Genomic DNA, 60,948 nt, shown 5'->3' on the forward strand with positions numbered 1-60,948 from the left:
CTCAGGCCACTAGCCTCTCTCTGCCTGCGCTGGTCTGTTCCTGGCCCCTCAGGACAAACCTTTCCTGGTGGTCTTCCAAATTGACTTCAGCTGGTAAGTTGTATGCTTCTGATCTTCATGAATTTAAGCAGTGTAGAGCTATTTTTGAGGGGAATGAGAGGAGCTTAGAAAGTTGGTGTGCCTTCTCCGCCTTAATAAATGTTTTTAAGATTTAAGTATAACTGCAATTTTTATATGAAAATACATAATTTTGTGTACCCAACTTTCCAAGTCTCAATCCAAAATCATCTTTTTTTCCCCAAAATTATATCCCAGGTTTTCCAAGTAAAACTTGAATAATATTTACCCTATGCCTCAAAAGTTTTAAATTTGTTGTCATCCATTGACTATCAAGCACTTTGTCAGCACATTTTATTCTGAATTTCCTAGCTTATAACCAAAATTCTTTTAGTGTTCATTATATTAAGAGGTCAAGGAAGCTAATTATCATCTATGACTTAAGAAAAATAGCGTAAAGGGTTTTCACTTCCCAAGACTAATGATGGTTTTTTAAGGACATGTATTCTTAATTAGGAGGGAGCATGCATGATTTCAAGGGCTTTCAATGTTCTGGTGACATAAATTTATTAGCTTCCTAAAATGGGATGACTAGGATTTAACACAAAACTCTAGACTTCCAGTAACTTAGTGAAATTATAAAACATCTGGATTTGTATAACCTGTTACTACATTAGTTTTTTGCTTTTCCCTCATATACTAGGTGAAAATCAGTCTTTTGTAGAAAAATTAAAACAAAATCTAAAATTTTTTATATTTTTTAATATAGAACTTTGGAAGACATAGTTTCCCTTGCCTACATTTTTTTACCATTACCTATTTTTGATATGACTAAGAGTTGTCGGCCAGGACCGGTAAGAGCTGTCTAGTAACACTTCTGATGCTGCAAAACACTAATTCTAATACATAAAACTAGTAAGGCCTCAATAAGGCTAACAAGAAACTTAACAGCTAACAAAAGGTAGTCAAAGTATTTCAGATTCAGATTACACTAATGATTTATTAAAGTTCATAGTTCCAGATATTACCTGACAAGGTTAGGAAATTCTTTTGCTTTGTACCTTTCTGAATCTTTAAAAATTCCTACAAAAGAATTCTATATTATATATTATTACAGGTAATGAAATTACAGGTAATGAAAACTTGAAATTATTACCTAATGGTGGAATCTTAATGAAAATAACACTTGTCAAAGGAATTTAAGATCCACTACTCACTATCCCTGGAAACTATCTGACATTTTTCTTTCTTGTAATAATCTTTTTGTATTCTCTAGTGATCTTTTTTGTTGTTTCAGTCTCAACTCTGGTGAACAGGTAGTTTTTTTGTTTTGTAAGTCAAAATTATTTAATTTCTTAAGTACTATGCTAAGAACTGGGAAAACATACAAGCAGACATTCCCCTGCCTTAAAGTTAATGTTCTAATGAATAAAGGGGGAGGTAGAAAGGGAAAAGGAAGCACAGCATTTTTTTTTAATAGCCCTGAATAGACTTGCAAGACCTGGTTCTCAGGAACCTCAACAAACATTTCAATTAAACCGTAACAATAGATTATTGGATTATTGCCAAGTCACTTGTGACTTTGGACAATATTTTATAAAATGAGGTAGTTATCCTAAACAACTCTATTAGACATTAAAATCAAATCCTGTAATCTTAAAAGTATTTGTCTCATGGGATGGTGGTTTTATTAATTGGAGACCAAGATCCCAAATGACATTATTTTGTACAAGTTATTTTATTCATGAGCCAGCAGGAAATCCAAGCTTAAAATAATGCTGTACATTGTTGTAGTTTTTTTAATTACAGGGCAAAATCATTAACACACCATTTTACAGCACAAGACTTTGTATTTTTAAAAAATGCAGAGTACTGAACACAAGTAGTACTTTTAGTAATTTAATCAGTTTACCATTTCTAAGATCTAACACTTATAGTAGTCACTTAAATTTAAGTATACAAGATACTAAGTGAATATTGATAAATGGCCAAGGACTTCTGCCCAAACTATACCAAGTTTAGCCTTAAATATCTCTATTACATTCAAATGGGAGTTGGGTAAAAGTTATCATCTATAAGACCTGAAAAGCTAACTGATGTTCAAAGTTAAATGTTTTCCCAAAAGTTTCCCAAAGTTAGGCTACAATTGAAATTCAAAATTAAATACCTAGGCTCTCAGAAAAGAATCTAAGTAAATGTGATGCAATAGCAGCATTGAAAAATTAAAGACAAGCTTAGTCCAAGTGAGTCAAGGTCCCTCCAGCTGAGGCATTTATAGGTGCCTTCTAAATCATTTCAGGATACCCCTGACTAGACCAAGTATTTCCTACTTTCATTCCCTCCTCTCCAGCTACCTAGCCTTTTCCTTACTCCTTCAGCTCAGGGGGTGCAACCATCTGATCCCCTTATGGCAGCCCTATTATTCCTGTACCAAATGCATGATTTTGCCTTCTAGTGATGCAAATTTATTAACTTCCTGGCCACCAATCAGATTGTAGAGATTACATTAGATTGTACATTACAGAGATTGTAGATTGTTTCATTCTTGTAGTAAATCTCCTGGCACCTAGTAGGCACTTAAAATGCTTGGTTGCTCCCTTTTAAATTTATATACCTGGTGTTTGGGAATCAATAAAACCTGACTAAATGTTGACAGTGCATTTATCTCCTTGTGAGAACACGGGGGAAGAATCACTGGATTTAGGATTGTAATGTTTCTACTGGCTATCTCCAGAAATACACCCTTGTGGACATGAACCAAAAGTAGTGCCTTGCTTTTACAGATGTCACTTGTTTGAATGACGACTAGAGGATAACTTTCTCAATCTATTCATGTGCCATTTCAAAAATCAATATTTAAATTGGTATGTATACATTTTCTGGCATATCAAAAAAACAGATTTTACTACATTGTTGAGCCATTTCAGTTGTATGAAACTGTTCCTGACCCCTTTTCTTTTTTTTGTTAATGATCTATCAGCCTTTACTGAAAATAATGACAAACAAAAGACTTTTGGGGAAGCCTCAGGAAAGAGTGAAAAGAATGCAGGATCCCCGACTCAAAGAATGTGAGATCATATCCTGTCTCAGCCCTTGGCTCCCTTTGTGATCTGGCCCTCAGCTTTCCTGACCCCTTTTCGAAAGTAGGCAAGTCTCTTGGCAATGATACTGGAGTGGCTGGCCATTTCCTTTACCAGCCCATTTTATAGATGAGCAAACTGAGATAAACAAGATTAAATGATTTTAATTAAGATTTCAATTTAGGAAGATGTCTTCAAAGCCCAGTCCTCTATTCACTGCATCACTTAGCTGCCCCAGTTTCTACCTCATTTCAAACTATTATATATAAAAAAAATCACTGAAGACTAAGTTTTTTTATAGTTTATTTATGCTGATGAAAAGCGTTATCGGTCTCGAATAAACATCATCCATAGTTCCTTTTAGTCCTTCTGCAAATAAAAAATAAAATACATAAAAGTTACTAAAGATTCCAAACTGGCAATTAACAAATCAAATATCCATGCAAAAACATGTACCATTAGTAAATCAAGAGGCTGGTTATTTTGGTCAATGTTCAATATAACAGTATAACAAGAGTTAAATGAATGTTAATTTTATTAAGTACCAATCTATGGTTTATATATAAAAAAACTACTATCAGTTAAAGGTTTAGTTTTGAATGTTAAGATACTAAGGGCTCTTAATAAAACATTTCTACATCTACTTCCTAAAGCACATGCTTCTCTAAACTGGCATATAAGTAACTAAAATGGCTACTACTCATCTAAACAAAAAGCTTGAAGTATACCTGTTATGAAATCTCCAGCTCACTGAATCAGTGGCAGAAGGAGGGAGAAAGATAAAGGAAAAAAAGTGTCATTAATAGTTACTTTCAAGCTCCAAAGGTAAAATGATCTGCATGTAAAAGCATGCAATCAAATACCTTATAGTTTTCTTTAGCTTTTCAGAGTAGTACTCAAGTCACATTAAAGTATCTACTTCTAAACAATGATTTTACTCTTACCACTTACTTCTGGGAAAACAGTCCCAATCACTATTGGATTCCAAAACAAGGTTCTAGCGATTTGTAATCTCAAAATAGAAAGTTCATTAATACGTAGGACAATCTGGACTAAGTTAACAAAATCCACTCCTAATTTAAAAAGAACAAGTCCAAGTACTCAAAGCAACTTTCTATGGTCAACAATATAAAATGACTTGAGGACCAGTATAATAGAACATTGAACTTAAAACCGCAAAAGAATTTAACTACTCAAGTTAAAAAATCTAAAACTACTCTTGTCAACTGTTTGAGAACAATTGGTACAGGTACTTCCAACAGTCTTTTATACTGAATTCCCATATAACTTAACAGTACTAATCTAATTGTGCCTGATCTTAGAATTGATCATTCTAAAACTTTTCATATCAATGCAGACAAATGGATAATTTGACATAGTAAATATACACTTAACATCACGTATTCAGACAAAATGTCTCAATTAAGACTAGAAACTTAAGATAGAAATAGGAAATAGAATAGAAAAGCTAGAAATCTAAATAGAAAAGTGAAATCAATGCATTAAATGTCTTTCAATACTATGTCAAAGGGCAAATTGTAATTTAATCCTTTTTTGATTCCCAGACCCTGTTGAGCCAACTTTTGAAGCAGCATTGGGGAATTATCCATAACCCAAAATGCTTATTCTTAGTGGTATCACTAAGAAAATAAGCACAAGGAAATATTAACGGATTTTTAATTTTATCAGTGCCTAAGGCTACAAAAAATATTTCTCAAATTCCAATTTGTACTGGAATTAGAACATTTCCAATCAACTTTTTACTACTTTGGGAGATACCAAAAATTAACTAGAAATATGAAAATAGTTGGTGGAATACAAATTTTGTAAATATGTGTGTATGTGTGTGTGTGTGTATACACACACTTACACATATTTTGACAGAATTTATTTTTCCATTTTTTAAAGTACACAACTCAAAAGTGATCACAATACATTTCCTTTATGGTGGGCCACTTAAAACAAAATAATCATAATGCCACATTTCCCCAAGCACAAGGTAAACAGGTCTTATTGTGAGGCACCACCCCAGGTCAACAACATATCATGCATTTCAGGAACAAAGATAATCAGTTTCCACTTTTTTGGTCATTAACAATCCTTGTTCTAAAGCATGATATTTTGTACTACAGAATACCAAAGAACTCCACCGTCCAAAGCAGACATGCAAAGCAGAAACAAAACGTGAGTGTGATGCTATCTCTACAATCACGCTGTGTTCAAACTCAGTACCTGCTAGACACTTCATTTCTGATGAACAAGAAATCCAAGAAAGTATGGAAGAAAGGCAAAAGAAAAGGTTACGACTAAATGTGGCACAAGCACTTGTCATTTAACAATCCACAATCTTAATTTCATTCAGACTCTAGGCTGCTTAGCATAATGCTAATATAAAGCTACCAGCAGGAGATATGATTCGTGGGGAACTGGAAAGTAATGCAGCAAACTTAATATAAGAACTACTTCTCCCAGCCCTTTTGGGAGATATGCATCACGCTGATTCAAATATATTGTTCCTTGGGCAGGCAGCAATTTTAAAGACCTGATTAAGTCTAAAGAATATGTATTCCTTTGCCCTTGATAAATGAATAAACAGGGCTTTTTAAAAAATGAAATGAGGGCTTTTTGATTCCAATTTCTAAGTCAGGAACAGTATAAATGAATCAAAGTAGACCCCAAACTACCAATTTATAAAGTGGCAAAGCTAAACTACCAAAAGGCATTCTACTGTATAGCTTCTTAAAAATATTACCTTCTGTTATCCAGAAAAAGTAGGGGGAAAATATTAAGAAAAGTTATTCAATGAAGAAACCCTTTCTTTCTATGAAATCAATATTATACTACATTGATTTACATTAAGGTTCTTCCCTTAATCTACTATACCTTTTTGCCAGCACCAACATTTGCCTTTGCAGTACCCCTGACTTTCTTCATTCTGTTTTTGCGTTCCTTTCGCTGCTTTCTGGATGTCTTTTTCTTCTCATACAGGCCATGCTAAATAGGAGGAAATTAAGCATTGAAATGAATATCATCAAATAATACTCCTACTCCTTAAAGGTGTTCGCCTATAGTTAGGTCCCAACCCCAGGGCAACAGGGTCTTGTTTCATTTTTGTGCAATGATTAACAACTGTGCTACAGGCAAATACTTCCCACTAAAATCGGAAAAGAATGTAAAAACCCTTGAAATGTTAATAAAATAATTCTAGTATTCTACGTAAAAGCATGAAATTTTGCTACAAAAAACCTTGTCATCTTCCTTGGGAGACTAAACTGGCTGTCCTTTCCCATTGCCTATTTTATTCATTTCACAATCTGCATATCTTCAATCTAGCAAAATGAGAGTGAGCTCCAGGCAATAAGTTTAAATTCAAGTACTAAGCAAAGAAAGGCCTTGCCCTAAAGCTGGATGGGGAACTTTGGTCACAGAAGATTGGCAATCTCAGAAACAAAATGCTGGCACTAAGGTGCTTCAAAGAGGCAATGACTATACACAAATAAGCCTTCTCAAAGAGTTGAGCCATGATGAGAGGGAACAATATAGGAAGATATCAAGAGTGACCAAAAATTAGTGAGTGGTGTTCAGGGATGAGAGAAGAGACAATCTACTGAAGATAAGATGTACATAGTTTCCCTTTACCAGAAATGGCACCTCTTTATAGAATACAAATTTTTATGTGCTGTTCTACTGCATTAATAATCAATCACAAGATACCTACCCTTGCAAGTCTGTGTTTTGGTTCATTTTTCTTTGCATAGTCAAGGGAATCATAAATCATGCCAAAGCCTGTTGTTTTGCCACCACCAAAATGGGTTCTGAATCCAAAGACAAAAATGACATCTGGAGTCGTCTTGTACATCTTGGCCAGTTTTTCTCGAATTTCAGTCTTGGGCACTGTGGCCTTTCCAGGATGAAGGACATCTATAACCTAAAAAGTGTTTATAAATTATTTATTTATAAATGTATAGTTTTGCTTTCATATAACATTAAGAAATTAAGGTAAAAAAATATATCTATCGTTCTTACCATCTGTTTTCGCTGAAGAAGTCTGTTTGTCATGAACTTCCTGGTTCTGATAGTTACAGTGTCATTCTGCAAATGGAATTTGGACAATTAAGAAAAATTAAGACAGATTTAAAATCAAGGATATCTTAAGTTTTTGAGTGCAAATCCAGCCTGACATACATGTTGACTATGATGCAGATTATATTAAATTAGCTCTTCAGGACCCCAAACAACGCTATGACTATGTGGACATAGGAAATTTCCCCAACTGGGAGTTTAACATTAAAATCACAGACCAAATTTAAACTAATCTAAAACATTTCTATTTCATGCAGCCGACTCCCTAACATCTCCCTTCAGGGACTACAATTCTCATTCTAAATGGAAACTGTTCTAAAAGTATCATCAGGGAGATACAGCTTCTGTGTGGGAGCATCAAGCTTCCGTGTTATCTTAGATCCTATTTTCCACGCAGGGCTTTTGCAAAACAGCGTTTCATGATTTTAAAATTGTGGGGCTTTCCACTTTGACCCCATTAAGACTTTTCAGAATTTATTACCCTAAGTCATTAGGTTTCTAAGAACAAAGTTTGTTGTTTTTTTTTTTTTTTTGGGGGGGGGGGGGGGGCTTAAAATTCTTTTGTAAAGGAGAGCTGTCCAGGACGGACGTTAAGGGGGATACAAAATGAAAGCAGTAAAAATTGTTCAAAAGGAGGCAAGTCTAGTTTTGCATCTCAGTCTAGCAGCAAAAAGAAATAAATCACAACAGGCTGGCTTCTTCAGGTTTTAAGACATTACCTGCAAACACTATTCTCGTCCCTCTCTAGTTAACTATCTAGTTAAACGGCAAGATCGTTTTAAAATAAGTGCAAAATAAGCAACAGATTTCACGGCTTAGGATAAACTTACCTCCGAGACTCTACGCTAGGCACTAAGGACACAAAAGTGAAAAAGGTTTACAGTCTAAGAATAATCGACAGCACAACGAAATGAGAATTTGTTTCCCTTGAAGTTGGGTTCGAGTTTTAGTTTCTATTACATTTCCTGAGGGCTCTTCCAACTTTTAGGTTCTGCGACTCTGGTAAATGCATAATTCAGGGCAACTTAGCCATTAGGGGGAAAAAATAGAAAGAAAAGCCAGAAAGGAAGCACATAGAGGGTCGTAAACCTCCCCGTGGGTGAGGGTCTCTAAACGGAACCATGGGGGGAACGAGGAACGCAAGGACGCGCCGCGAGCCCGCATCAAACTCGGGCCCGAGGGATGCCCGCCGATTAGAAGCTGCGTCGCCCTCATGCGGGTTACACTGCCCCTAGGAGGTCTGCGGAGGGGGGGAGGGGTCGGGTCTCCCTCTAGCTGACGAGAGCCCATCATTTACTACGCGCCACATGGCGCTTTATTTATCCCAATCTCACCCCACCCCCACCCCCGGGAAGAAAGACGGTGCCCATTCCACGGATGAGACAACCAAGACCCAGGGAGTTGTCAGCGCCGCCACAGACTAGGCCGGGGCCCCGGCTTCCCTCGCCGTCCCTGCCCTCCCGTCGCTCCCTAGGCCCCACACCAGCCCGGCCCGGCCCCGTGCCCCTTCTGCCCACAACTCGCCGCTCTTGGAGCGCGGTTCCCGGCTAGTTTCAACATCGGAGCGGACAAGAGGCTTCCAGGAGACGGGCTGAGAGAAGAGTCGAGAGACGAGACGAAGGATGGCGCAGATGCGAGACGGATGGCGTCTAGACCCCAGGAAGACTCACCATGGTGGCGGCCGGCTCCTTGAGCAGCAGGAGAGGAAAAGGGCCGGGAGATGCAGCAACCAATCCTATCAGAGCTCTCCCAAGGACCCCAGCGGAAGGGGCGGGAATTAGATTTTGAGAGCTACCAAAAAGAGTGCCTGATTGAAAAAGGCCAAAGGCCTCATTCCATCGCCTTTCTCGAACCTCAGTAAAGACAGCTTCCTTTCCATTTCTGTAGCCAAACTAAAGGAACACTTCCTACCCTTATGACACCGGGGGAAGGTGAGGATCCCAGGTGCTGAAGCTGTCCTGGACATAGCCTGATTGAAAATGCCAAAGGCTCCGCCTCCTTTATCCCTGAGAGCTCGGGTTCCTTTATATCTAACCACGTCAATTTCTTAGCTCATGCATATTCATATATATTTATGTAAATGTACATGACACACTTATAGGGACCGGATAGGAACTGAATTTGAAATTGATATGCATGGTGTTGGGCACTCCCAGATTGGAAAACTCCCTCCATCCGGGCACAAAAGTCCAATTTGAATAAAAATACAGGTAAAGGGAGATTGACATATGCACCTGAAAATGTAGGCTGGAGTCTATGCTAGTCATTCAACAATCAAAGCATTTAGGAGTTTATCATTTTGGAGGCAGCTATTTAGTGCAATGGGAAAAGCACCATCCCTGAAGTCAGGAGGACCCGAGTTCAAATCTCATCTCGACTGTTAATGGGTCCTGGCTGTGTGACCCTGGGCAAGTCACTTAACCCCAATTGCTTCAGGGGGAAAAAAAGTTTATTATTTTTAAAAGGTTACTATGTACCAAACATTTTGGTGTATGTTGCTATATGTAACACAAAAATCCAAAGAAAGGCAAAATGTGGTCCTGGTTCTCAAGGAGCTTTTGTATTCTAATAGAGAAAACAAGCATGAAAATTACTCCATCTTAGATTTATACAAGATGTAGCAAGTACGTAATGGGAGGACCAGAAAGAGCCTTTAACAGAGGGGGAATCCATGACAAAGGAAGAGTGAAAACTGAAAAGGAGAGAGCATCCCAGGCATGGGGACCCAGCCAAGGTACAGAGATGGGAAATAGAATATTCAAGTAAACTACAGTGGCTAGATTTTAAAGGGTGTGGAAGGAAGCAAAGCATGAGAATGTCAAACAGAGAAATTCTCATTTTATTTTAGAAGGAGTCACAGTGTATTTATTGAGCAGAAAAATGACATTTTTAGAACAGGACTTTTAGAAGTATCACTTTAGCAGCATTGTATGCCCTCTCCCCAGACAGCAAGTATTCCAATATATGTTCCATGTGCAATTCTTCTATACATATTTTCACAATTATCATACTGTACATATTTGTCATAAGGATTTTGCTTTTTTTTTTCTTTTAAGTTACAAGGAAATAACATTCTTGTACATCAAAAAATAAAGTAAAATGAAACATAAAAGGTAAAGTGAATGTTGAGAATGAAGGTAGAATTAGAATTTATGAAATTAGTACATAATATACTTATTGTGTATCTAATTTATATTTTAATATATTTAACATCTACTGGTCATCTTGCCATCTGGGGGAGGGGATGGGGGAAGGAGGGGAAAAATTGGAACAAGAGGTTTGGCAATTGTTAATGCTGTAAAGTTACCCATACATATAACCTGTAAATAAAAGGCTATTACATAAAAAATAAAATAAAATAAAATTTTTGCTAGGGTGAATGTTGAAAAATGCATATCTATGCACATGTTTTGAAAATAAAAAGCTTTAATAAAACCAAAAAAAAAGGAGACTCAAAAAAAAAAAAAAAAAGAAATTGGTACATAAAGGAAAGAAAAAAAAAAGATTTGAAATAGGCACTGTGGAAAAAAGAAAAAGATTCATATGTGCAAAACTATAGCAGCTCTTTTTGTGATGTCAATGAATTGGAAAATAAGATGATACACATCAATTGGGGAATGGCTGAACGAGTTATAATACATGATTGTGATGAAATACTACTGAACTTCCAAAAAAAAAAAAAAAAAAAAGATGAAAGGGATGATTTCAGAAAAATCTGGAACACATATAAACTGATTACAAAGTAAAATGAGCAGTACCAGGAGAACATTGGATGCAGTAACAGCAATGAAATCATCAGCTATGAAAGACAGCTACTCTGATTGATAAGATGAGCTAACACAATTCCAGAGGAGTTGTAAGGTTCTTGTTTCATTTTCTGGAGGTCTTTGAGTAGCCTTCATTTCAGTAGAGTAATCACCATAATATCCAGGTGTTAAAGTTCAAATTCTTTATTATCTCCGTCAGAGTCTAGTTTCCTTGCCTGAGGCCGGGGCCAGCTTTCTGGAGAGCCTTTCAGATCCTTGGTCTTGGTCTCAATGTGGGAAGTGCAGGAGGCCAGCCACCACAGTGCTATGAGATGAAAGAATGAATCTGGCTCTCTATCCCTGGCTGAGTTTGTCCCAGCTTATATGCTCTATACTGAGTATAAATCAATCATATCACTAGGAAACCATTATTTGTTGTAAGATTAAATCAATCCTACTGAACTTAGAGAACTATTAATCACCACACTAAACTAGATAACCATTGTCTTATCAATTCCACTGACTTAACACCTTGTAAGAATCCTTGTTTCAAATGCAGAGTTCTGGCCCATAACAAGGAGTTATGATGAAAAATGTAATCCAAGTCTAGCAAGAACTGATGAACTCTGTGCAGATAGAAGTATGCTGCTTTTTCACTTTATTTTTCTTGCTTTTTAAAATGTGATATTTTGAGGTTTACAAAGCATTTTCCTCAAAACAGTACTAAGAAGTAGGAGTTGCTGGTAGCATCATTGCCATGTGTCTGAGTAAATGGAGCCAGGAAATACAGAAACCCAGAGAAGTTACTTAATTTACCTGAGAGTAATTTGCCATCACAAACATTGGAACTTGAATCTTCTGACTTCAATTCCATGATAGTCCAGTGGCGCCAATAGGACTGCAAGATTTAGAGCATTTAGACCAACTTTTGTGCATTGTTTTGTTTCCATGAATATCAAGGTAATAAGAGTCAGCAAGATGGTGTGGTGGATGGAGCATTTAAATGCTAGTGTGACTCTGGCCAAGTCAGTTAATCTCTCTCTGCCTCAATTTCCTCATCTGTAAAATGGGAATAACAGCACTACCTCATAGGATTCAAATGAGATAATTTGTAATATACGTTATACCTTAAAGTGCTGATATAAATATTAATTATTGTTATTACTATTATCCAATGCCCCTGTTTTTACTGATAAGGAAATGAAGACCTAGGAGAAATAAAATAACAAGCATATTTAAAACATTTATTAAAACAGTTGATGCTCTTAAGGAGTCTGAATTCTAATGGGGCAATACATAAAGGGGAAACAAGGACCTCTCTGACCTTCAGTTTCCTCATCTATAAAACAGGACTTACATTTCCTCTGAGTTGGTATGAAGCTCAAAAGATATAATTTATGCAAGGTGCTTTTAAAATTTAAAAACAATATATAAATCTTGTTTGTAAAGGGCTGCAACTCTTGAGTTCATGCACTGAGGTTTGGACAAGCAAGCACTTAAGGCTAATTATCAATTGGACAATACTCTATTAGCATTTGCTTGGAAAATAGCCCACCCCACTGTTCTGTGCCTGCTAGATTTGTTGGTGTATAGAGAGATGAGGAGGAGGGAAAAAAGGGCGGAGTAAGAAAGCCAGAGTGACTCCTGGCCTGATTTGTGTAGCCATTCTACTCTTGTCCACAAAGAATAAAGATCAAGGACTTTTACTGATCCGGACTCTGGCTGATTCTAAAGTATCCAGGGTGCTAACGCTGTCATCACACTTGTTATTATTGATTCTCATCATGGTTCACATTTCATAGTTCTTTTATTTAAAAAAAAAATTGTGAGGATTACTTCCCCATTTTACAGATAAGGAAACTGAGGCTTAGATATAAAGGATTCTTATATGGAACCGTTCTCTTTAAATTTCTTTGTATTTTCTTGTCTATGTTCCCATTACATCTCGTCAGTGCAATAAGAAACAAATTACACTCTTTGAAAGCAAGGGCTGTCTTTTGCCTGTTTTTGTATCCGCAATATTTAGCACAGTGGCTATGAAAGTTTCAGCTTAATAATTTCTATTGAATTGAATAGGATTGGATTGGATAGTGTTAATTCCTTGAGGATAGATACTGTTTTGTTTTGTTTTTTTTTATCTTATCTCTCTGGATCTGTCTTTACTGAATTAAATTAAATTGAATTGAACTGAATTAAATTCAGTTATGTATATCAGTCAATATGAATATAACAAGTCAGACTTCCAGTTCAGAATTCCTTCCTCTTTGTTACTCTACTCTCTCTGTTGGGGGAAGAGGATAAGGGGTGCAGGGCGGAGAGTTGAACCTTCAGACACTGTTTTGCCCTCAAAACTAACAGGGATGGGGTTGGAAGTAGTTTAAGAAACAACTTATCAAGAAGAGCTTCTCCAGGGGGTAGCTAGGTGGTGCAGTGGATAGAGAGTACCAGCCCTGAAGTCAGGAAGACCTAAATTCAAATGTAATCTCAGACACTTAACACTTCCTAACTGTGTGACCCTAGGCAAATCACTTAACCCCAATTGCCTCAGGGAAAAAAAAAAGAGAGAGCAAGAGAAAGAGAGAAAATATAAATAAAGAGAATGTTTTAAAAAGCTTCTTCAAAAAACATTGTTTAAAATTCATCCTGTAGATTTTACTTACTTGAATGTATATGTCCTATTGATGTGGGAAAGATTCCTATCTTTGATTCCCAAACCCCTCTAGTGAATGTAATTACCCTTTGACTCACAAATCCTGGTCCCTTTGAATCCAATAGAAGATCGGGACCTGTCCCAGCCCCAACCGGATCTGAGCCAACTTTGGGGCTACACCCAAAGCCCCTCGAGCTAAATCTCCCATTATAAAAGGGAGATACTGGGACCCCCTCTTTGCAGAGATTCCAAACATACTAGCCATGTGAGGACCTTCTGTCCACTGGACCCTCTGTCCGGTGCCCTCCTTATCTTTACCTTCACCTATCTCCTTACTTCCAAACCCAATAATAAACCTCTATTATCAATCTAGCTCTCGGACCCATAAATGCTTTTATTGGGGACTCGTGCTGCTACTAGACCTCATTTACCACCATATCCTTGTGCGGAATCCAAGGCAGGTTGCAGGGGAGCTGTTTGACTTCCTGTACTCCAAACCTGCCACTAGACCTCAACTTAACCCTAATTTCATTTAGGTACCCCAAATCTAGACCTCAATACTATCAGACATTACCTTGACTTTTTTTTCTGAGACTCAAAGACACACAAGACTTTAATTGGAAATCTATTCCAAGAGGACATTGTCTAGCTCACTTAATAGGCCAGAAACCCTTCATTTACATGATGAAGATGCTAAGGATGACTTCATTCTAATTCAAATCCTAGCCTCTCTGAATCCTGATTTCCTAATGGAGTTTGATTGAATCTTCTTCTTGTTTTTTGTCTTTTTTAAAAATTTATTTTAGACAATAATGTCACACAAAGACAGTAATATGATGGAAAGAGAATTGGACAACCTTTTCCTGGCTTATTACAGGCTACCAACATGGCACATCCCTAACCCATTTCATCAACTTGATCAGTCAATAAGTTGATTAGGCTATGTGTATCAAAAAGACAATGTACAAAATGTTTAATCAATCTTGATGAACCTGATGTATTATGTGGGAAATGGCGCAATAATATCTGTTGCTACTACAGCAAAGAAGATAAAATGCTCTTAGATTGGAGTAGATTAAAGTATTTATTTAGCTTTGCTGAAGGCCAGGCATCAATAGCCATCAAATATATAGACAAGAGTATTTGAAAGGATGAACCTGTTATTTGCACTTTGTTTTTTTTAAAGGGCATTTTTGGCTTTGAAAATATAATGGCTAATGAATAGGTGAGGTATTCCTAAACCAATCAAGGGACAGAGACAACTACAAAAAATAAAATTACATATGTATTTATACAAATACACATATATGTATGTAATGAAGGTTATCAATACTACATACAATCTTGTTTTTCTATTTTTGCTTATGGAAATGCTTATATTTGGTGGTATTTTATCACACATTACCAAAAAAAAAAATTGTTTAAAAAAAATCCAAAGGAATTATCCAGGAAAAATAAAGCTAGGTCCCAATGATTGTGAATATTGAATCCTACGATGTGGTCACATTATTCAAATTTGCATTAGTTACAATTTTATATAAACTATGTTTTATCTCATTGGTAATACGCAATGAAAATTTTTGACAGTAAGTTTTTACCTGTTTATTAATGTAAAATAGCAAAGAATAAGAAAAATATATTTCTGATTCATTTGTTACAAATGCAGAAGGTATAGAAAGGAAAATGTAAAATATCAAAATTTAGTAAATTTTACACTTAAAGACAAAAAAAAGAAAATATAATGGCTAATATGTATATAGTAAGTTAAGATTTATTATATTATTGCCCTGCACACTTAAAAATTCTGTTTGCTTTTGTTTCCTTCTGAATTATTTTCCTTTTTTATAATTTTCACAGGTTTGGTATTATATTTATAATTTTCCTGGCAGTAGTTGAGGCTCTGTTATTCTGCTGTTCCTATTTCATCCCTTCAGGAGTCTTCCCTCTGGGTCTTTCAATTTTTTACATTTTCTTTTTCTTGGGCTGAATTAAGGAGGAGAGACTTGGCAGCTAGGATACCTAAGTTCAAACCCTCCCTGAGAATGCAGTTGTGTGAGGATGAGTGAATGACAAATCTCCAAGTGGTTTCATCATGATTCACCCCCTTGACCGCCATCTCCTCTCAGACCTGACTGGAGAAAGCCCAAGACCCCGAACCCAGGAGCCTCGGAGACTAGCCGTCCTTCCTTTGCAGTCTTCATCATCCTCCTGAGAAGGCATCCCAACGGTACCTTGGGAACTGCCCCTCCAGGTGCTACATTTTTGAAGACCCACAAAAGAAAGTTCTGGCACCCAAAGCCCTTGGCCCTGTCAGGGGGGTGAAAACCAGAAACTGATTCCCTTTATCGGTGGAAATGACATTAAAAAAAAACATTTCCATCTGCTTTGCTGCCACACCCTCACCCACTTGTGTCTCCACTATGAGCCCTTTGAGAACAGGGACTGTCTCTCTTTTCTATTTCTAGCCCCGGTGCTTTGTACACAGTCGGAGCATAATAAATGCTCCATTCATTTCATCATCCATTCAGTCGGTATTTAATAAATGCTCCATTCATTTCATCATTCATTCATGTGACACCAGATGCGAGGGTGTCCCTCCCGGGATGCTCCGGGTTACAGTTTGTCCATCCTTCCCCTAAGCTCTGGTCTGTGGGCTTGCATTTGCTGCTGCGCGGGTCCGGCTCCGGGTAACAGAATGATCCCTGCGGGTGCCTCCTACCCCTTCCCTGCTTCCTTTTGTTCGTGGCTTCCCCATCAGACTATAAGCTCCTTGAGGGCAAGGATACCTTTCATTGATTACTTGCACCCCCAGCCTTAGCACAGTGCCAGGTATGTAGCAGGCGTTTAATAAACCTTAATTAAAGTTTAATAAACTTTAATAAACAACACGCTACCGCAAGTTGTAAGTTGCAAGAGGCGGCGGCAGGGGTTTTGCAGAGACCGAGCGAGCGCCACAACTGCACTTCCCGGGAGCTGCCACCAGGGGACGCTATAGAGAGGCGTGAGTGACAGCATTAGCCCTGCGCCGTCGCCTTTCCTTTCGCTCGGTTGCCGGAAGAGGAAGTGTCGGGCAGGCCGGCTCTACGGAAGCCGAGTTGGGCCCGCCGCGGTGGCACGAGCGAGGCCGAGCCGGGGCCCCGCGTGCGGCTGACCCACGCTCTCTCTGCATCCCCAACCCCGGCCACGGCCCCAGGAGTCTCCGGAAGCAGCCGCCCGGCAGTCGCCACCATGGTGAAGGAGCAGTTCCGCGAGACGGATGTGGCCAAGAAAATGTGAGTGCGAGGGATAGTGGGGGAGCGAAGAGGATGGGGAAAACGTGGGGGTCAAAGGTCGCGGGATAGAGGGCGGGGGAGCTTTAGCGCCCCCCCTTTTGCCTGTGGCGCTTCGTGGGCTCTGAAGCGCTTTGCTCCCCACTACCCACCGACCTAGACGCCGGGTCGGGCGGCCTTAAATCTATTTTCCCCTGCGAGGGCGTGTTGTCATCCGCCCCTCCCGTTTGCTCCGCGTCTTCGGGGGGGAGGGGTAGAAACCCTGAGTTCGAATTCTGCCACGGAGACACGCCCATCACGGGAACCCCGTGCTTCGGTTTCCTGGGCGTCTGCTTCACTTTTAGTGCAATTAACATACAAAGTTATGAATGGGAAGACTCCGCCGCGTCCCCACCTCCGGCTGTGAAATTAACACGCGTGTCAGTTTCCAAGGTTTACCCACCATTCAGTTACCTCGGTCAGGAGCACATCCTATTAAAAAAAAAAAAAAAAAAAAAAAAGCATGTGTGTTTTCACCGGTGTCCGTCACGCTGAAAATGTAATTGTCATGGTACTTTTTTTTTTAAGTCTCCCGAACACAAAGGAATTTGAGCGCTCAGTCCCACAAAGCTGTCGGTTTGTGGGTGTTTTTTGGCAACTGATTTTAACCTAATTTCCCTCCTCCTTTCTATTTTTAGAAGCCACATCTGCTTCGGAATGAAGTCCCCTGAAGAAATGCGCCAGCAGGCTCACATCCAGGTGGTCAGTAAGAACTTGTACAGCCAGGACAATCACCACTCCCCCCTGCTTTATGGGGTTCTTGACCACAGGATGGTAAGAGGCTCTTTCCACCTTTATATCTTGTGAAAAGCGGTAGGTGACTGGCTGTAACAGGGGGGTAACAGGGGTGGGATGGACTTCTCTCTGAGAATCCACCATCAGACAATCTTCCAGAAACATTGCCTGCCTGTCTGTTTGTTTGGTGTGGGGTATACCTGCTGGTATATTTGTCTCAGCGAATGGCTTTCCTCTTTTTGTGGATTCCCTTCTCGTAATTATTCTATATTTTATTCCCACTTGTTCCTGTCAGCCTGTAAACTTTCCCTCATCACACTGAATTTGAACCCATTTTGGAGCTGTTGTTGCTGACTGGTGGTCTCTTAACTCCTAATCTGCATTTCTCTTTGAGATGCAGTGATCCCTCTTGCTGAAATCCCTGAGGATGTTTCCTTCCTTTTCCTCTGATATAAAAACAGTGTTTTTTTTGCTTTCTTGAAGAACAGTCATCCCTCTCTTCCCTTCATCTCCCAATCCCACATATATCAATTTAACTTAATATGCAGAGGGAGCCATTAGACTTCCATGGGGCCATCCCAGTGCAGAAGTGTAGAAATTGTAAATGACATCATGCTCAGATGGGTGGGGAGATGTCTTCATGTGACTGACTACCATAATTTCCATAACTTGTCCTTTAAATAGGGGTGGAGCAGAAGACCTTAAGCCCTAAATGATGTTAATAGGCCAGAACTCTGAAACAAAGATTCTTACAAGATGTTAAATCAGTGTAATTGATGAGGCAATTATCTAGTTTAGCATGGTGCTTAATAGTTCTCCAAGTTCTGTATGATCGATTTAATCTTACAACAAATAATGGTTTACTAGTGACATAATGATTGGTGTAGAGCATATCAGTTGAGACAAACTCAGCCAAAGGAGGCAGAGAAAGATTTATTCCATCCTCCACCTTTGTGGTGGCTGGAGGCTGAAGCACAAGCCTGGGGACTCAGAGGCAAAGAGGACAAGCGGACTGGAGGCAGGAGCTCTTGGAGTCAAGGAGAGAGAGAGATTCATTTCCATCTTCATCAGCTTTGTGGTGGCTGGCCTGGCCTCCTGCCTTTTCTCCACTGAAACCAACTCCCTTGAAGGCTTGGAGAAAGCTAGCTGAGTACTAGGGGAAGGAGACAATAAAGACTTTTGGACTTTAATACCTGGCTATTCTCATGGTGATTACTGAACTGAAAAGAAGGAAAACCAACTAGAACATTACAGATTAGAAGTCATGTTTCCTTTAGGCTTTGCACAGTTTCAAGCACTATTTTCAAATAGAGTTTCAAGCATTAAGTAAATGAATATAAATACAAGACAAATATAAATGATATTTTGAAAATTCTGTGCTAGTGCTTGCTGGCGAGTATTGTGTTTCTCATAATACTTGGCATAGAACACATGTTGAATGAATGAAAAATATTAAATCTTCTATGACAAGCACTTTCTATATATAAAAATAATTTGATCTCTATTCTTAAAACAACTTACATTCTGATAAGAAAAGACAGTACATAGAGAAAAGTCTGAAAGGCCAATGAAAAGATAGTCTAATGGTATGGCAGAAGGCAAATGGCTTTCTCCTTAAGGTCCAAGCAATGTCTTCCCATGGGTTGTGAAGCCTGAGAGTTCCAGCTTGCCACATTGACAAGGGAGGATGGAGTCTGAGAATGTCCAGATAGGACTGGAAAAGGAAAATGAGTATAGTTGATTATAAGATTAACTGACATGAGATCTGTACCATATTTACCTTGTCACCATTGAGTTATGTGAATCTGTTTTTATTCAAAGGGTACAAGTGAGAAGGATCGTCCTTGTGAAACCTGTGGAAAGAATTTAGCAGAATGTTTGGGTCATTATGGATACATTGACTTGGAATTGCCATGTTTTCATGTGGGATACTTCAAAGCTGTTATAGGTGTTCTACAGGTGAATTGCTGAACATTATTTTCTGTGGCAAAGGTCTCTGGGATGTAAATTCTAGAAGTGTTACTGAAAAATATCTCCTTGAGAGGGTGATTAAATAAGTTTTGAACTGTTTTGTATATTTGTTTTTTGCTAAAATAATTTGGTAAAAACTATTATGTAGGGGTAATTTTTATCTTTGGGGAAATGATGTTGCTATTTTCTTTAAATAAATTTACTTTTGTTTAATTTTTTAAAGATGATCTGTAAAACTTGCTGCCATATTATGCTGTCCCAAGAGGAAAGAAAACAATTTTTAGATTACCTAAAAAGGCCTGGTCTCACTTATCTGCAGAAAAGAGGGCTCAAAAAAAAAATCTCTGATAAATGCAAGAAAAAGAACACTTGTCATCATTGTGGAGCTTTCAATGGTAAGTTCTCAGTGTTGATCATGTTTTATGTTTAAGGATTGCTTATTTGTAAAAATGGAGCCTGAATTTCGAGAAGCCAAACTTTAATTGAGAGCTTCATTGGATAATAGAATTCCCCACTATTTTCCTTAGAAATCCCTACTTTTGACTTCCCCCAGCTCTGATGATTGCTTTCTTGCCATGCTGGGGTGCTAAAAGCACAAGTTGCTAACAGGATTAGCAGGTGGGGCAGAGGAGGCTGCTATATTATCTGAATTTTTAATTTAGTAAATAGTTATGGTATATTATTTATTAATTATGAATTATCTCCTCTGTTAGACAGTCCTAAGATCTGTGGGGAGGGGAACATGCCCCAGCAGCAGCACTCAATATCAGTTGATAAAGTAGTGCAAGAGAATATCACAAATAGTGTCCCAGGATCTCAGAGTTTGAGGGGCTCTTATAAGCCACATGGTCCAGGCCATACCTACAAAGGAATCCTCTTTGCAGCCCATCAGAACAAAAGGCCTCTGATGAAGGGGATTCCCTCACACTTTAGAATGCTTCTGATCCATCTCTGTTCTGGTTAGCCTCCTGGACAGCCTACCATTTATTATAATCTTTCTTTGTCTGGGAACCAGAACTGATCTTTAAACCCTCAAAATCCTTCGACTGAGCCAGCCCAGAGAGGAGATATCACCTTATTCTAGGAAGCTGCGTTTCTCTTAAGGCACCCCAGAATCAAGTAAGTTTTTTTGACTGCCCTAGCAAACTCTTGATTGATGGGGAGCTTGCAGTTCACTAAGCCCCCAGTTCTTTCCCATACAAGCTGCATTCTAATGTGCCTCCTTCAGCTTTCACCCTTAACTTGTGAAGTAGAATTTTTGCATCCAAATTTGAAATTTGGCATTGTTGTTAACTTTCAGCCTTGGGCTGTAGACCATAGAGATCTTGTTGAATACTGACTTCCTCAGCCAATGCTTAACTTTCTCTATCAACTTGCTGTCTTCAGCAAAATTTATCATTTTGCTATCTCTGACCTTCGTCAAGTCTTTTATTAAAAAAAATGTTCACTAGCATAAGCCTAGAGATCTCCTTCCAGATTTACACTAAACCATTCTTTCAGTCTAGAGCAGAAGTCTTCAAACTAGGGCCGCGGGCCAGATGCGGCAACTGAGGACGATTATCCCCCTCACCCAGGGCTATAAAGTTTCTTTATTTAAAGGCCCACAAAACAAAGTTGTTGTTTTTACTATAGTCCGGTCCTCCAACAGTCTGAGGGACAGTGAACTGGCCCCCTATTTAAAAAGTTTGAGGACTTCTGGTCTAGAGGTTGAACTGATTCAGAATCCAGTTTTGAGTGTACCTAGCCAGACTGTCTGTCTTTACTCCTTAAAAGGTACTACACTCTAGTTTATAGATTGATGGACATATGTAGACACTGTTCTTCCTGTCCTTTACTTATTTTTTCAATTAACTAAAACTATTTTCTTTTCCTTCCACCTACTTCTCCTTCTCCCAACTGAAAAAAAGAAAAGCAAATCTTATTTTTTTTCCTCCCTCTCTTTTTTACCTTTTTTTTTTTTTTTTTAAATTTTATTTAATAGCCTTTTATTTACATGTTATATGCATGGGTAACTTTACAACATTAACAATTGCCAAACCTCTTGTTCCAATTTTTCACCTCTTACCCCCCACCCCCTCCCCCAGATGGCAGGATGACCAGTAGATGTTAAATATATTAAAATATAAATTAGATACACAATAAGTATACATGACCAAACGGTTATTTTGCTGTACAAAAAGAATCAGACTCTGAAATATTGTACAATTAGCTTGTGAAGGAAATAAAAAATGCAGGTGGGCAAAAATATAGGATTGGGAGTTCAATGTAATGGTTTTTAGTCATCACCCAGAGTTCTTTCTCTGGGCATAGCTGGCTCAGTTCATTACTGCTCCATTGGAAATGATTTGGTTGATCTCGTTGCTGAGGATGGCCAGGTCCATCAAAACAAAAGCAAATCTTATAACAGAAGTGCAAAGTATTTTATATCGGCTGTGTGGCAAAACTATACCTTCATCTGTGCCTTAAGTCTGTCATCTCTGTGTAAGGAAGTAGATAGCATGTTTCATCCTCTAGAATTGTGGTTCTTGCTACATTGATCAGCGTTTTTCAGTATTTTAGAGCTGTCTGTCTTTACAGTGTTATTGTATATGTTGTTTTTTTGTACTCATCTCATTCTATCAATTCATACAAGTCTTTCCTGTTCTCTCTGAGATTAGGCCCTTCATCAGTTCTTCCTGGAGAGCAGTATTTCATGACCACATGTCATATGTTAACATTCCACAACTTGTTCAGCCTTTCCCCAATTGATGGGCACCTTCTCAGTTTAGTTTTTTTCTTAATCTCTTTGGGAGATAGAACTAGTAGCAGTATTGCCAAATGGGAAGGTAAGGCACAGTGTGGTAGATTTGGAACATTGTTCCAGAATCTTCTCTAGACTTGTTAGCCCAGGTTACATTTCTACCAGCTGTATATAAAAGTACCTGCTTTCCCACAGACTGTTCTACCATCTGTCATTTTCCTTGTTTGTCATGTTTGCCAATCTGATGGGTGCTAGGTGGGTCCCTTGGAGACTTTGAAGTTGCATTTCTCCTAGTGTTATGATTTGGAGCTTTTTGTTGTTGTGCAGTTAGAGATACCTTGGATATTTTTAGAAAACAGCCTGTTTGTACCATATATCTGTAGAAGAATGATTTCTTAAAAATTTATATCAGTTGCTTAGAGTATCTTAAAAATAATTCCTTTATTAGAGAAATTTGCTGCAATTTTTTCCCCAGTTAACTTTTCCTATCTAATTTTAGCTGCATTGGTTGTGTTTTTATAAAGATTTTTAAATTTTATGTGAGCAAAATTGTTAATTTTATCTTTTATGGTCTTCTTTCTCTCTTATCGGTCATGAACCTCAAATATTTTATGTGTCCTATAGTTATTTTAAATAGAACTTCTCGTTCTATCTCTTCTTGCTGGGTTTTGCTGGTGATATACAGAAAAATGGATAAATTTTATATCTTCAACTTTTCTGAAGGAAGTCATTAATTCTCCTTTCTTTCTTGACTCTAGCAAAAACATTTTGTGCACACTCTTAGAAACAAGTGGACACAAGAGGTCTCATATTCATCATTTTGAATCTGTTACCCAGAAATCAGGCTCCTACTCACAAGGGCCGTCTTCTTCACCAGAGATTCACTTTTTCCCTGTTCATCCCTTGCCTTCATAAACCATTATCCCTTTGTCCCTACCATTGCCCCTTTTTGCCCAGCCTTATCTCTGGCCATGCTCCCCTGGGTTTCTTTCAGCAATATCCCAAGGGAAGGGACAGTGAGCCTGCAAGACAGACTTGGGCAGCTGGGCTGGCTCTTCCTGAAGAGATGACCAGCAGCCACCTCAGTGCCCTCCTCAGGAGGGATGGCTCTAGCTCCCTGCTCCACAGTCTCTCGGCTGTCTGATCCTTACTGGCAAAGCAGCCAGCTTCCTCCCTGTGTCTCAGGAGCCCTTGGATGTATCAGAAGCTCCAGCTGCACCAAGGACCTTCCATTCTTGGTGACCTTGAGCAATGTTTCCCCCAAAGCATGAACTCTTCTGTGCTGGTGACCTCCCGCTGCCCTTCAAGGGCTCTTGGTAGTGTCTGGGTCCTGGCAGAAATGTTTGTGCCACAAAGTCACTCCTCACCAACTCAGGATCCCTCTTGTCACTGTGTGCCCTCGGATGCCCCCCTCCTGTGGGCCTGGCCCTGCGGAAGCCTTCTCCACTCCAAGGGCCCTGTGGGATTCTTCTCCGTGTTTAAGACAAGCCCTGAGCCCTCCAGGTCTCCTGAAGAATGTTTTTACTGTCCCTCAGCCCAAGTCCTATTTTTGGACCCCTTTGCACACACACCTTCTTCAAAAACAGCAGGAATGTTGAAGTACCAAGAGCTAGTTAGTCTTAATGTGACATTTTAAGGTTTGCCATGCTTTTTACACATCTAATTCATTTGACCCTCACAGTAACCTTGGGGAGGGAGGTGCTGTTAGCCTCTTTTACTTGGGCTTAGAACAGTTAAGTGATCTGCCTAAGGTCACATAGTGAGAAAGTGTCTGAGGTGGGGTTTGAACCCTGTCTTCCCAGCTCAGGCCTGGTCCTCAGCCACTGCACCCCCTGCTGCTTCTGGAAAAGGGAGAACTTTTAGGTTAGATACAGTCTGCATCCTAAAAAGTTTACTGTGATATTACTAATAGGCAACTAGACAAAGAAGCAGTACCTTTCCCTGCCTGGGGAGGATACATTCCCAGATTGAGTTTTTTTAAAAGACAGGTAATAATGTAGCTGGTCAGGGGAAGGAGGGAGAACTTTCCATATAGGAGACAAAGGCACAATCCTGTGTTGTTTTCTGGGAGGGCAAGGGAGTATCCAGTGTAGTTGAAATATCGCTCTATAATAGATCATGATGAACCTGTAGGGAAGCCTCCTCTAGACCCCTAGTGATTTGAATCGGCCGTGATCTCAGTGTGTGCTCTGAGACATGGTGATAATTTTTCTGTTAATGAGGACTGCACTTCAAATAATTGAAAGACTAAAAAACTGACCAACTAAGTCTCCAGAGAATTCATTTTGGAGCATATAATACTTCTGACAGAGAAGAGATGAACTGAAGGTGTAAAAAGAAACATACATTTTTTGGACACAACCATTAGGTAGATTAGTTTTGTTTGAGGATGGCTTTTTATTTGTCAGACTTTGATTGGAGGTTATGTGAGGGAGGACAGTTAGCAATAATGGTGCTAAAAAAGAAGGGGCCATTGAAAAACTTTTTAAAATGCAGAAGAGAGTGGAATTCAGAAAAAGCATGGAAGACTAAGAGTTTTAAAAGTAGTGTGTGGAATTTTATTTTTTACACACACAAACGCATTTTATTAAAGCACATAATATCAAGTGGAGATTCATGCCTTCCTGTACAGTGATTATGTGTTCTGTATATGTGGAAATGCTTCTTTTTTTGCTCAAGTTCTGAGTAAAAACAGTATTAAAAGACTACATTTCAGTAATGTATATAACAAAAGTTTCTCATGATACTGAGAAATGTGAGTTGGGTGGATTTGAGTCTGGTGAATTACCATACCAAGAGGTAAGAGTCCTACTGTTCCCACGCATGCATCCTGTGTTGAACTTTTAAATGATTAGGATGATGTCATATGAATAACATTAGAACCCAACGGGATTGTTTTTGTATAACCTGGCAATGGAAATTGGAGGGGGGAGGGGAGGTACATGTGCTCAAATATTTGAAAAGGGTTTTATCTTTAAGAGAGATTAGACTTCTGTGGGGATCTAGTAGGACCCACAAGTAAAAGAAGAAAGTAGAATTTGACTAAGTAATAGGAAAAACTTCCTGAATTAGAGGTCTGAAAGTGGAGTAAATGGTCTTGATAGTGAGCATTTTAATGTAGGTCTTCCCAAACATAGGCAGGATGATCCCTGAGAAGGGAAGACAGTCAGGAGTTAGAGATGGTCTCCTTAGTCACTTTGAAGTCCATTGTTTGGTTATTTCTGTTCTAATCCACACTGTCTTCATCTTTGCACTTTGGGGGTCTAAAGTTGGGAGTTTTTAGCTTCCCAAGCTTTCTAGTTACCTGCTTATATTGATGACTAATTTGTCATCAGAAAAATGTGAGAACAGAAAGCAAATCTATACATAAATGCAGGTATTAAATTTGTTTTCCCAAAGGTTCCCTTTTAATCAGATTCCTTTTTTGCCAACTATGGTGAAAATTGTGTTGTCTGAATTAGTCACATATGACTCTGTGATCCCCTTTGCAGTTTTCTTGCCAAAGATACTGGAGTGCTTTGCCATTTCCTCCTGCAGCTCATGTTGTAGTTGAACTACTGAAGCAAACAGGTTTGGTAACTTGTCCAGAGTCACACAGCTAGGAAAGTGAGTCTTCCCTGACTTCGGGTCCATTACTCTCTACTGCACCACCTAGCTGCCCCTGAATTGATGTGATAACCATTCAAATTCTTAACTTATTATTGAAGTTTTCTCTATTTTAAGTAAATTATAACCTTTAATATAATTTGACTTTTGCTTAAAACAAATATTTTTTATATTTTTCCCTTTATTAATATTCTCAGCCAGAAAAGCATAATTTGATAATTTCAAAATAATTTTAAAAATTAAAATTCATCTTGCAGGTACTGTCAAGAAATGTGGCTTGTTGAAGATCATTCATGAGAAATACAAGACAAATAAAAAAGTTGTGGATCCTGTTGTGTCTAATTTCCTTCAGTCATTTGAAACCGCCATTGAATATAACAAAGAAGTAGAGCCCCTCCTAGGGAGAGCACAGGTGAGCCTGGAAATGGATTTGATATTATGCTTTTGGTTGGAATCATACAAAACATCTGTTGACTCCCAGAGCCTTACTTGACTTTTAGGTGGCAAGTAACAACTGCTGAATGAATTTGTTCTATAACAGGTGTATTTACTGTAATTCAGTTCAGTAGAGAGTAGTCCGAGAACAAGGATTAAGGATTAGGCCTTGGAATTACAGCATTGGGGCATGTAATTTGCTAGTTTTACCTCATGCATAGAGACCTTTACTCTGGAATAGGAAAGTGTTTTTTCAGTCCCTCATACCAATTCTGAGAGAAGGTATACAGGTATTATTTCACATCTACATAAAGATTTAAACTCTGGGATAAATAAATATTATTTGAGAACGTGGGGCTTTTCTAAATTACCTCCTATCTGGTCTGGGATCTGAATCCATGTTCCATCATCCTTTCCTAAATCATCCTAGGGCTCACTTCTTTCCTTATCCAATGTATCTTCCAAAAATAGCTCATCAATTTTGTGACTCTTGTGCTTAAGCAGGGACAATTGATCTTTATTGCCTAATGTAGCAAGTCTAAGCACTTTCTTTTTCAAGATCCTCCATAATCTAGCCTCCTCTTATATCCTTATAGTCGCTTATTCTGAATGGATCCCCACCTTTTCAATCAAGCTAGCCTCCTCACTTGCCATTCTCTGTCGCCTTGTGCCCTCCAGCCTGAAATGCCTGTTTTCCTTCTCTTTGACAGGCAAATTCCTGCCCATCTTTTTGTCACTTCTTTTTGAGTAGAATGAAAACAGAGAATCTTCTATTCTTCCTAAGTGCCCTTTAGCCCCTGGCACAGTCCCAGGTGTATACCAGGGGCTGCATAAACACTTGTAATTGATGGATCTCTGGCACATCTTGATTCTTCTTGCCCTACTTAATGGATTCTGTGGCAGGGGTAGCATTTCACTACATGTCTACATTTCTGTAATTGATGTGATTGTACTTTATATTGAGCAACAGTACTTCCCAAGTTCATTAACTTCTCTATGAAAGGGCAAATAATTGTTGTTTTCATACTGAGAGATTAAGTTAAACCAGATACAAAACTTTGAACTACTTGAAGAAATAAATATACCACACAAAGGCATTATCATTACCCTAATGCCTATTAAATTAATCCAATAAACACTTAGATATTTGTTTTGAAAGCTACTATCCTTCCCTAATTTTTATGAGCCTTCTTTTCTAAACAGTATGTTCAAATCTTAAATGTCCAAGTATAAGAGTCTGTTTAACTGGACTACGAACTTCACTAAGATAAAACTATCTACTCTTGATTCTTTCTCCTTCACCATGTCTCAGGTTCAGTTTTTAGTAGTCACTCAGTAAATATTTCCACATCATTAAGCCAAGATCTTGAAATCCACTTATCACAAATACCTTCTCCCTCACAGTCCCATATTTACAGAAAACCAAATAAGAGTGGAAGACTTTTCATAGTCAGATACATTTCTCAAAAGCTGACCATCCTGAGCTTCTGGGACTCACATGATGATCTGTGTAGCTGTTAGGCTCAAAGTAAGTTCTTGCTGCTTTACTGAAAAATCAGTTGTAATTTTCAATTTTCTGAGTAAGCAAGTTCTCGTCTAGTTTCTGAATAAGTGATAGGAGAGATGGTTGGAGAAGAAATGAAGAAAAGGTTGGGGCATATTGATATAAGGGCTTCTGATCTTCACATCACTGTTTTTCTTTTGTAGGAAAACTTGAATCCCTTGGTGGTCCTGAACTTATTTAAGAGAATCCCAGCTGAAGATATCCCTCTCCTTCTAATGAACCCAGAAGCAGGGAAGCCCTCTGACCTGATTCTCACACGGCTCCTGGTGCCTCCTTTGTGTATCCGACCCTCTGTTGTGAGCGATCTGAAATCGGGCACAAATGAAGACGATTTGACCATGAAACTGACAGAAATCATCTTCCTTAATGATGTCATCAAAAAGGTGGGTATTGCAGAATAATTGAGAGGATTAGGGCACGTGTGTGTGTGTAAGAGTGGAAATCAGGGGACTTCTGCTTATGCTCTTCTGCTTTTCAGCATCGGATATCTGGTGCCAAAACGCAAATGATCATGGAAGATTGGGACTTCCTGCAGCTCCAGTGTGCCCTCTACATCAATAGTGAACTCTCAGGAATACCCCTCAATATGGCACCTAAGAAATGGACCAGAGGTTTTGTTCAGCGATTGAAAGGAAAACAAGGTAGGTCTAATTTTTTTCTCCTTTCTCTGTTCAGTAATGTGCAAATTGTCAGCAGGCAGTGTCCTGAGGCATATGTGAAAACCAGGTTTATTACCAGAGAAATCAATGTGCATATGGAATACAAAGAATTCAGTCATTCTAGAAGTTTGCATATTTATGCCAGTACAACAAAAAAAGGAGGAGAAACGAGGAGCGTGGCATGTGAAGGGACAGATACAGTAAGCTCTCCTGAGGAATGGACTAAGGCCATGTTCTTTTCCTTTGGGAACCACTAGACTATGAAGATGGGAGGGTCTGCTTCTGTGCAAAGGACCCAGCTGCACAAGCATTATCCCTGCCTGGCACAGATGGGTTGGCACCTGTCTTGCCTCCCAAGGGGGAGGAGAACCTTAATTCTTGGTTATTTTGCATTTGCCATTTCCAGAAGAATCAGGCTGGACATGTAAACATACACCAGGTAGAAATCATAGTTACTTGGGGAAAAGAGCCTAGCCCACAGACTCAAGCTATCCCTTCTATTTTGTTTCTAAGGGCGCTTTAGAGGAAATCTCTCTGGAAAAAGGGTAGACTTTTCTGGCAGAACAGTCATCTCACCTGACCCCAATCTCCGGATTGATGAAGTAGCCGTGCCGGTTCATGTGGCCAAAATATTAACCTTTCCTGAGAAGGTAAGCTCGGTCAAACTAGGTGCTTCAATTGCTTTCCATTTAAAAGTCATCCATCTCGATCCAAGGGAAATGTATTTTGTTATTTTTCATTGGTTTTCGGTCGTGTCTGACTGTGACCCCATTTGGGGTTTTCTTGGCAGAGATACTGTATTGTAGTAGTTTGCCATTTTCCTCTCCAGCTCATTTTATAAATGAGGAAACTGAGGCAAACAAAGTTAAGTGACCTGCCCAGAGTCACACAGCTAGTAAATCTATTCCTGGCTTTCTGCCGTATTTTACAGCTGTGAGGGGTATTTTAAATAGGATTCTAGGCATATCTCTGGCATAATACTGGGAGGAAAGTAATTTCCTTCTTGGTGATTCCTAATTAGCAATAGGTCAGAGACATATATGAAAGAGCCTATTAGAATTCTGTATCTCTTAGATCTTCCACTAAAATTGCTGTGGTTTTCTTTAATACCGGGCTCTGTGTCAAGCCAAAAAAAGAACTTTTGATGCTGGAGTCATACATTTTAATAATAAATACACACACACAGAGACATATAAAATACACTTTTTACTGAACAACTTGGCCCACTTTTCAAGAAGTTTGGATCGTGGACTACACAGAGTATTCTCTTTTCTAATTATTATTTAATTTAAAGAACATAAAAATTAGTAGCTGTATCAACAGAAACATGAAAATCAAACCATTCATAAAAAAAGAATTTTCTTTTTTTCATTTTGGTCCTATAGGTAAATAAAGCAAACATCAATTTTATGAGGAAGCTTGTTAGAAATGGTCCTGAAGTTCACCCAGGAGCCAACTTCATTCAACAACGACACATGCAAATGAAAAGGTACTGTCTTTTGACTAAATTTATTTGCCTTTTAGTAGCTAAGGTTCTGTAACTGAAGCATTTTCATTTTTAGCCATGGAACTTAATTGTAGAATTTAGAATTTTCTATTTCCTTGTTTGGCCTAATGGAATTTGTGCTGTGTTTGAGCTTAAGAATTTTTAAATATTGCAGTATGGTTTTATTGGTACTATTTTTGCCCTGTAACAGAAAAAAAATGTTTACCACTTTTGTTTGACCTTTAAATACATATTGGTAGATTAGTAGATTATTCAATAGTACTTTTTCTTTTAATTCAAAGAGTGAAAATTTAGTAGTATATAAATTAGTACAGAAAAGCTAAGCCTTCTGAACTCTTACATAGTCAGGACAGATTTCACTTGCTTAGATTTTTCCAACGAACATCAACTCCAGTTCATCATATTTTCCTTCTTGGTAGAGACGTTTTATATATATAAAAAAAAGTCATGGAAAGGATAGGTTGCTATTAATAAGCTTTGATTTTGGGAGGAAAAGTCCTTTGAATTTCTTTCTGAGAAATAATTGACTTGTCATAAGGTTTCTGAAGTATGGAAATCGGGAGAAGATGGCTCAAGAGCTCAAATATGGTGACATCGTAGAGAGACATCTCATAGATGGTGATGTGGTATTATTCAACCGACAGCCTTCGCTACACAAATTGAGCATCATGGCTCACTTAGTGAGTATAGAATTACTTTATTTCTGTTAAATGGAAGCTCTTTTGTAAATACACTGCAGCACAGAATCTCAAATTCTTGGCTTCTAGTAGACACAGTAATCTCAATATATTTTCATAATTTTTTCCCTTCCCTTTTGGTTTTTTTGAAACTTCAGTTTCTCCTGTGTTCTGTGAATCTTGACAGCATAGTATTATCTTGAGACAGTAAATACAGAGAGACTGGATAAAAAAAACTAATTGAAATAAGCTCATAGACTAAAGGGCATGAAACTCTCTATGTAATGGAATAGCAGAAAATTCATTTTACTTTTTAAAATTTTTTATCTTAATGAGTTAAAAAGTCATGGTATTGAAATGATTTGTCTTTTTAGTACTCTATTGAAATATAGGCTTCTTTGTTTATTTTATAATTGTGCTTACAGTGACAGTGGTAATTTAAGATTTAAAGTGGAAGAGATTTGCAATTTTAATTCATAAAACATCCAAAAATTTCTGTCTTTGAATTAGTTGAATTTATATGAACTCATTATAACACGTACATGTTTTGAAAAGGATTATGTTACCAATCTTAAAAGTTTGAGGGATTTGGGTTTTGTTTTGTTTTTTGTTTGTTTTTTTCAAAGAGGGGGTGGAAATCACTTTCTTTTAAGATAGATACGTTATTTTGGTACCAAACCACTAAAAAAAGAGTTTTAAGATCTGTATGGGATTATGTTTGGTTGGGGGAAGTGTTTGGTTTGAGTTGTTTTTCTTCCCATATCTTTAAAAAATGACTTTCATTTCTCATACAAAATAGTGCCATTCACATTATAGTTGAATCTAATAGACTCTCATGAAAATTGCTCATGGGATTTGTGGTTTAGTGGAAGAAAACCGGATTTGGAACAGGAGGGCCTGATTTTTGTGCTGCTTACTTCATGTGAGCTGCTCACTTGAAGTTCTTTGAAAAGACTCTTTGTCTCCTCTTCTCTAAAGTAATGGAGTTGGCCTGTGTGATCTTCTGAACTTTTCTAACCCTGAGAATGAAAATGCAACATAAATAACAATGGCGACTTAATAGAATACCCAGAAATCCACTTCCAAGAGCCAGAGAATCCCATTTTCTAGGGAACAATTCTTAAATGCATTGGCTTAGTCCAAAAATATATATATATGTATGTATGTATGTATCATTCACACAAAACCTGCTTTTCTCTTTGTAGGCAAGAGTAAAACCCCACCGGACCTTCAGATTTAATGAATGTGTCTGTACACCCTACAATGCTGATTTTGATGGAGATGAAATGAACCTTCATCTTCCTCAAACTGAAGAAGCTAAAGCAGAGGCTCTCGTTCTCATGGGGGTAAGTGGGATGCCAGCCTTTGTCCAGGAGCAGTGTACCTTACCTGGAAGACCATGGCTTTTGTGCATGGACTCCTTCAGAGGCTTCCTTAGGAACTCATGTGCAGGGAGCTAGTTTAGCTATTAATTGGCCTTATTCTTTAATTTGGCCTTTTTTCTCTCCATGTAAAATTGGTTGATGAGTCTAGTAAATGTTCCACACTTGGTTATTAATAGGATTTGGAAGGTTATCAGAAATAATGTTCCTGTCTTCTCCCCCGATCATTTCAGATGGTTCCTTGGAGAAAATAGAGCAGAACAGCACCAGCAGTTACAAAAGTCAAATTGTTCTTTGTTGTTTAGACTGCGGATTTCATTGAGATAAGAGATTCCTGGGAGAAGACCTCCCTCTCTCATTGTAGATCACCTTTTTACAGTCTTAAGAAAGTTGCCTGGAACTCTTAAGAGTTAAGTTATTTGCCCAGAGTCACAAAGAGGATGTTTATCAGATGGAATTTGAATCCATATCCTCCTGCCTGATACTTAGTATAGATATTTGCGTGGTTGTTAGACCGTGCTTGTTGCCTCTTATATCCTCCTTTAATGTCTTCCTTTAAAATGTCCTCATTTATTGAATATCATCAGGAAGGAAGAGGTTCCCCATAAATGAACTTCCCATATAACTTAAACATGTCCTTCTTAGCTCCAGTATTGTTTTATTTGAATGATAAAAATTCTGAAATACTTTCTACTCTCCTCCTTCTAAAAGAAAGTCTGACTATACAATCAAACCTTTTCTTGATGATATTTTAATCTTTTCTTCACTGAACATCATTTATTATTCAGTGATTCCCTCAGAAGCTATTAATGTATGTAGATTTTTTCAACCCTTCACAAATCGTTTCCAGACTATTGGGGTGTTTAGTTCTTCTGTCTGTATTTTATAATGTCACCTGTTTTCTCCTCTCTACTCTGTCCCTTGTTACTCTGTGTACCTGCCTTTAATAGAAACCTCTTATCCTTTGTCATGTTCTGAGGCTTCAGTTGCCCTTCCCCACCTACAGACATAATGTACTTCTAATTGTCTGCTTCCCTTTCGTTGTGATTGGAAAATCAGATAATCAAGCTTGTTGGACTTGTTAGTCTAAAACAAAAATAAATGGAGTTAGAGCATCTAAAGCCTTAGAGGCTTTTCCATGATTATAAAAGTACATCATATCTTTGTATTCCCTTTTGGGGTTCTTGACTATGTCGTTACCTCAACCGTAGTTAAGGTTATAAGCAAAGAGACCTCAAGACAAATGAGTTATAGTTATGTTACATTTTTAGAAAAAAATGGTCATTTACTATACTTTAACAGTAGGGCATATAGCATGGATTCCAAGCAATTTCCTGCTTTTATATAGGAATATTCCTTGCTAGGAGTGCTGAAGAAAGGAATATTTTTTTCTTTTTGGCCAAGTGCCACTGTTTCTTTTCCTGAACCCTTATGATAGAAACTGACAAGCCATTAGTATTGGAGTTGAAGACCCAAAGACATTAACTTCCTTCCACCACCCTGAAATGACATTGAACCCTGGTGCTTCCTACAGAAAACTGTTTAAAATGCCATGATCCCTAGGGAATCGGCCTTTTTCTTTCCCCATGATAGCCATTGCCAAGATCAGTCAGATATGGAAGGCTGAATATGGTGGTACACACCTGTAATCTCTGCTACTAAGAAGGTTAGTAGATCTGGCCCAAGTTGTAATACGGCTACAAGGTAATCGGGTGTCCACCCTAAGTCTAGCACAAATATGGAAGCTCCCAGGAACAAGGGAGGGTCATAGTAGAGCTGTGCTAAAAACTGAGTGGGTCAAAGCTTCCATACTGAACAGTAATGGGATTGTGCCTGTGAGTGGCTGGTGTCCTGGCAGAATAGGACAGATGAAGAGTCCCAGTCTCAAAAAAAAAAAAGACTAAGGAGAAAAAGCAGCTCTTGTATGTTCTTTCACTTTTTCAAAAATAAAGGCTAAGGCTAGCCATCTGAAACAGATGTGGTCTGTTAGCCAAAGAGAAATTCAGATGTGTCTGAGTGATGCTTTAAAATTTTTTTGAATGACATTTTTTGAACTTTAAAAAAAAAAAAAACAATCCTTCAAAGAATTGATTTTTTGGGGGAATTGTTACTGTGGAATAGGTAACAAATGGTTATTATGCAGTTTGAAAAAAAGGAAGCAGTTCTTTTGTAAACCTTTTGAAGAATTGGTGCAAATGATTCTAAACTTAGGTGAATTACGGTGTGTTTGATCTTTTTCTCTTTCAGACAAAAGCAAACCTGGTAACACCAAGAAATGGGGAACCACTAATTGCTGCTATTCAAGATTTCTTGACAGGTATGTCACATAACCATTTGAGGGGATGGGAAAGTAGGTGCCCATAATATAGTTAGGCATTCAGGTGGTTTGTTTTTGTAAAAAAGTATTTTTTTTTGAAACAATCACCAAAGTGTATTTTGAACATAGGTACACAGAACTAAAATGTTAGAGCTAAAATAAGTCATGCAGATTCTCTATTCGCAAGCCTTCTTTTTACAGACCAAGGAACTGACCAGCAGAGGAAAAGGGATTTGCCCATTGTCACAAAATTAGGTTGTGGAGGAGCTGGTGCTAATTCTGGTTGGCCTGGTGTCTTTGTGGTGGTTATGGTTTTTAAGTGTATCTGTAAACAGCCTTTGCTAAAGGTTTTGAATTTGGTTTTCTTCACTTTTTAGGAAAGTGATTATAAAATGTAAAGCATTGCATAAATGTTGATTGTTATACTTGGTTTATTAGTACATTTGCTTGTAATATTTTTTTAGTGACTAATAAGATTTATCTTTAAATGTGATCAGTGTATATTTTCCACTAAGTACTATTTTTTTTTATATTTTTAAAACTTCTAGGTGCCTATCTTCTTACTCTTAAAGATACTTTCTTTGATCGAGCTAAAGCTTGTCAGATCATTGCTTCCATTCTAGTTGGCAAGGATGAGAAAATTAAAGTTCGTCTTCCTCCCCCAGCAATCCTAAAGGTTGGTTTTTAGAAGTTTTAACTAGTGTGTGTTTATTGTTGGACTGTCTGTAGTCTGATTAAGCCTGTAAATTTTATCTGTAAGCCGGGATTTGAACTCAAAGCCAACTTTGCCTGTTGTAATAAATCCATGATTTCTTCACATGACAAAAATATAATGAAGGAACTCTTAGTTGATTCTTTATCCTGATGTGTTCTCCCCTTTCAGCCTGTTACCTTGTGGACTGGAAAACAAGTCTTCAGTCTCATTCTTCAACCCAGTGATGAGAATCCCGTGAGAGCCAACCTTCGAACGAAGGGCAAGCAATACTGTGGCCGAGGGGAGGACCTTTGTGTTAATGACTCCTGTGAGTTAGGCCAAAGTTTGCTCTTTAGTGTATACCGAGTAGGGAGGAGAAAAGTCCATGTTCCTCTCTTTCAAAAATTAGGAGGAGGCATTTGAAAGTTCCTGGGCCTTTAGAAAAAATGTGCATTTTTCTTTCTTTCCTGTTGTTAGAATACAATACTACAAGCTTTATCTTGAAGAAAACTACAAAATTTCATGCCACAGTTAATATATTTTTCACTAAATACACAATTGTCATAAACATCAGGAATTTCTTAATGCCAACCTCCAAAAATCTGGAATTGACAAGGACACTGTTGTTTGCATTGTGTTTGGTAGTTTAAGGTTTTTATTATTGCCTACAAACATGAGTTGACACAGAAGACGTGCATATGCACGTGTGCACACATGCGTGTGTATGTATGTATGTGTGTGTGTGCTCCTGATTTTCATGGGCTTCAGTTAAAACGAAAATAGGTTGAATGCCTTAAAAGCTTCAGAAATATTAGCATATTTTACTAATTAAAAATTTAGTAATTAAAGAAGGAAGCCTGGTTTTAGAGTTAGGATCAAGTTTTGAAATCTCCTTATTCCATGTGTGATCTCTGAAAGTCATCTCCTTCATCTGTAAACTGGAGGATCAGATAAGATCTCTCACTCTAAAGCCATGATTCTATAGAGCCTTAGCCAGAAAAGCATTCATATTTGAGCTTGACTTCTGTGGCCCAGGCTTTGAATTTCAAGTCCTTGAAAGGTTGTGTCTGCATCAGATACCTCCCTTCCCCCAGCTCTAAAGTAACAGTTAATGCTTTGAAGTCTCCTGGCCTTTCTCACTTTTGTTGTCCCCCTTAACTGTGATTTGGGGAATGTTTGGCTCTTTGCTTGTCTGTCTGTTGGTTCTTTTTGGGTGTGGGTGATGGAACTGCTTTTAGTTTTCAACTTAAATAAGCTGGGCAGAACACAAAAGCCCATTTCTTCTCCTCCAAAAAAAGACAACTTGACCCCCAGTCAGCTATGTACGCATGCCATATAGCCCTGTCACCCGTGTCATGGTAGGTGTTCCTAACAGAATGCAGCGAGCTAACCTTTGTGCTTGTAGATGTGACCATCCAGAACAGTGAATTAATGAGTGGCAGTATGGACAAAGGAACTTTAGGATCTGGATCGAAGAACAACATCTTTTACATTTTACTGAGAGACTGGGGCCAGATTGAAGCTGCTGATGCAATGTCACGACTTGCCAGGCTGGCACCTGTTTATCTGTGTGAGTACTTCAGGGTCCCCTGTAGGAATCAATGTGAAAAACAAATAATTCACAAATTATACTTTCACACTGAAAAACTCAATAAAATGGCAAATGGAAAACAGCTGTTCTCACCATTTTGGCAGTGTTGCTTTTTTCTTTTTTTTCTTTTTTTTGCTATTGTTCCCACATTTCTCTCTCTCTCTCTCTAATTATAGCTTTTTATTTACAAGTTATATGAATGGGTAATTTTACAGCATTGACAATTACCAAACCTTTTGTTCCAATTTTTCCCCTCCTTCCCCCCATCCCCTCCCCCAGATGACAGGTTGACCAATACATGTTAAATATGTTAAAAGTATAAATTAAATACAATATAAGTATACATGTCCAAACAGTTATTTTGCTGCATAAAAAGAATCGGACTTTGAAATAGTGTACAATTAGCCTGTGAAGGAAATGCAGGCGGGTAAAAATAGAGGGATTGGGAATTCTATATAGTGGTTCATAGTCATCTCCCAGACTTCTTTCACTGGGCGTAGCTGATTCAATTCATTACTGCTCTGTTGGAAGTGACTTGGTTCATTTCATTGCTGGAGGTGGCCACGTCCATCAGAACTGGTCATCATATAGTATTGTTGTTGAAGTATGTAATGATCTCCTGGCCCTGCTCATTTCGCTCAGCATCAGTTCGTGTAAATCTCTCCAGGCCTTTCTGAAATCATCCTGTTGGTCATTTCTTACAGAACAGTAATATTCCATAATATTCAGTGGTATATGAATGTTATGAAATATTATTGTTCTGTAAGAAATGACCAGCAGGATGATTTCAGAAAGGCCTGGAGAGATTTACACGAACTGATGCTGAGCGAAATGAGCAGGGCCAGGAGATCATTATATACTTCAACAACAATACTATATGATGACCAGTTCTGATGGACCAGGCCATCCTCAGCAACGAGATCAACCAAATCATTTCTAATGGAGCAGTAATGAACTGAACCAGCTATATCCAGAAAAAGAACTCTGGGAGATGACTAAAAACCATTACATTGAATTCCCAATCCCTATATTTATGCACACCTGCATTTTTGATTTCCTTCACAAGCTAATTGTACAATAATTCAGAGTCTGATTCTTTTTGTACAGCAAAATAACGTTTTGGTCATGTATACTTATTGTGTATCTAATTTATATTTTAATGTATTTAACATCTACTAGTCATCCTGCCATCTAGGGGAGGGGGTGGGGGAGTAAGAGGTGAAAAATTGGAACAAGAGGTTTGGCAATTATTAATGCTGTAAAGTTACCCATGCATATAACCTGTAAATAAAAGGCTATTAAATAAAAATTAAAAAAAAAACAAAAAAACATTCATATACCACAGTTTATTCAGCCATTCTCCAACTGATGGGCATCCACTCAGTTTCCAGCTTCTGGCCACTACAAAGAGGGCTGCCACAGACATTGATGCACATACAGGTCTCTTTCCCTTCCTTAAACTCTCTTTGGGATATAAGCCCAGTAGAAACACTGCTGGATCAAAGGGTATGTACAGTTTGATAGCTTTTTGAGCATAGTTCCAAATTGCTCTCCAGAATGACTGGATGTGTTCACAACTCCACCAACAATGTAACAGTGTCCCTGTTTTCCCATATCCCCTCCAACATTCCGCATTATCTTTCCCTGTCGTTCTAGCCAGTCTGACAGGTGTGTAGTAGTATCTCAGAGTTGTCTTAATTTGCATTTCTCTGATTAATAATGACTTGGAGCATCTTTTCATATGGCTAGAAATAGTTTCAATTTCTTCATCTGAGAATTGTTCATATCCTTTGACCATTTATCAATTGGAGAATGGCAGTGTTGCGTTTTTCAAAAGTGAACTTATACTTGGATAAATTATTCATGTCTGTCACTAGAATCAACTGAACATTTACCTGTTTTTCTATATATTTGTGTTTACTTTTTTTAAAAAATGTAAAAACGTTTATTCGGTACATTGACATCTACATAGTATTTCACTAATTAAGGTCCACAGCATCTTTACCTTCTCTTCTGCACTGCAGCCAACAGAGGCTTCTCCATTGGAATCGGTGATGTCACGCCTGGCCAGGGACTGCTGAAGGCCAAATATGAATTACTGACTGCTGGTTACAAAAAATGTGATGAATATATCGAAGCCTTGAACACGGGCAAACTTCAGCAGCAGCCTGGGTGCACTGCAGAGGAGACATTAGAGGTGAGGCCTCCTATCAGAGAACCTAATTGCGAAAAAGGAGTTCTGTTGGGTTAATGATTGTGAGGAGACATGGCACAGCTGAAGAACTTCTGGTTACTTCTGTAATCACTGGATCTGGATTCTAGTCCTGGTTCCCATTATCTACCGTAACCTTGGGCCAATCACCTTAGCTGTTAAGAGATCTCAATGTCCTGATATGAACAACCAGAACTAAATTCTAAGTTATGATTGTTTCTCTTTTGGTTCAAACATTCAAGATCAAGAAATCCTAGACATTTGTTCATTTGGCCACTTGGGGTTGCTCTTGTTTCACCTGAGTATTTGGGGCCCATTCTACATTTGTTTTTTAGCATTTATGTTCCATCTTCAGCATGAACACGTCATCATATCACTATTAGAACAGAAGCTGACACTACTGCTTTGGAAATGGATGATTTTTGAAAGAGCTAAAAACTATCTTAAAAAGCCTGTTTTTTAAATTACATTACCTGCTACTCTGGATTTTGTACAGCTTTCATTGGCATTGTCAGAATAATTGCCAAGTGTTAACATTCTGAAGAGATGGTCTTTAAGAAATCAAGATTAGCAGCCTAACTCTAAAAATAGCTTTTTCTCTCCTTTCTCTGACTTTTTTTCTTTTTCTCTCTTTCTCCCCTCCTCTTTACTTTCCCCTTTTCCCTCTTTTTCTCTCTCCCCTCCTTCCCTTGACTCTTTTCCTCCTCCTCTCTCTTTCCCCCACTTCCTCTCTTTTCATTTTTTGGACAACATTCTATACTATAGAAGCACTTGATGGCCTATACTGTGGAAAAATTTACCAAAGTCACAAGCCCTGACTAACTCATCTAAGTTGTTCCTTTCTTTTTTTTTTTTTTCCAAAAAATATTATACTTTTTCAAATATACATAGTTTTCAACATTCATTTTTGTAAGATCTTGTGTCCCAAATTTTTCTCCCTCCTTCTTCACTCTCTGAGACAGCAATTAATTTGATATAGATTAAGTATATTTCCATATTTGTCATGTTTTGCAAGAGAAATCATATCAAAAGGGAAAAAACCATGAGAAAGAAAAAGCAAACAGAGTAACAAACAGAATCTATAGTTCTCTCTGGGGTGGATGGCATTTTTCATCCCAAGTCTATTGGAATTGTCTTGGATCACTGTATTGCTGAAAAGAGTCCTGTCCATCAAAATTGAACACATAATCTTGTTGCTGTGTATAGTGTTCTCTTGGCTCTACTCACTTCACTTCAGTTCATGTAAGTTCACATCAGTTCATGTAAGTCTCTCCAGGCCTCTCTGAAATCATTCTGCTGATCATTTCTTATAGATCAATAATATTCTATAACATTCATATACCATAACTTAATTCAGCCATTCCCCAACTGATGGGCATCCACATGGCCATTCCAGTTCTTTGCCAATACAAACATTTTTATACATGTGGGTCCTTTACCCACCTTTATTATCTCTTTGGGATACAGACCCAGTAATGAGATTGCTGAATCAAAGAGTATGTACAATTTTATAGCCCTTTGGGCGTAGTTTTAAATGAACCAAGTATTTTTTTTTTTTAAGTCATTTTTAAAGTTGTCTGGGACTTGTTTGAAAAGTTGGGAAAAAAAATAGATAATTCGGTATTCCAATTTAGTTTTATAAAGATGAGTTTTAGAATTTGTCATACTCGTAACTGATGCTTATGTAATATTCATTCTCCTATGTCTGTCTTTCTGTGGAAATCTTAGGCATTAATCCTCAAGGAGCTCTCTGTGATCCGAGACCACGCTGGCAATGCTTGCCTCCGAGAGCTGGATAAGAGCAATAGCCCCCTTACCATGGCCCTTTGTGGCTCTAAAGGTAAGTTTGCCAGGAAAGGGGCTTCTTCAGCTGCCTCAGCTTTTCTAAGAAGAGATCTGCAAAAATAAATTAATAAAAATTTTAAAGACAGAGAGAGAGAGAAGATATTTGGTCTAGTACTAAGAGCAAATCATTAGTTTTTTTTTAAGAATGGGGTAGGGGAGGATTAGCTACTTTCCTTTTAAGGAATTTATCTTTTTTTAAAAATTCAATTTTATTTTCCATTCTGCATTCTCTCTCCTCCTTCCCTTCCCCTGTAATAAATATGTATGGTCATGTAAAACAAATTCCTGCATTAGCTGTGTCCGGATAAAGGAAGGAGAAGAAAAAATGCTTCTATCTGGCCTCTTGAATTCATGAAGTGGAGGTGGATAACATGTTTTATCATGAGTCCTTTGTAATTATGGTTGATCATTGTGCTGATCAGCATTGGTACATTTTTTAGAGTTGATTATATTTTCATTATTTCTGTCATTTTATAAATTATTTTCTTGATTCTGCTCTTTTTCATCAGCTCATACAAGCCTTCCCAAATTTTTCTGAAACTCTGTATTTGTAGCATGATAGGATTACATCACAATCTTATACCTTAACTTGTTCTGCCATTTCTCAATTGATGCACACCCTCTCTGTTTCTATTTATTTTATTTTTTGAGCATAAGATCAAATAGTGGCATCACTGGGACACAGGGAATACAGTTTGATAGCTTTGGGGGCATGGTTCCAAATCTGCAGGTCTGGTTTAACACTGGCTAGTATTTTTTGTTATCAGAGATAATCAACTCTCACGTTGGATTCCTGATCTGTTTCTCTAGGTTCTTTCATTAATATATCCCAGATGATTGCTTGTGTGGGACAGCAGGCTATCAGTGGTTCTCGCGTGCCAGACGGCTTTGAGAATAGATCCTTACCTCACTTTGAGAAGCACTCAAAGGTAAGCACAATCAGAACCAGCAAGATTCAGGAAAATCCATCAGGAACTTAGACTGAGGTCGGTGAAATTTAAGATGACATAGTTTCCATATGATATTAATGAATAGTTTTTTAAGGTGTTTGCTGCTTGACTCAAATAGACGTGTAGGTTGGTCACACAGAACATATCTGTGTTCCTCTAGATATCGTAGCTTCCCTGTAGAAGAAAATCTGAGTAATTAAATTGAAGCTGTTTAAAGTCTAGTGAGATGTACAGATTATAATATGTGTTTGTGCTTGGGTATTTTTCCAAGTGCTTAAATATGTGTTAGGACTGAAAGTATTACTCAAAGAATTGGGGGTGATGAGCTCCCCAATATTCCTTTGCTCAGTGTTGAGCAGCTTCTTTAATGCTTTAAAAACACATAGGTGACTGACCATTGATCCTAATAACTATCGCAGTTGTCTGCTCACTGCTATGTGACATGTAGCTTAGCATAACTCATTCTAATCAGGCTTAGATAAGATTATTTTATCTTTAAGGAAGAAGTATAAATAAAACCTGTGGCTTAGGGATCAATGGGTAATGCATGCATTGTCTTGAATCCTTATAACATCCTTGTTGGGTTGAGGTATATTTTATAATTATGAACCTTGAAAGAAGAGGTTAGAATATTAGTAACTGAGTGGCTAAAAATCCAGGGGTCCTAAGTCTATGTACTTAAGAGCCTGAGTTTCCTCGTCTCTAAAATTAGGGAGTTCGTAGGAGTTTGAGCCAGAATGGACCTTGCAGACCATCTTTTCCATCACCCTTAACCAGATAAGGAAGTAGAGGCACTTGGAATCCTTCGATTACAAATCAGGCCCTTTTCCCATCACTTAGATGGGAAGATACCAATTGAGGGTCTCATCAAACTCTCAATTTCTATGTTTATATTTTTCTCTTCTTCATAGCTTCCTGCTGCCAAAGGTTTTGTTGCTAATAGCTTCTATTCTGGTTTGACGCCGACGGAGTTTTTCTTCCATACAATGGCTGGCAGGGAAGGGCTGGTTGACACAGCTGTCAAGACTGCTGAGACAGGATATATGCAGGTAAGTGGAGGAATTGCAAGCCCTGATGTGTTTACGTTTTTCACACATGTGCTCTCATTTCTCTGGTCTTGGCTTAAAAGGCAGGTCCTTTGATTCCAACTCTTTGTTCCAAACAATCTCATTGGGCATGATGCACTCTTGCCAGGCACAGCAGATACCTGACAGTCGATGCAGCAGCCAGCCAGCCTCAGGCAGGTGCTTCTCCTCTAGGACCACCCTCCATACAATGATTGCAGGAGCAGGTTAGGCCATAGGCTATTTGGTCCTACACTAGAATGCGCACTATTCCATAGTGCCAGACTTCTCATAGGAGTACTGGAGAGTTGTGTGAGTCAGGTTGTGTATCCTAACAAACCAGACAGCTGACTAGGGGCCTGGAGCATCTAGGTAGAACCTGAGCTTTTAAATATTTACTGATAAAAGCATAATTTTAAATCCTGATCACCTGAATTTGTACATTCATATGGGTAATTTTTGCTTTTTCAGTGCTTATATTTCAGAGTATCCCTGCAGTCCGCTCCTCCTCCGAGAGAGCCTTCCTTTGTAACAAAGAATTTAAGGGAAGGCAGGATTAGAAGTGGGGCAAAAATCAGTTCAAAAACACTGACTCAGTCTGTTGTGCTCAGCAGCATTCCCCCTCTGCAGAGAAGCCCAGAAGCAAGCCCTTCTGGTGGTTCTTCCCGGGGACAGAGCTTACTCCTTGTTACTGCTGTTTGTTGTTGTGCTTCCTGTTTATATTGTTACATCAGTTCAGATAAGTCTTCCCATATGTTGATCATATTCCTTGCTTCTTACAGCATAGTCATAATCCATTGCATGGCTAAAAATCATTTTCTAACAAGAAGTTGTTTCTTATTTTACTGAAAGTTAGATCTGACAGAACTGTGAGGGGCTGTGAAGTGAGTTTGCCACTGTTGTCTTAATATATTTTGGGGGCTTTATCTTTGCCTTTTTGATGTAGAAATGATAAATTTCCCAGAGCAGTATGTCAGTGTACAAAAATGAGTTCTGGTGCAAGGTATTTTTTTATTCTGAAGTTTCCTAGAAGGAGTTGCTGCTTATTGGTCCAAATGCAAAGTTATCCCTGTTCTTTTTTTTTCTGTCCCTGATGAGGGACATTGACCCAGTTCTCAGTAATGCATGTAGGAGCATACAGGAGGTCTGGCTCAGATTTTTTTTAAATGCATAGCCATTGCATTGATGTAAACCCTAGGAGACTGAAGACAAAGTTAGAGCTGGCTCAGAACACTGGGTTGAAATAGTGTGTATTTTGAAATGTATTGTATCCAGACATTTACAAACACAAAGAGTTATAAAGGATATGGTGTATGTGAAATCCCAATACATCTGTCATGAGAATTTTATATCTACTCTAATTTGGGGGGGGAGGGGGGAGGGAGGAGTGGAGAATGTTTTCGATGTGTTTGAGTAGGACAGCCTTTTTATCCTATAAGTTGTTATGTTAGAAGTTTGAATAAATTCACTTTATGGACACATAATCCTTTCACAGCAGCCCTAATTTTGTTTCTTCTTCATTTTTTCCTTAGAGAAGACTTGTGAAATCTCTTGAAGATCTCTGCTCACAATATGACCTTACTGTGCGAAGCTCAACTGGTGATATTATCCAATTTATTTATGGTGGTGATGGCTTGGATCCCGCAGCCATGGAGGGGAAAGATGAGCCTTTGGAGTTCAAAAGAGTGCTTGATAACATCAAAGTAAGATTTAACCTGTCTTCTGGATTTAGAGCTAGGATTAAAGCAAGGGTGCAGCTTTAACATGCAAGTGCCGCCTTAAGACTATACAGCAACCAGGAGAATACCTTAGCCTTGTACTTCATCCTTTGATGAAGTCACCTTCTCTGATCTGGAGCATGAGTTTGGATTTTGTAAAAATAAGAAATTTTATCCATGTCCAATATTAGCATTCAATTCAGCACTTGCCTAAAATCACAGACAATTTGTACAAAGTCACCAAGAAAAAAAATAGTCCTATTTTCTTTTTATATCTTTTTAGGATTGGGAAACAGCTAATTTAAGCAAACTGATGAGCTGCTAAACTTTTAGATGTACATATTCTGGTTGGCTAACTTTCTTATTTCTTTATGAAATTTTCTTTCATTTAATGCTGTTCCTATTTTCTTCCATTTTAATCTTGAGGCAGTCTTCCCGTGCCAGAGTGAACCAGCTCTCAGTAAAAATGAATTGGTGCTAACAACTGAATCTATTATGAAGAGAAATGAATTCCTCTGTTGCCAGGACAGCTTTCTTCAGGTACATACAATTTTTACATGCTGTGGTTTTCCTAAACAAGATTGCATTTCAAATATTTTTGGTTGAGAACTACTCAGTAAATTTTTTTCTGTTTAATATAATATTCCTTTATCAAATACTCACTATTGTGTTTTTTACCTAGACAGATTTTTTTTTAATTCCAACATGAATTACTTATCTTTTTTGGTGTGTGTATGTGCACGTCTTTTACTTGAGCTACAGATGCTCTTGTATTATTTTACTTACCAAGTGGAGAAAAATGCTGCAAGTGAAATAAGTGATTTTTTAAAAAAAACCCTTTGAATCTTCCCTTTTTGCTTTTCTTATCTTTCCTCTTAGTTAAGATTCTGTATCCAAAGGAATTTGTAGGCCCCTCCTTGTGGGATAATTGACTTTATGACAATATTATGGATCCATAACATTGGGTAGCTGTCTAAAATGAGGAAAAGCAGAATTTCATTAGCCTTCCTTCCCCACCTCCTTTTTTTCTTATTATGATAGAGCATAAAGTAACAAGGATCTTCTGGTAAAGAGCTTTTCTTAGCTCATGTGCAGTTCAAATAACTACATGGAACCAGGAGGTAAATTGGAGTCCAAAGTATAGAGATAATATAGCTTTAAAAATCATACTTCTATAAATTAAGAATGCAATAACAGAATTTTGGGTTTGGTTAAGATACTCTCCTTTTGATTTCATTAATGAGTTGTAAGGTGGAGGGAGAAAGGAACACTCGTGAATTTTTAAGACATGTAAAAGCAAGAATATTTCTTAGTCTTTTTCCAGGGGATCTAGTTCAGACTTGCATACTACATTTACACATTATCATGTTAAGTTGCTCTCATCTTTCTATTTACTTTTTTTATTTTTCCTTAATATTAACCCAAACAGCTTATAAGGCATAAGTGAGGTAATGCTTTTAGCATGTTTTGTGGTTTGTGCGCATCGTTGTTTTAAGCTGGAAACTACAGGTTGGTTTTTTTTGTTTGTTTGTTTGTTTTTTTTAATATTTATGTACATAGATACACACATGCATATGCACACCCCTGCATACACATACATATATCTTTCCTATCCCTGCTAACTCTTTGCTTTAATTCTGCTCCTTAACTTGTTGGAGATACAGTTATTTATAATAATTTGAGATTTACTTGATTTCTCTAATTTTTTATGCTTTGAGTTCTGGGAAATTTGGCTTTTTTGTCATGGTTTCCTTTTCATTTTGGGGAAAGGATAGGTGAAATTATCTCTTAAAAGATAATGTTTGCCCAGACTTCCTGGTTAGGCCAAGGCTTCCCTACTTGACAAAGAGTCTTCCAGTTCTGTCCAGTGTTACCAGTGCTCCTGTAGAAACAGCCTTGAGCATAGCAGAACTGTGGGCTGCAACTGTGGACCTAATGACAGTTACCCCAATGTAGGTGGTTTATCTAGCCAGGCTGGTCTCCTCTGGTTGCCTCTCAAGGCGTATATGTAGTTGGTTTAGCTACTTAGTCTAGCAGATTTCTGGTCTCATTGCACAGATCACAAACTCCTTTTCTCTAGAGGAATGTGCTCCTGGTAAGTTGCCCATTCAAGGAGCCACTGAAAGACTTTCTGTTGTCAAGAGCCTACATCTTAAAAGTGCAGCAGCTGTGCTCTGGTTCTTTATGGGTGGAATAAAATATGCTCTGTTTTACCTTGCCTCTTCTTTCCACCCTCTTTACTGCCCCCTCACCCCCAAGAGATTGAATAACAGCTGACATTCCAGGATCCAGAGAACTTTCAGGAAACTGATGGGGAAAAGGCCCTCCTAGTCCATAAGTAGACTTGGTGCAAAGACCAACCCAGGGGAAGGTGCTGGTGAGAGGTCTTCAGTACCAGAGTTTCCTGATAATTTCACAAGAGGGAAAAGGGTTGCATTCAAAGAGAAGTCAGATATTTATCTCATTCCAGTTTGTAGTCCAGTGAGAATAATTAAGCCGAGACATAAGCTTTGGCACTTTTTTGTTGTTGTTTTTGTCCTTCTGAAATTTTATTCTTTTTAGCAAGTGCAATAACTTTAATGAAATTTGCTTCAATGTTCTGAATTGTTTGTAGAGTTGACTAATGTATGAGGTTCAAAAAAAAAATTGGTGCCTTTCTGAAAGGGAGGGTCCCATCTATCTATTATAGCCCTGGAGGGACCTAAAAAGCCAGTGTTGGATTTATGATATTTATATTGATTTTTAATAAGGCCAACATGATGACAAGTAAGGTGGTATTAAGCATCACAGATATATGTGTGAAATTACTTTTTTCCCTTCATTTTAAAATATACATTAGAATGTTAAAGTTAACAGAACAGACAGTTTATTCTTCTTCATAGCTAAACTTCCAATTGGATCACTGGCCTTAATGAGCCTGGCTTGCAGACACTTACAGGAAAGCACCAAAGTTGGTCACAGTTGGGAAGTTGTGACATTCTTTTCTCGAGGCAAATTTTCAAACTGTCTGAAAAATGACTTATGTTTTGCATGACTTCACTTGTATGTTCAATGTCATACTTCCCAAGGGCTGGAGGAGGGGCAGAAGGCAAGAAGAGGATTTGTAACTCAAAATTTTCTTAAATAAATGTTTAAAAAAATTTTAATATATGTGATAAATGAGTGTGTGTGTGTGGTGTGTTGTGTGTGATTTTTTAAAAAAGAAAAATGGCATTTCTGGTAACACAGCCAGACCATTTCTTAAGTTTCTACTCTTATATAAAGCTTTGTGCTTATAAAACAGGGTAGTATGGCTTGTAATTCATAGGTTTTCTTGAAAGAAAGGAAATTTTTTAAATTAGTGTGACCTGCCTAAGTCAATACATTAAGGCTCTGTGGTTTTTAAATTAGTTGAGGCTACTCCTACCAGTTCAGATCACAGCTTCTCTATCATCATGTAGTTCACACAGTAATGAAGCTTTCTAAGCTGAAGTCATTTGGTCCTCACTCAAGGAACCTGTCTGGTAGCCTCAATAGTACCTGCCAGAACTATTATTCCTCAGATGTAAACTCTGAGACTTCAGGATCCCCTCTGCAACGTCAGAAAACTACTGGAGGAGGACTGAAAAAGGGGTGGTTCTCCATTGGTTTTGGAAACCACTTTGTAGTAAAAACAAATCTTATCTTTTATTAAATTTCTGACTACATAATAGTATACATCAAAATGAAATTGAAAAAAAGTTTCCCAAAGTCATGGAAAACATATTGTTAATATGTGTTATTCACACTAATTTTTTTCTTTTTTCTTTTTTTTTTTTGGATTTTTCAGGAAATAAAAAAATTTATCAAAGTTGTTTCCGAGAAGATCAAGAAAACCAGAGATAAATATGGCATCAATGATAATGGAACAACAGAGGTAATGTCCTGTCAACATAGTTCAGTATATCATTTTTAAATGGGTTGTACCTATTTCAAATTCTCTTTTCAATTTGTATTCTTTTTAGCCACGAGTATTGTACCAGTTGGATCGGATCACTCCAACCCAAATAGAAAAGTTTCTTGAGACCTGTAGGGACAAGTACATGAGGTAAGAAGATAGGGCTGTCTTGAGACTGGAAAGAATAAATTTAGAAGCATCTTAATGTCCATTGAAAGTTTTTGTTGCCAATGTGAAATTCTTTGTCACTGATGACCCACATAGTCTCAGAGTTGGGAAAAGGGCCCTACCTTGGAGGCTGTTTAGTCCAGTCTTGTATTTAAGCTGAGAATCCAGCAAGATAAACATGTATGATTTTCTAAGTCCCTCTGCAGAAGCCTACAAGGGAGCAGCCTCCACTTTTAGCTGAGCTTGACGTCCTAGTCAGGGGTCCTCAAACTTTTTAAATAGGAGGCCAGTTCACTGTCTCTCAGACTGTTGTAGGGCCGGACTATAGTAAAAACAAAAACTTTGTTTTGTGGGCCTTTAAATAAAGAAACTTCATAGCCCTGGGTGAGGGGGATAAACGTCCTGAGCTGCTGCATCTGGCCCGAGGTAGGGGGCCAGTTCACTGTCCCTCAGACTGTTGGAGGGCCGGACTATAGTAAAAACAAAAACTTTGTTTTGTGGGCCTTTAAATAAAGAAACTTCATAGCCCTGGGTGAGGGGGATAAACGTCCTGAGCTGCTGCATCTGGCCCGAGGGCCGTAGTTTGAGGACCCCTGTATGGTGATCCAGCCAAAGGTTGGAGGAAAACTAGAAGGGTAGAATGTCCTGAGAAGCCATGGAGGATGAGAGCCATGGACATGGCAGTGTCCAAGAGCAACAGAGACAGGGCCAAGGAGGAGGTCAGAGGTAATACCCCATCTTTGGTAATTCAAATGTGGCTGGTAGCAACACATTAAATTTATGGAGCCCTTGCTTAAAGGCAGACTCCTCTCCAAAGTAGCCCCCTCTTCTGTGCAGCTGGAAGTCTTGAGAGGACCCTCCTACATTGCTCAGAGTTCTGGCCTCCAAGCAAAGAGCAAGTGGTTCAAACCCTCCATGGGAGGGTTTTTGGAAGGACTTAAAGATGGTAGCCCCCAAACCCTCTCTCCTGGAATCAAACACATACCCCTCACTTCCTTCCACCAGCGCAGCTCCTCACACCCTGGTCTCTACTCCTTTCTTTCTCCTTCCCCATACCCACTGCAGCCTGGCAGAGGGGGCCTTCTGGCTCTGCCTCTCAGCCTCCAACTCTGAATTTCTGGTTTCCTTTTTTTCAGAATTCTTTGTATCTTTATTGTTTTAATGACATAAGAATATTTCATAATTTCCTTTAATTCCATTACCACATTTTTTCAGCCATTCCCTGGAATAGGTAGGGAGGAAGATACAGAAGTGCCCCACTCTGGGGCTCTGGGGGTGCTTTTCCACCCTGAGAGGACAGAGTGGTGTTGATTCATGCTCTGCTTTCTCCAAAGGACTTATCAGCCATGGGGGCTCTTCCCACACCTTGAGGCCCATTTGCCTTTCACTTGCCCCTGATGATGGGTTTCCGCTTTAGTTTCAGAACTAGCGTAGAAAGGTGTTGTCCCCTTGTTATTCCAGGCCCTTTGCTGCCTCCTTCCTGCCTCCCCTCGTGTACCTGAGGTCGGCAGGAAGCTGGGAGGCCTTGGAGCTGCCTTTGCTTGAACAGCATTCTGCCTTTTCCCAGGGCACAGATGGAGCCCGGCTCTGCGGTGGGTGCGCTCTGCGCTCAGAGCATTGGCGAGCCTGGCACACAGATGACGCTGAAGACCTTCCACTTTGCAGGGGTGGCCTCCATGAACATCACTCTGGGCGTGCCCCGCATCAAGGAAATCATCAATGCCTCCAAAGCCATCAGGTGCCCCGCGTGTTTCTGTTCTTCACCCACCCTTTAGCTCATTCAGCTAAAAAGTATGAATCCATGTGCCCTTATCCCCAGTGTCCATAGAAACCAGGGGAATGTGAATCCATGACGCTTCTGGAGGGGCCGGCACCTCCCTTCTGGGCTGTCAGGAAGCTGCTGGGCCCCGGGGAAGGCCTGTCTGCCCTGGCGGTGGACCCTCCTGGGGGTCTGGTGGCCACACTGAGCCTGTCCCAGCAGAGTCCAGTCTGCCGCCTCACCTGTGGTGCTCACCCTTTGTTGGTCTGGGAGCAGGACAGGCTGCTCATGGCTCCCCGAATGCCCACCAGCTGTGTGACCCTGGGCCTCAGTCATTGCATCTGTAAAATGAACAGATTGCACCCCACTGTCCCTAAGGGCCTTTAAACTTGTGATCCTGTGATTAATTGCCAGTTGTGTCAAAGCACAATAGAACAAGGCATGGAGGCCACCCAGGAGTGCTCCTCAAGGGGCCTTGTTCCAGAGGGAGTCTTCACTTTGCTCACCTAATATACCCGTTTGGTGAAAAGGGAGCAGGTTCCAAGTAAGGAGCCGGGGTTCTACAGGGCCAGCGGGCCCATGAGAGGAGGGACAGGATCTCTGACAGATCTCCCCTTCTCCACCAGCCCGATGCCACTCCCAATGGAGGCGGGCCGGGAGGGAGGGAGGGCTCCGTCTCTCCAGCTGTCCTTAGTGAGGGGATCTCCAGAGGCCGAGGCAGGGAAAGCGGAGCCAGCGCGTTCTTACCCCAGTGATCTTGTTCTGCTTTTCTCTAGCACCCCCATTATCACGGCCCAGCTGGACAAGGACAATGACGCCGACTACGCCCGCCTCGTGAAAGGTCGGATCGAGAAAACTCTCTTGGGAGAGGTAAGGAGTTCTCCGTGGTGCTGGTGCCGAGCCCGGGGCCGCTGCGGCGAGGGCTCGTCTGGGCCTTGGCCCTCCGTGATGCAGGGATGGTGCAGAGGCGGCCTGCCGGGGCAGGGCTAATGCCGGGCTCTTGGTGCCGCAGATTTCCGAGTACATCGAAGAGGTCTTTCTCCCGGACGATTGTTTCATTCTCGTCAAGCTCTCGTTGGAACGGATCAGACTTCTGAGACTGGAAGTAAGTGCTCACGGAGCGGGTTCGGAGCCCCTGCCCAGGGCAGGACAGGCCTCTGGGGCAAAGGCCAGGACGGTCCTCAGCAGGTTCTGAGCACCGCCGGGGCTCCGGAAAGTACAGGCACTGGTCAGGGGGGAGAGAGCATCAGCACTGGGGGCCCAGGCCTGCTGAGGGGCCAGAGGGCTCCCCACTGGGAGTAGAGAGCTGCCTGGGGGGAGAAGCCGGCATCCAAGCACTTCTGCCCAGGGTCCGCTCCCTCTCTCCCTTTCCTCACATGCTGCAATTGCGTGTCCCAGGGCAAGTCAGCCTGGGCTTTCTCATCTGCAGAATAGGGCTGGTAAAACTCAGAATCCTGGCCGTGCGCCATCCAGGGGCGAGTTTTTCGTTTTCTTAGGATAACATCCTTTAGCTTCAAACCTGTTTGTGATAAATCAGTGAGAATGAATTTTCTCTGAGTAAGTCAGAAGGCAGATTCGATAACAGGACATACTCTGAAAGTTGGACATCTTGTCTTAGCTTGAATGAAATGGACTTTCCATCTTCCCCTTCTCTTATTCTAAATATGTCGTAGTCCTTAAAAGTAGCACATTGATGTGATGTTGCTGCTGTTGCTGGTGGTGATGGAGAAGTTTCAGAGACCTCTCTGCCTGTAGCATTCAGGCCCATGTCTCCTTGCAGCCGCCGCCTTCCATCTCTCTCTACCATCTACTCCCGAGTCCTTCTCGTTTTGATCCATTGGCCCCAGGTCACTCTCCCTCCTTTCTCAAGGAGTTCATTTTGTGGTTCGTAGTCTTTTTACCAGGCTCAGCCCCTGCCTCAGTTCTTAGGCCATGGATGTAGGTGCTGATTTCCCTGCAGATACCGCCCCTACCTTCAGCCTAACTTGTCCACCCCAGTAGGGTTGTGGCCGCTATCCTGCCTTCAGCACTAAGTTATCTACCATTGTTCTTCCCCTCTGTCGTTTATCTCATCGAATCAGGGCTAGAAGAGAGAGACCTTCAAGGTCACCTACTCTGACACAAAATGAAGTTTGCAGTGATGAGCTCAGAGCTTGTGGCTCCCTAAGGCCACTTTGCTATTCTGTCTGAGAAGAACACTTGAGGGCAGCCAGGTGGTGTAGGGGATAGAGGCCCTCACCTCCACAAGACCCATCTGTGTCTTTTCCTGCCTCTTCTCCCCCCACCCCGTGTGACCACTGAGCTTCCCCGCTCTGCCCACCTCTGCTGCCTCCCCCCTCCTGTTCTCAGTCCCCCAGCTCTCCTTCAGCCTTAAATCTTCACCTTCCCTCTGATATTACCTTTTTTGATGAAAAAACACTGGAAAGGAGGCCCCGTCCTTTCTGCCTGCCCTTCACCTGCCCCTTTCTCTTCAGGTTGGACTTGCTGCTCCAACCTGTCCAAATCCACCTGCAGTCTCCGATAGCTCCTCCCATGACTGTGCTGCTTGGCCCCTCTGTGACCTCCCTCCCTGCACGTTCTCTTTCTGAATTCGTCTCTCCCTCTCCATTTAATCACCATCTGCCCGTGTCCTTCCCTGTGGGTGGGTATGGCTCTGGCACCTTTTGTCTTCTCCCTTGGATTCAAGTGTGACATCTGCAGGTGACTCCTGCTCTCCCCAGAATTCCATTCGTACATCAGCTGCCAGGTCAGTGTCCCAGCCTGCATGTCCCATAGCCATCTAGACTCAACTCATCTGAAATCCATCCACAAACCTTTTTTAATAATTATACCAGCCATTGTGCTGATGCAAAGACAAAGATCGTCTCTGTTCTTGGGGAATTTTACGTCTTAACAGGAGAGACATCAAGGACAGCTCTAAGTATATAGAGATTAAATACAAGTCTAAGTTAGGGAGGAAGGACACTTGCAGATGGGGAGTTGAGGACAAAGGGTGGGCCTTGAGCTCCATCTGAAAGGAAGAGAGGCATTCTGAGGGGTAGAGGGAGGAATAAATCCCTTCTGAGTAGAGGACACAGCAAGAGACAAATGACGGTATGAGGAGTGACAGAAGGGCAAGGAGGCCGAACAGGGAAGGCCAGTGAGGCTGGGGGGTGAGATTAGGGCCAGGCCTAACAGGAATAGATGGTTTGTCCTAGAGGCCCCAGGGAGAGTAGAAAACTGCTAGGATCCTCCTCACCTAGGGCCAGTGTCGGGAGTGGTCTGGAGGAGAGACCATTGGGGCACCTGGTTCTCCTATGAGCCACCTCCCATACGGGCCCCTCAGAGCACTCCATTCTCCTCAGCAGCTGGGTCTGCAGCTTTACAGGGCTCCTTCAGTTCTTTCCCTTGCTTGTTCCCCCACCAGTCAGCTTCCAAGTTGTGTCTTCTCTGCCTGTCTAGCATCTCCCTTATCTGTCCATGTCCTCCTTGTCACTTCAAGACGGGCACAACCTTAGCTCGGGGCCTCGGCTAGTGCAGCAGGCTCATAACTACTGTGGATCCAGTCTTTGCCATTTCTTGTTCAGACTCGGGCTCATCCTGTGACTCCCCTACTCAGAGACTGAGCAGGCCCCACTGCTTGCAGAACAAAGTACCAGCTTCTTACCTCGGCACGTAAGGCATTCTGCAGCCCCGTTTCTTCTTTTGCCTCTTCATCAAGTCTGCGTTCCAGTCTCACTGCACTGCCAGCTCTCTGCTGCCTCTGGGCTCAAAAACCCCGTCTCCTTTCTTTGGGGCTCAGCTCAGTTACCACCTCCCCCACTTTAATGCTGTCTCCCTCCTTAATTATCCTGGTGCATCACTTACTTGCATAGATACCTTGGCCAGAGAATGTAAGGTTCTTGAGGCCAAAGACAATCTTATTTTTGTTTTTCTGTTCTCATCATATGACACAGAACCTTGCCAGGAGTGAGGAGGGATTTCAGCACCAAAAAGGAAATCCTCTTGTTTTTGCTTCCCAAAGAGGGGGGTCTGAGGTCACAGGTCAGAGGTGGGACCTGAACCCTTCAAAAGTTCTTGATTTGGGACAGCATCCTCCTATCGGCTATGCCCTATTAGTTAGCAAATTTTTAATTAATATTGTTGAATGTTAATAGGAGCCAGTTATCCACTTTCTGAATTATCCAGGCTCTTTGCTTCTTTATTTTCTTTTTGCTTGCCTTGTTCTTTTACCAGACAGAATAGGGAAAGGAAATAAATGTCATTTTGACAGTGTGATTCTTAGCAACTCCAAGATAGAGTACATGAAAAGGAAGAGGTTAATCTCTTGGGTCAAATGAGGTGGGGGGATTTCTCAGGCTTATATTTTAAGTAATTAGCAATTTGCACTGATAATTTCATGGGCTGTTATGGGACAGGGAATAGAGCCCATTTGCCTCTCTTGGTATGAAGGCTGCTGTTAGGCCCTAGTGCTATTCAGTTCTGTGTTGTGTCATAGGTGAATGCCGAAACTGTGCGATACTCCATTTGTACATCCAAGCTGCGAGTGAAGCCCGGAGATGTGGCTGTTCATGGGGAGGCCGTGCTCTGTGTTACCCCAAGAGAGAACAGCAAGAGCTCAATGTACTATGTGCTGCAGTTCCTGAAGGAAGACCTGCCCAAAGTAGGGTCCAGCACAAGCCCTTCCCTTGCCCCGTGGGGGTCTCTGCAAGACATGTTCTAGAGCTGGCAGCCTGAACGGCATCTCAGCCCCCTCTTCTGTCTGCCTGCAGGTTGTGGTACAAGGCATCCCCGAGGTAGCCAGAGCCGTGATTCATATTGATGAGCAGAGTGGAAAGGAGAAGTACAAGCTGCTGGTGGAAGGTGACAACCTCAGGGCCGTCATGGCGACTCATGGTGTCCAAGGCACCAAGACGACTTCCAATAACACGTATGAGGTATGTGCGGCTCCTGAGGCTTCCCTTCTGCTGCCCTCACCCTCCGTCAGAGGGGGTCCCACACATGCTCTTCACGGAAGCTCACGGGCCTTCATCTCGGCCTTCTTAGCCATCTGTGCGCCTTTGGTCCTTGGCAGTTTCTGTGAGCTTCACCATGCAGGTGCTGCCTCCAGCGCCTTGTGTCCCATCCTCCTCATTGCTCCCATCTGTGTCATCCTGCAACCTTCCACATGCCAGGGCCTGCGCCGTCTGCACTGGTTATTCTTAGTTCTTGCAATTAGGTCATCGGTCAAAGCACAAAGTGTTTATTTTTAAATTGGGCCACAATTAGCCAGACTACTTGAGGTCTGGTCGCCACATAGAATTTTAGGATTTAGATCTGGAGTTTAGGAAGGGACAATGACAAGCTAGAATTTGTTCATAGGAAACAGTGACGTGGGGAATTAGAAGCTCAGTCACTTGAAGACTAGTCGTAGGATATAAGACAGACTTGGTTGGAGGCATTAGAAGGCATCTTCAAGTATTTGAAAGGCAAGAGGTGTTAGAATTCTGCCAGGCCTCAGAAAGATGAACCAAGCCCAGGAGAAGCAGAAAGGCAGCCTCTGCTTTGTTTCCTAAAAGTCAGTGCTGGGTACAAATGCAGCACACACGACAATGTGAGGGGGTGATTTCCCATCACGAGGAATGATTCAGTGGGAGCTTCTTCCCCGAGCTTGCAGAGGTGAACATGCTTTGAGATAGAGTTGAACTAGGCAATCACTAAGCTTCTGTTCCAAAGCACAGTCAGTGTACAGAAAGGGCCTCACTGCTTTTCCCTCTCTTTGACCTCCTTAGGTAGAGAAAACCCTGGGCATTGAAGCTGCACGGTCAACTATCATTAATGAGATCCAGTACACCATGGTTAACCACGGCATGAGCATCGACAGGAGACACGTCATGCTGCTTTCGGATCTCATGACGTACAAGGTTTGTAAGAAAGAGCTTTTGGCCAGCTGTCTTCTCCTATGGACAAAGGCCTGGTGGGGGGAAGTGGGGGTATTCATGTATGGCCCTGTGGAGCCTTGAGTTTGCGGTATCACTTCCACCTGGAAACTAAAGGTCACCTCCATTAGCACATCTCAAGGCGTGTTTTTTCGATGTGATGACCAGAGGAAGAATGAATTGTGGAACTGGGAGGAAACAGTATGTGTGTTTTCTGGTAGTCTGTTACAGTCTTGATAATGAGAACTGAGTGGTTTTTCTCTTTGTATCCTGAGCCTTCTCCAGCCAAGACCATGTGTTTGTATTGAAACTAATTGGTTTAAAAGATGCTGGGTTGCTCAACCCCCCCTGTGTTTTGATGAATGCCCTGTAGGCCTGATCTTTAACACGCTCTTTGCAGAAGATTCTGCCTTGAAAACTTGGTGATGTTGCCTGTGGGCAGAACTTGTCCATGTTTGTGGAATGAACGCTCCCAGCCATTCTTGTGTCATTAAGAAACTTTTCTGCACAAATTTACAAACTTTACACTGACATCAAGTCAAAAAAGACGTCCTAGGTTGAGGCTGTAAATTTGTTTCCAAGTTTCTCCTGACTGACCATTGCTGTTTTTTGCTGTATTGGAGCAAGTAGTGAAGAGATGGTTTGTGGGTTGTGGAGGTAGGGAGATATATGTGAGAATAAGGGAGTGAAGGTGGGGGGGGGGGCGGTATATGGGGGTGGGGTGTGGAGTGAAAATCCTGGGGCTGATTCCCATCTCCTGTCCTGTAGGGTGAAGTTCTGGGCATCACTAGGTTTGGCCTGGCCAAGATGAAGGAAAGCGTGCTGATGCTGGCTTCCTTTGAAAAGACTGCTGATCATCTCTTTGATGCGGCCTACTTTGGGCAGAAGGATTCCGTGTGTGGTAGGTGGAAGCGCCCCGAGGAGCTCTCTTTTCTGATGTTCTCTGCGTCAGCTGGGACTTGTCAGTCACCTCATAAACCCAGGGAAGAAACTGTTAAAAGACCAGAACCTCAGACCTTGACATTGGGCCCCAAAATCTGATTGGTTTCCCACCTCTACCCTTTTGTCTTTGAATATAAGTGAAGTTGGCAAAGGGGACAGCTGGGTGATGCAGTAGGTCAGAGCACTAGGCCTGCAATGAAGAAGCCGAGTTCACATGGGGCCTCAGGCACAGACTGGCTGGGTGATCCTGGCTAAGTCTCTTAAGCACTGGAGAAAAAAATGGCGGACCATTCCAGCATCTTTGCCAAGAAAACCCTATGGACAGCATTGACATGCTGTGTTCCATAGGATCACAAAGAGTCATCCACAACCGAACAACCAGAGCCAGGAAAAATGACTTATTTACTGAAAAGTTTTTGGAGTCTGTGCTTCAACGGAACTGAGGCCAGACAGAAGAAATCAGGCAATAGTCTTAGTGTAAAATGATAACTTGGAGCAGTTACATTGGACTAACAGTGTGAGACCCTCCAGATTAATTGGTTTGGGGGAGAGACCAAGAAAGAACCCTTTGGCATCTTTGCCTGCAGGGTTTCTCTGTATTGGTTTTTAAGGAAACCAAAGATCATGAATTCAGAATAATATTATATTCCCTCCTTTGTAACAGTTGCTTATCTAAGTGTTATTGGCAGTCAGCAAAATAGCCAGGTAGCAAGTAGGGTCAGAATTTTAAAATGACAAAACCAAGACAGAATGGCCAAACGTTTTCCCCAGGTAGAGGATTTCATATTAGCAATGATAGCACACAAGCCAACTCTTTAGTGTTTTGTGGACCAGACTTGTCCTTTCTTTGGTGAAAGAAGATCCCCTCTATCACCACTTGTCAGCAGCTGCTTTGTAATTTACAGTTTGAGATTCAGGGTCACCTGCCCAGCAGGTATCAGAGCCTGTTTCTCTGCCCAGCTTTAATTAGGAAAGTGTCCGTTGGGTTTGTCCTGATGTGTTGGGCTCTTAGTAACTAAGGAGCAGGGCCCAGTGGGTCAGGTCCATATGCTTCAAGAGCCCTGAGTGCTTCTTTCCATCAAAGGGTCCTGGTTAAAACAGAAATGTACTACAGGTACATTGTCTCCCGATAGCATTTATCAGATATTTTTGCAGCCTGAATTCAGTGATTTCAAAAGCAGGAGCCCTGCTGATTGCCATTGGCCTGGCAGCCTCTCAAGGTGTCATCTAATCTGGACACAGATGGAAGAGCAGAACTTTCTGGTCTTTCTCAACTGCCAGCAAATAGCCAACTCTATGGGGCAGAACCAGACTAACCCCAAAGGCACCCACGGTCATTTGAGCTCAAGCACATCTTGAAGTGAGAGCAGGAGCAGAGCTGGAGCCTCTCCAAGGGGCTTGTTTACAAGTGGGGAGATAAGTACTTCTTGGCCTTTGGCTCCATTAAAGCATCTCAGTGACTGCTCATGAGGCCCCACAAAAAACTGGTCCAGGCTCCCATTTCATTTCTGAGAGCCCTAAACAAGAGAACAAGAGATGTGGGTTCTGGTCCCATCTCTTATCGGTGGCGTATGGATCACCTCGAGCTGGTCATTGACATGGAAGGGCTGGAGGGGGTGTTTTCTGAGGCCCTTTCCAAATCTGACATCTTCTTGTAACTAGGATCCTGATTTTAAAAACAAAAAAGTTGTTTTTATAGAGCTTGTTTTACCTACACATGCCTTTTTGGGAATGAACTAAAACATAAGGGGTGAGATCATTATTGAAAATGTACCTCGAAAAGCTTTTTTAACCTCTCCCCTTGCTTATTCCAGGTGTTTCTGAGTGCATTATCATGGGAATCCCAATGAACATTGGAACTGGGCTCTTCAAGCTGCTACATAAAGCCGACAGGGACCCAAACCCTCCCAAAAGGCCCCTCATCTTCGATACAAATGAATTTCACATTCCCCTTGTCACATAGCACACGTCAAGAGAATGGAGCAGAGACAGTCCTAATCTTGAGCTCCCTTTCTGTGCCAGCCTATCCAGAAAGGAGGAGACTCGGGGGGCTGTTGCTGTGTTAACAGTGTTGTCCCCCCAGAGCCAAGCAGAGCCTCCCAAAGCCAGCGTTCGCAGGATGTGCGTCCCAAGGAGCAGTTCCTGCCTCACCCTGGATTTGGGGAGATCATCTTGGGGACTGAAACACATCAGTGTTTCTCGGGACTCATGACCTGGAAATTTGCCTCTCTGAAGGACACCCTATTTGGGACACCTCAATACTGAGTTCCCTCCCAGCCCGATCCTAACAGATGCTTGCCATAAATTGTGTCGACCTTGTGGGAGGACTCCTGCTGGATACGCCCCTGTTCTAGTGCTCTCTAGTTCTCAGCCCCTAGGGTGGCTCAAAGTATCTTCCCTGTGGAAGGACCCAGCTCCCGCTTTTTGTTTGTCTTTGGATGCAGGGATTTCCTAATGTGATGTGTTTGGGTAAAAGTCATTACTGTTATTTATTTATTTGGTTTAGAAAGTTTGATGTTTTTTGTTTGGTTTTGAGCACAAGGTAACTACAAAACCAGCATTGAAGTAGCACTGGGAAAACTCCCATGGAAGCCTGTAGTCCCTCTTGGGAACTTCTTGCCGCCCTGACAGAACCTGGGCCACTCTCACCTGCCCCTACCCCTGACCACAAGGCAGTTTGAGGCAGCGTTCGTGTTCTCCTTGGAGTGTGCTGCCCCTTTGTAATCCAAGAAAAGTTTCCAGGGTTCCAGGATCCAGCCTCTCTGTTGGGGCCCCTTGTGAAGCAGAGGCAGAAGTCCGGGGTGAGCAAGGCCATGGCTGGCTTCCCTGCTTTTTGAGCTCTAAGAAGGCCAAAGGAAGCCATCGATCCAAGATGAGCTGCTGGAAAGGGAAGGCCTGCAGCTGATGGGGGCGGAGGAAAACTCGGAAAGGAGACTCCGGTTGGTTGGTTTTCTTATAAAGAAACTTCCACTTGTTGGTATGAAAATGGCTGGCTTCACCAAGCTTGCCAATGAAGTGTTCTACAGTGAATTAAATGATTAAACAGTAAAGGGTGTGCATGCATGTGTTTCTTGCCGTGGAGATAGGCTCGTGCGTGTATGTGTGCATAAAGAGCGTGGCTTGGTGGGGACGGGGCCACTTTGCTGTCAGACCTGGGGCCCATGATGCTGGGACCAAGGACACACTGCCTGACTCCCAGCGTCCCCGGATGGCCAGCTATGGTTGTCAGTTCTGGGAGCATTGCCCAACCTGCGTTAGAAGAAGGGGCTGCAGGGCTGACCAGAGCCCCCAAAACAGTAGCAGGTAGGTGGGCACGGGCCCGTGGGTCTGCAGGTGGAGGGCACAGGCCCAGGGGTCTGCAGGGTGGAGGGCACGGACTTCGGAGCCAGGCTCTGGCTTTGGCTCCCAATCGTGAGGGAATCCCATCGTTCCTCAGGCTGGACATGTAAGGTCTCCTGGCTCTAACTCCTGGGATGCTTTGTGAGAGAACCGATCTTGTCTCCTGAGAGGTCAGGGGGCCGCCCCGAGACGGGAGGGACGCGGCGCTGACCTGCCACACTTGGCAGCGTCCGGCCCCTTGTGGAGGGCTGGGGGCCTGGGTAAATGTACTGTTACAAGAAGTACACATCAGGCCTTTGTGCCAGCAAAGCAGCAGGGTACCCCAGGAAACCCGTT

General features: G+C 40.6%; 2 protein-coding genes across 5 annotated transcripts; one reads left to right on the forward strand and one right to left on the reverse strand.

The window, feature by feature from the left end:
- Window positions 1-3,423: 3,423 nt before the first annotated feature.
- Window positions 3,424-8,995, reverse strand: RPS24 (ribosomal protein S24). Of its 4 annotated transcripts, XM_031956408.1 has the most exons (7): window positions 8,745-8,946; window positions 7,164-7,229; window positions 6,856-7,065; window positions 6,021-6,131; window positions 5,370-5,387; window positions 3,866-3,887; window positions 3,424-3,506 (listed from the first exon to the last, which is right to left on the reverse strand). In XM_031956408.1, exons 1-5 carry the CDS (start codon window positions 8,778-8,780, stop codon window positions 5,382-5,384), a joined length of 429 nt encoding a protein of 142 aa, XP_031812268.1. In that variant the 5' UTR covers window positions 8,781-8,946; the 3' UTR covers window positions 3,424-3,506; window positions 3,866-3,887; window positions 5,370-5,381. The 4 variants fall into 4 exon arrangements, with proteins under 4 accessions (XP_031812268.1, XP_012409357.1, XP_012409365.1 ...); XM_012553903.3 differs by lacking the exon at window positions 5,370-5,387 and having other exon boundaries at window positions 8,745-8,945; XM_012553911.2 differs by lacking the exons at window positions 3,866-3,887; window positions 5,370-5,387 and having other exon boundaries at window positions 8,891-8,995.
- A 7,660-nt stretch (window positions 8,996-16,655) lies between these two features.
- On the forward strand, window positions 16,656-60,323 carry POLR3A (RNA polymerase III subunit A). The gene is made up of 31 exons (XM_003755127.4): window positions 16,656-16,888; window positions 17,563-17,698; window positions 19,481-19,618; window positions 19,854-20,025; window positions 26,234-26,388; window positions 28,119-28,358; window positions 28,454-28,616; window positions 29,148-29,284; window positions 30,020-30,123; window positions 30,680-30,821; window positions 32,024-32,164; window positions 34,448-34,517; window positions 35,066-35,193; window positions 35,401-35,539; window positions 36,617-36,781; window positions 38,827-38,999; window positions 40,743-40,854; window positions 41,670-41,788; window positions 42,721-42,858; window positions 44,406-44,576; window positions 45,018-45,131; window positions 48,400-48,486; window positions 48,575-48,657; window positions 50,243-50,413; window positions 51,211-51,304; window positions 51,447-51,539; window positions 54,912-55,076; window positions 55,186-55,350; window positions 56,185-56,316; window positions 57,100-57,232; window positions 59,088-60,323. The coding sequence occupies exons 1-31, from the start codon at window positions 16,845-16,847 to the stop codon at window positions 59,234-59,236; spliced, it is 4,173 nt and encodes a 1,390-aa protein (XP_003755175.1). The 5' UTR covers window positions 16,656-16,844; the 3' UTR covers window positions 59,237-60,323.
- Window positions 60,324-60,948: the final 625 nt, after the last annotated feature.

Source organism: Sarcophilus harrisii, chromosome 2 (assembly GCF_902635505.1).
Source record: "Sarcophilus harrisii chromosome 2, mSarHar1.11, whole genome shotgun sequence".
Lineage (NCBI taxonomy): Eukaryota > Metazoa > Chordata > Mammalia > Dasyuromorphia > Dasyuridae > Sarcophilus > Sarcophilus harrisii.

Bases quoted from the DNA above. Each gene is read 5' to 3' on its own strand.
- RPS24 (XM_012553898.3), bottom strand. From the start codon at position 8,780: ATGTTGAAACTAGCCGGGAACCGCGCTCCAAGAGCG. The intron at 7,066-7,163 runs GTAAGAACGATA...AACACTTTTTAG, and splicing joins TTCTTCAGCGAAAACAGATG to GTTATAGATGTCCTTCATCC. The intron at 6,132-6,855 runs GTAGGTATCTTG...CCTCCTATTTAG, and splicing joins CAAAACACAGACTTGCAAGG to CATGGCCTGTATGAGAAGAA.
- POLR3A (XM_003755127.4), top strand. From the start codon at position 16,845: ATGGTGAAGGAGCAGTTCCGCGAGACGGATGTGGCCAAGAAAAT. The intron at 20,026-26,233 runs GTAAGTTCTCAG...TTCATCTTGCAG, and splicing joins TCATTGTGGAGCTTTCAATG to GTACTGTCAAGAAATGTGGC. The intron at 30,124-30,679 runs GTACTGTCTTTT...ACTTGTCATAAG, and splicing joins CGACACATGCAAATGAAAAG to GTTTCTGAAGTATGGAAATC.